Here is a 64,225-nt window from a genome sequence, read left to right on the forward strand (position 1 = left end):
GAGTAAGCCAACAGAGAGTCTGCCTGCCTGTTTATCTCCATCTCTGTATGACTCTCTGCTTTTCAAATAACAAAGAAATACTATGTAAGAACCCATTCAGCACAGGTCTTACCCAATCAGAACCACAGCCAGCTTGTGGGCAAGAGGCTAGGATCCCCCTGCATCCGGCTGGGGACACAGCAGAAGGTAGAGGCTATGTCAATCAGTAGGGCTGACATTGAAAGGTGAGCAGGAGGTGCACCTGCTAGTATGACCTGCTGCTTTCCAGCGTGCAAAGGACTGCGCATCTCCACTTGAGACCCCAGGGGTCCTGCAGGGCATGAGCTAGATTTGTCTTCCTGCCTGAGGCAATCACCAATTATATGTGCTGGGAGGCGAGCTGGTCTCCCTCCAGAGGAGGAGGTGAAGGGATTTACAGGATGTTTCTCTCTGATCTAACTTATTAGAGAAGTTAAAGAACAGCCAGGCAGGAGGCAGTGTGGTGCAGAGATGGAATCAAGACTCAAACGTCTATCAGGGCTGATTTGGATTAAATCTCGCTGAACCTCTCTCGGGCACAGTGCCCTCATCTGTAACGAGGGGATGGGCAATTGAAACAGCATCCGCCTGGCAGGTTCAGGGTGATGAAGAGATGACCTAGGGATGCAGTGACAGCCCCAGGAGAAACCCTGATAGGAATTGTCATTGTCACTATTCCAGGTAGGAGGAATCAGGAGAAGTGTGGAGACCCAAACACTGCCCCAAAGTAAGCAGGATGATGCTTAACTCAAAGGGAAGCGCTGGTTGCCAGGGTTTGGTCCAGGATTCATCCAAGGTCAGAGAAAAGCCAGGATGCAGAGAGAGACCCACGGCCTTTCTAGAAGCCACCTACCCAGAAGCCTTCTCCCCGATGTCCCCTCCATGAAGCCACTCTAGCCCAGCCCAGTCCAGCTCTGCCTGGGATACTCCCTCCATCCCCAACTCCCCTCTCCCCTGTGCCATTTGTAATAAGATAAATGACCTGCACCTTCAAAGCAGCACTAGGTAAGGCTTCCCCGCCAGAATGCCACATCAGATCTTCAAGAACACCTAGGGCCACGCCTTTTGCACTCAAGGCTGTCTCTGGGTTTTCTGTCATCACTGCATGTGACAGCTGGCAGGACACCTATTGAGGCTGTGTCGGAAAAAACGTACCTGCTGCTCACAGATTTTTTGGAAATCCATATGAGCTTTGCTTCAGCTTCTCCAGATGCAAGATCCCTCCCTGGTGGATGTGTAACAAAGAGAACGTGGGATGCCTGACCTTCCTCCCCCACCCAAGCGAGGCAGTGCCAACCAGAAGGGGTGACACCTGTGGGTGGTGGCTGCCGCTGCTGGCCCCTTTCCTCAACTCTGACTTCACACCAGTGACTAACCCCGCCTGTGTATGTTTATTGTTTTTATATTATTATTTCAAGTCAGCCCCCAAGCTCTAGCGCAACTTTAGAATCCAAACATCCCCCATCTCCACTGCAGAAAGAAGACTATTTTCAAAGTTTAACTCCATAGCCAACTCCGGAGGAAAGCCGAAGCAGCTAGAAAATGTATTTAAGCATTGATTTAATGTTGAGCCATGCTAAATGTTTTAATTTCCAACCAAGGCAAGGCCCACCAAAACATCAATTAGTTCCAACAATCAGGCAGGACTATTGGCTTGTGTTGAGGGATTCATTTATTGTGGCCTTGGTAACTATCGAAGGAGGCAGAGGACTCCAGTGCAGCTCGCAGGTCCAAGGAAGCGAAATCCAGGCGGAGGAGAAGCCAGAGTAGGTCTTGGCTAACAGGAGTCTTTTCCTTCTCCCACTTCTCTTTGGAGGGAGGGCGGGGACCTGCAATGAAATCTCACTCTGTTAACAAAAAAAGAATACCCTTCCCTCCCCACGGGTCTCTAAGCTGAAAAATAAGAGAGGCTAATTATCAGGCCCAGCCCCCATGTGAGGAGCCTAGAGAATTTGCAAGATCATTTTTTCAAAATTATTTTGCCTTTTTGGTGATTTTTCAAATGTCAGAGTCGCGGGCACTCCCCGCACAGCTGAGGCTCCAAGTCAAGGTTGAGAACTTCTGCCTTTTCTGTCACCACATACCTGTGCCAACTTCTTGGGCCACCCCTGAGGGCAGTACACTCAGGTCACCCAACACTGGGGCAAGGCCCACAGAACCAGCAGGGAACAGCCAAACCAAAGGTCCCAGTGGCCGGGCACTCCTAAAAGCAAACACAAGGCAAGGGCAGAGTCAGCCGAGGGTGGATTCATCCTGCCAAGTCCCAACCTTGACTCATCAGGGGGTACAAAGAAGGCGAATTGAGTGAGATTAGGTGACTCAGCAAACCAGGCTGGTCCGAGTCCTGAGTCACTCGAGGAGCTTGTCGAAAATGCAAATTCTGGGATCCTTCTCTGGAGATTCTGATTCAGGAAGGCCCGGGAGTTGTGTTTAAGCAGCACTCTAAGATAAATCTGATAATTATGTAATTTAAGAAATGAGAGTCTCCTGTCTTGGTGGCAGCCCTGGCAGGGGGATCAAATGGAAGACTGGTTTTCAAAGAGCCCTGCTCATGGCTTTCTGACACTGCTGATTCAAGGAAACTAGGACACCCTCTCTTGAGACGCCCTCCATCCAACCAACAAATATGGGGTCTGTATCTGACCTAAGAGCAGCCCAATGGGGACACAGAGTTCCCCGTCAGAGTCCTGTTTCCACTTTCAATTCCAGCATCCTGCCAAGATGCACTGTGGGGAGCAACAGGTGATGGCTCTAACGCTCACTCAGGTTCACCCACACGGAAGACCTGAACTAAGATTCAGGCTCCTGGCTTCTGCCCCACCCTGTCTGAGCCTGCAGACATTCAGGGATTGAACCAGCCAATGGGAGAGCTATCCATCTCTCACTGTCTGTGCCTTCCAAATAACAGTAAATAAAACATCTGTTTTAGAAAGTTACAACACTCTCCTACCCTGTGATCCAACCAGTCCCCTTGAAAGAGTTTATCTCACAGACACACCTGAGCAGAGGCACACGACACAAGGTCATGAGCTGTGGCGTGGTTAGTAACAGTTCAAAAAAACCACACAATGGAGAGGCTCACCCCTGGAGCTCCGGCAGTTACGGTGTACCAGAGACCAACAAAGCTCTTGTGTTTGGTATCTTGTGGGATGAAAAAGGCAGGGTGCAGAAGATGTATAAGTGTAAAGGTGTGGAAATACCTACATTTGAGTTGTTTGTGTTCACGTGGCATGCCTCTGGACACACAGAAATTTCCTGACGTTGGTTACCTCCGTAGAGGTGACCTGGGTGGCTGGGGAACGGGGAATATGGGGAAAGTTTTCCTTTTCATTCCTTTTCAAACTTGCATGTTTTAAACCTTGAATATTATATCACCTGCTCACCCGCAACTCTGTAACATTTTAAAACAATGTTTAGGAGCAAGCACTGGGCTCCGAAGCTGCTTGGGACAGTACTGTGTGTCAGGCAGCGTAACTGGCTCTTCTAGTTCTGACCCAGCCTCCTGTTTATGGGGCATCCTGGAAAGTAGCAGATGATGGCTCAAGCATTTGGGTCCCTGCCCCCTCCAAGGGAGACCCAGGTGTAGCTCCAGGCTGTTGGCTTTCAGCTGGCCCCACTCTAACTTTTGTGCGCATTCAGGGAGTTAATCAGTAGATAGAATATATCTCTCTGTGTCTCTCTGCCTTTCAAATTAAAATAGCATTTTTAAACTTTAACAAATCTGTCCCAAATATATGTATGTCATAGTTTAATGAAAAAAAGATTGTTTAAGATTCATTTATTTGTTTTTACTTTAAAGGCGGAGTTAGAAAAGAGACCGAAAGGGAAATCTTCCATCTTCTGGTTCACTCCCCAAACGGCTGCAAAGACCAGGATTGAGCCCATCCAAAACCAGGAGCCAAAAACTTCTTCCAGGTCTCCCACATAAGCCATCCTGCACTGCTTTCCCAGGCCACAAGCAGGGACTGGACTGGAAGTGGAGCAGCATCCCACATGGGATGCCAGCACCGCAGGTGGAGACAGCCTACCACAGCACTGCTCCCCCACCATAAGCAATAACCTGCGTGAGACTTCAGACAATATCCCGGACGTGATCAGACCCCCACCCTGAACCCTGGGGACCGTCTGAGCTCCAAGCCCTCCGGAGGGAACGAAGGGACCAAGAAAGAAAGGAAAGGGACAAAAATGGGTATCGGGGTTTGGGGTCCTGGGAATGGTCCTGCTCACCTGGGGGTGCCCGCGATGGGGACCTGCTGGGGCTGGCACTGTCGGACGAGTCCAGCCAGGAGTGGGTCTTGGCACCATCTAGTGCCCATTGGAGGCTCTGCAGCTGCGACACGCCGAGTCCCCGGCGCTGGGCCGGGGTCACCGCAGCCGCGTTCTCCGGGCCCAGGGAGGCGATCTGCTCCGACGACAGCTCCTGCGGGGAACAGGACAGTGCGCTCAGAGTGGGCTGCAAGGAGGAGGGAGCGATGGACAGAAATTTCCCAGGGTCTGGAGCCTGGCCATTTAAGAAATAATAACAACAACAATAATAATAGTTGTTGTTTAATAATTAAAAGAAAGGAAAGGAATTAAAACGTTTAATAAATCTTAAAAGACCTTTTTGGTCCAAAAAGAGGTTTCCTCCCTCGAGGTGATCGAAGTGGCAAGAGTCATGATTTTCTCACCGGGTGATTTAGCGCCATTTACTGCTGGGCAAGACGCCTTGCCCACCCCCATGCCTGCCACCTGCGGATTCCTGACGCAGAAGGCAAAACCACAGGCCGCAACTCCAAACAGCTAGATGGGAGCCCCAGCCCTGCCACGTTCTGGCTGTGTGGCCTTGGACAAGTCACATGGCTTCTCTGGGCATTGGAATTGGCCATGGCATGGCTAGAAGAACCATCTTCCTGCGTGGACTCCAGTCTTCTGGTGGAGCTGCCTTGGCATCCTGTGATGGGTCTTCCGAGGACTCCCCACCCCCATCCTCGGGAGAAGGGGAGGGAACACGTGGCTATCTATTGTCGATGTCTGCAGCAGAACACGGATGGGGGAGCGTCACCCTCTGGATCACCTGCCTTTGGAGGGACTTAGGATCAGATGGGCTGGGAGGATTCTGCTTCTGTAGAAGGGCTGCTGAAGTCACCCTGCAAAGTGCTGGGGAAGAGGGCCTGTGCTCCTGTAGCCCTCCCTCTCTCTTCCTCTTCACTAGGCCCTGCCGGCATCCCATCCCTCTGCTTGGAGCTCCTCCCAGCACTCCCCTTCCGGTCAGAGCTCAGACTTCTAAACATGGCCAGGGCAGCTTCAGGCTCTGGGTTTTCAGCCCCTAGAATCCACAGGGTGACACCTTGCCATGGGCTTCCTTCTTCAGGGAATATCATGCCTCCATCCCCACCCACCTAAGCTGCTCTCTCATGTTCAACATCACCTCCTGTCCTCTCACCAGGCACACACACCACACACACACACACACACACAGAGCAAGGTGCTATCCTTGTCACATCCACCATCAACACAGAGTATTACAACTAATATATGTGTGTGTACATATACATGTATAATATATATATTGTATATATATATTTTTTATATATATATTTCAATGTTGCTGACTTATAACCCATAGGCCAGATTGAATCTCTATGTGATTTCAAAATTAATTTGAGTCGGCTGCCAACATTTAATTATCAGGAGATTCCGTATGAAAATGAAGATTCCTAACTGCTTCTTCAGAAACAAAAAAAAATAGGAAGCGCCTGCAATAGTGGGCCCGTATGGTTGCACTGCGTTAAAAATAGATAGATAAGGAGGGGCCTCCCATTTAAACAAGGCTGCCTCTTTACACTGTTTCATGTTACCTACCAGGCCCCTGAAAGGCACTGTTCTAACCCCTCTCCCAGTATATTCCTAGGTACACTTAACCTGTCACAATGCAGGTGGCCAATAGGAATAAATATCTCAGTAGAGCAACAAGGAGGAAGTTGCAAGTGCACTGCAATCAGGACCAAGACAAAGTGTTTACCAAAATGCCAGGAACTGGGACTGAGCTGCTACCCCATGCGGAGCAACCCAGGGAAGCAGCATTTATGCGTCCCATCAGTTCAAAGGTTGCTACTGATCTTCCCCAAACAGCCCCTACACCTGCTCTGTGCTGGGAACTGTCTAGGCTGAAGCGGCCAGAGGCAGGCTTCATGGGAGTCTGTCTCAGCCTGACTTGCTGTCTCACCCGGGTGTGGAGACAGAATGAATCCGCCCAATCCACCAGCAAGCTAGAACATCAGGGTCACTGGTCCTCCCCAGAGCACAGGTGCTCCACCACAGTTCTAGTCTTGTGCATGGACAGAAAGCCAATACCTCTCACTGGGTACCTGTTTCCACTGACTCTGTTCCACCCTCTCTTTTTCTGTAACAGTTGTCTCCCGTCTCATTATTGTCTCCTCAACATTTTTCTTTATAGCAGCTATAATCTTCCTATTCTGGAAGAACATCTTCTACAAATCCACAGTCCCTCATCTGTAAATCCAAAGTCCAAAAAAAAAAAAAGAAAAAGGAAAAGTTTTTTCTAAAGTTTAAGACAAATTTATTTCCTAGAAAAAATTTGATCCGAATTGATATGAAGCTATTTATAGTCTCTATTTATTCCAGTTTGTATGACTTGTCACAATCTTCCTCATGGGAATATGAATGCATTTACTTCCAAGGTGCTCCTCTGAACACTGCTATATTAAGACACATACAATATACATATGGGTTGGTGATCTTTCAAAAATCTGAAAAAGTCTGGATCCTGAACTCTGCCCCAAAGATCTTACACGTGTGTTCACAATCACATTACATACTGTTAGTAGAAAATCAACATAACGTGTTATGCAGAAAAGGCAACCATATGACCATTTGTGCCCTAATCAACTGTGTAAAGATTATCAGAAAAGGCAACTGTAAAAACAAATACAATTGGGGCAAACATGGCCTCTGCTTGGGATATCTGAATCCCACACCAGAGTACCTGTTTAAGTCCCAGACTTGGGATCCAGCTTTCTGCTAATATGCACCTGTCGAGCATCAGGACTAGGGACCCTGCAGCACACATGAGTGACCCAAATGGAGCTCTGGACTCCTGGCTTCTGTCTGGCCCAGACCTGACTACTGCAGACATTTGGGGAGTGAACTAACTTATGGAAGATTCTCTTCTTTCTCTCACACACCTTTCAAATAAACTAAAAAATTAAAACCAAACAAATACAATCAGAAGAAAAATTTAAATTTTCAGAAAAAAATATTTTTGAGGTCCTAAACTTATCGTGTGAGCTCCCATTGCTGGTCCATGTTGCTGAGCTCTCTTGTGGCCCAGTGGCAAGCCCCAAGCATCCCCAGCCCTTCACCTGCTTCCCTGTGTGATTTGAAACGGGGTCAAGCTCCCATCTCTCCTGGAAAAACCAAGCACCTACTTTGAATATCTCATCGGGAAGGCATTTTATTGCTGATGGCTGGAAATACGGCATCAAATCCTTGTCGAGGGTTCGCAGCTCTGCCTTAGTTAATCCAGCTGGGGAGGAAAAGGAACCGTGAGGGTTTAGTTCAAACCATCGGAACTCTGCTTGTTTTATTAATGGAGCTGCATAATGATCAGAACTGCGTGTTAGAGGCAAGCATCATTCTTTACAAAAGACCCTGAGAGTCACACTGGGGAATCAAGTTCCTTAATCAACTCAGAAAAAAATGTGGGTTACATTAGCTTTGATTGGCCTCCTGTAGTGAAATGTATGCCCAGAAGGAGTTTCAATTTACACATTTTCAGATTGTGTATAAATCTATTTATGGGCCAATTAAATAGCCTTCTATACCAGTACTTTTCATGTGCTCAAGAATCTCCAGGAGAACCTGTTTAAAAAGGAGATTGTAGACACCACCTTCTTAAATGCCAAGTCATGAAATCCAGGCCTACTGTCACTCCATTGTTGTTTATAGCACATGGCCAATACTTGGTTTATTTTTAAATTCAGGTTTAAGTTTGAAAATGCAAGACAAAGGCATGCTCAGTTCTTCTGACCTGCAATGGTTCCAAGCTCCTGCAAGACGGAGCTGGTCCACTCGCTGGGATCTCCAAACACAACTGCTGCTTTCCTCTTAAACTCCGTCAAGATGGGAGGGCTGCAGAACAGGGTCCCAATTCTGGCCACCACTTCCCTGATTTAAGACAGAAGGATGGAAAGTAAGCTCAAGGAGTTCTCCAGCACAAAGAGTAATGTGTAGAAGGTAGACAAGTGAGGACCCTGCCAATTCCACTTACCACATTAAATGCAAAAACGGGCAAACCAGCAGAAAGTAAAGTGTATCTTGATGAAGTGGGGGAAGAAGGATGTGTGATGAGTGAATGGGGATGGATCAATTGACAAATAGATAGGTGAGAGGATGAATGGATAAATGGATGGTTGGGCAGAGATGAATGGGTGAATGGGTAGGTGGATGGGTAGATGGATGAGTGGGTAGATGGATGGATGGATGGGTGGATGGATGGATGGATGGGTGGATGGATGGATGGATGGATGATGGATGGGTAGATGGATGGATGAATGAATGGATGGATAGATGGGTGGGTGGATGGATAGGTGGACAGATGGATGGATGGATGGATGGATAAACAAATGAATGGTCAGATGCATGGATAGGTGAGTATGTGGATAGACAGATGGGCAAAGGGGTAGATGGTGGCATGGATGGATAGGTGGACAGATGGATGGATAGATGGGTGGATCATTTGCCATTTTACACACTGTTGTTTTGGTTACCTGAATTCTGAGATCTTTATCAGTGGGATATCAGTGATGTCCATGGTACACAGGATTGTACCAAGTCCTACTAAATGAAAACTCTTCAGATCCTGGACACCATAGCCTGAATCCGCCAGGAACCCTTGCAGAATAGATTTGGCCTACAAAACAGGAAGAATTATTTACTTCAGTCACTCTTACAACCTATAGACAAGTTCTGCATCAGTATCCAAACTTTGTCAGCATCTGTTTCCACAACTTTCAAACAGAATCCATCTTGTCTCTCAAACTAGTCCTTCCACTGGAAGTGTCTTCCACATTTCCAACTGTTATAATCCAGTCATTTTTCCATGTTTGGGTTCAGTTCAAACGTCACCTGTGGGGCCAGGGCAGTGGCACAAAGGGTAGTCTATTGACTGAAGTCCTCGCCTTGAACATGCCGGGATCCCATATGGCGCACCGGTTCTAATCCCGGCTGCTCCACTTCTCATCCAGCTCCCTGCTTGTTGCCTGGGGAAGCAATCGAGGACAACCCGAATCTTTGGAACCCTGCACCCATGTGGAAGATCCAAAAGAAGCTCCGGGCTCCTGGCTACGAATTGGCTTAGCTCCGGCCATTGCAGCCGCATGGCGGGTGAATCATCAGATGGAAGACCTTCCTCTCTGCATATCTGCCTTTGCAATAAAAATAAATAAATCTTTTTTTTAAAAAAAAGAAGAGGAAATGTGCCATTAGGTGATTTTGTTGTGTGAACGACATAAAGTGTATTTGCATAAACCTAGTTACACATGCTACTAGATACACACCTAAGAGACATTAGAATCCTACGGGACCCACTGTTGTAGGTGCCGTCAAGCACCTACGATATTCAAGACACATGAATATTGTCCCTATTTCACAGAAGAGCAGAGTGGGGCACAGCAAGGTTAAATAATCAGGCCAACATCGCATCACCAGGAAACGAGGGCTGTAAGATTAAAACCCAGACAGTGTGGCTTCAGAGCCTGCACTCTTAGCCAATGAGAACACTTGGCTACAGGAAAAGGCTCGAGGACTCACATTAGCTTGTGAATTTTCTTATTAAGTCTTCACAATCAGGCTTCCCTAGTCATCTCCTAGCAATTTGTGCCCCCAAACTACCAGGCATGCCCACTTTCAAAGGAGTGCAAAAAATACAATTCAAGTAAAATGACTTCAAAGATACAGTATTAAATTGTCCTTGCCACAGCAACCCAGGAAATGCAAGCTCAGCCTGCAAGGAGGTAAGTCAAAATATATTTCCCTGAATGACTGGACTAACGTATATGTAATGATTCTGAGACAATTAATACCAACACTTCTAGGCAATATTAACTGCTGAAAATGAATGACTGTAAGATTTCAATCTCTCTGCTCATCCTTTCGCTTTCTCTAATAGTTTTTTCTCCATTTTATTGGTTTTTAAACTGAACTATCTGTTAATGTAGTTCCGCCAGGTCTGCCTATTAATCTAGAATCGTGCATTTAAGGGTTTGATTGGGAGCTAAAGTTGAAGAACTGACTGCAAATGATATATGCAAATGTTAGGTTTTCATATCCTCTCCAAACATATTGATAAATCTCACTGCCATCCATGGGAATTAAAATTGGTGCAAGGGGAACGAGATACTCTGGTTTCTAAGTTGGATACATTTCTCTGTTTCTCCCAGACTGCAAATAGAATGATTTTAATATCAGAAGTGTGATGTGGCACTTCCCAAACTAGTCAAAACCAGTTCTAAAATCACAGCACCGTGACAGTACACAATGTCAGGGTGGGAGAAACCTCAGACTGCTGAATCTAACTCTTACATCTTACAAACGGATAAAGGATCCTAAAGAAGGGAAGTGCGGTGATGATGATGATGATGACTATCAAGAAACTAATTTTGATTGGTTTATATGTGCCAGGCATTGTTAAGTCCATCATCAAAGTCCCTTTTAGACCTAAGGAAATATAACTCAGCCGTTGACAAGAGACATTAGTGGGCCGGTGGGGAGAGCATTCCCTAGCCTTTCACAGCCTCTTTCCTGCTCTCAGCTCACGTGGGCGTGGGGAGACGGACTCCATTCGTTACTGCAGATCTGACCAACCAATGTGTTCTACCGCTGACCACAATTATTGCTTCAGAATGGGCAACTATATGACTGGAGTTCATCCTGGGATTGTTCCCAAAACTAATGAAAAGACACCTGTACATGGGATTGCCAATTAGGTGGTAGATAAGCCTAAAATGGAAAATGACCACATCGGAAGAACTATCAGAGAATGGAGATGACATGGAGGAGCAAAGTCTTCCCTTTCCAACAATGGAATTGATCTGCCTCAGCATCTCCCCCAACCAGGAGAGTCGAACTTCTGGGTGGAACATCGTCTTTGGCCCATGAAGAATTAACTACCACAGGAAGTTTCTTCCCACCATAAGCTACCAGCCAACTGAACAAAATCTCTAAACAACGGCTCTCAGATATTGAACAACAGAGCGCACAGGATGGCAATCCCAAAAGGAAAACAAGATAAATAAGGCAAGTTCTGAAATTGCCTTTGCTGAACTGTCCAGAAGCTATGAATTGGGAGAGGGGGACCCAAACAAACCCAGCAGTCCTGGCTGAGTTGAGGACACCAAGTTCAAGAATTCACAACAAAGCAGACCCAGCCAGCTCTCCTTCCTCACCACTTGACCACCACACTTGACACAGCCGTAAGTGGCGACTGCTTCCACTGACTCCTCTAAGAAACTGGAAAGACTTTGTCATTAACTTATTCAATACATATTTTATCATGTGATAAAACATACATGTCTAGCCCTATATTCGTTCTTTAAAGAAAAACATGTGCTATTCATCTTTTATAGATACCCATTTCTGGATCCAGGTCTATTCTAAGCCCATCTGAATATCACAGGCAGCCCCCAAAGGACTTGAAAATAACTCTTGGAATGCTTTCTCTCACCATACAAGCCGCCCCAGGAAGCTGCCAATCTACGATTTTTTTTTTCTGTCAATAATTACACAAAAACTAGAGAAAGAAAGGACAACAAGTTCACAGAGACCAGCACATCTAGCGTTTGCAGGGGAAAGTACTACACAAAAGAAAACTGCATGGAGAGAGAGGGGAGCCCTCCAGAAGCGTGCAGAGATATCCTCGTAGGTACCGAGCACTGATTTGCACATGCAAGGAAGGACACTCCAAAGAAGCAAGGAAGGAAGCATCGGAAGGCAGCAGGCAAAGCTATTCCCAGAACTCATATGGAGCTGCGGAGCATTCACGTTCCCATCAGCCACAGCGGAGAGATCTTGAAATAAATGCAGCCCTCCGAGTAATGTTGTTTCAATCATTCCAGAATAAAGATCACTCTGAACTCACCCTCATCAAGTTCAAAAGAATGCATCCAAAGGGGCAAAGCGGTCGGGAAGGAACCTTAAATACATGCCTAAACAGACAGCCCAGAAGCCTTTAAAGGAATACAAGCACCTCAAGCTTCAGTGATGCAAAATTTGTGCTGCTCGCCATCCACCCAGTTCACCATGCTTGCACCTGGGCAAGGAGACAGCTAGGAGACAACGCAGTTGAGAGAAGCAGACTCAACAATAATGGTGATGTGAGACCGACAGCATGTGCGTAAAACACTGTTACAAACACCACAGACGCAACCAAAAATATAAATGAACACATCCTGACACTGAGGAGATCCTTGCCCTATACACCTGGGGTCTCATATGGGCACCGGTTCATGTCCTGGCTGCTCTGCTTCCCATTCAGCTCCCTGCTTGTGGCCTGGGAAAGCAGTAGAGGCCAGTCCAATCTTGCAATCCTGCACCTTCATGGAAAGCCCAGAGGAGGCTCCTGGATCCTGGCTTCGGATTGGCTCAGCTCCAGCCATTGTGGCCACTTGGGGAGTAAGCCAGCAAACAAGGATCTTTCTCTGTCTCTTCTTCTCTCTGTAAATCTGATTTTCCAATACAGAGAAATAAATCTTAAAAGAAAGAGAGAAAGAGAGAGAGAGAGAGAGAGAGAGAGAGAAAGAAAGAAAGAAAGAAAGAAAGAAAGAAAGAAAGAAAGAAAGAAAGAAAGAAAGAAAGAAAGAAAGAAAGAAAGAAAGAAAGAAAGAAAAAGAAGGAAAGAAACTACAACTGAGCATTTAAAAGAGCTGGCACACATACCTGTCCTGGGGTCCATGCTGTGTACTGGCTAAGGGAAGCCACCGTGTCTACAGAGCTGAGGTCCAGCTGCTCCAGTTCACTCTCATTCAGAGCCAGAGCAATGCGCCCCAGGGACACTACGTGGTGCTTTCTCCAATACGAAGGTGTGTCCCAAAGCTCCAGGGCGGGGAGAGGACACAGAGCAGGTTGAACAGCAGGAACAAGCAGTTCATCTCTCCCCTCCCCACCCCTCACATTCAGACGTTGAAACCTAATCCCCAGGGTGACAGCTATGGGGGTTGAGGCCCTGCACCCATATGGGAAACCAGAATCTCCTGGTTCAGCTCTAGCCATGGGGGCCATTTGGGGGGGTAAACCAATAGATGGAAAGGCTCCCCCACTTTCTACCTCTCTGTGTAACTTTGCCTTTCAAATAAATGAATAAACCTTTTTTCAAAAAAAAAAAAAAAGAATGCCAGTTGGAGCCCTGGCTACACTGTGCTTTCAATCCTGCTTCCTACCAGTGTGTCTGGAAAGGCAGCAAATGATGGTCCAATTGCTTTGGTTCCCACCCACATGGGAGACCCATATTGATGTATGGACTCCTGGATTTGGCCTGGTCCATTCCTGGGCTGTTAAAGCGTTTAGAGAGTGAACCAGCGAGTGGAAAATCTCTCTCTCTCTCCCACCTATCCCATCAGTTTGTCTTTTCGATAAATAAAAATACGTAAGTACGTTTACCTACATTAAAGACAATTCTAGAAGATGTGTCGCCTCAGCATGCTAATATTTCTACACTGGCAAGAGTTGAGTGTAGTATAGCATAGTCATTTAAGTATAGGATGCTTCACATTTTGTTCTTGAGACTATAAACTGGCATGTGCTTTGAAAAGAAGATTTGGCTCCAAGTACCAAAAGATGGTTAAATACTTTTACTCATTACCCCAGAAAATCCCCCTTCTCAGAACTTGTTCTGAGAAATTGCAATTGCTCAAACATATACATACAAAGATGTACCTGGAGGCATTAAAAAAAAAATCTCAAATTCTGGCAAGTGGCACAACAAAAAGAGCCAGCCATAAAACAAATTTAACAGAGCTATATAAAACACTGCTATTTCTGATATAAAAAAATATACCTTCTCTATAGTTGGACATGGGAAGTAATTTGTTGACAGTTAAATGAGCATATTTTTACAACACATATGAATGTACATGAAATTTCATGCCAAATATACATGAAATTCACACTGGTATGTTGTCATATACACAGAAATCTGAGAGGCAGGGGCTGGCATTGTGGCATAGCATATCCAAGTGCTGGTTTGAGTCTTGATTGTTCCGCTTCTCATCCAGCTTCCTGCTAAGCACCCAGAAAAAACAGCAGAAGATGGCCCAGGTCCTTGGGCCCCTCCCTTCCTGGGAGACCCAGATGAAGATCCAGGCTCCTAGCTTCAGCCTGACCCAACCCTGGCCCTGGCTGTTATAGCCATTTGGGGAATGAGCCAGCAAAGAGAAGATTCATATTTATATTCTTTCTCTCTCTCTCACTCTTTCAAACAAATAAAATAAGTCCACAAAAAACAGCCAGACATCTGGGAAGCTTTAGGTAAACATACCAAAATATCAGTGCTTGTCTCTACATAACAAATTGTGGCTGAATTTCTTTTTTTATTATTTTTCCGACTTTTCTAAAATAAATTTGAATTACTTATATTAAAAAATAGAGTTTTAACATAATTTAGGCAATTTAGAACTGTGTATTGCACAACTATCCCAGCAGCCAAAATAAACCACCCAAGGGGAACTTCATAGATAGAGATACTTTATTTGCTGGTTCATTCCTCAATTGCCAATCAACAGTTGGGGATGGACCAGGCTGAAGCCAGCAGCCAGGAGCCAGGAACTCAGTCCATGTCCCTCACATGGCTGTCAGAGTTCCAGCTACTTGAGCCATTGCCTGCTGTCTCCCTGTGCATTAGCAGGAAGCTGGACTAGAAGCAGAGTCAGGCTTCCAACCCAGGCATCCCAGGTGGTGCCTTACTTGCTAAACCTAAACTCCTGCCCCTGTAACTATAATTTTAGATGATTTAATTGTTCATCTCAGGAGGGCAATCAGGTACTGCACAGCTGTCCCAGCAGCCAAAGCAGGCCATGGTGGCCAAGCACTGCAATCCTCTTGGCTTTGTTTTTCAGAGGCATTTGCAATCGACTCTGAAAAAAAAATCTGCTGAAAGCAGCAGTCGGCCTTTCCAAGGAAAGGAAGAAAAGGTCCAATTTCTGGAAGCAGCCAGAGGCATCCAAGCATCCCCAGGTCCTGGGTCCAAGCACCTGCTGAATGCCAAGACACATCTCTCTCTGCTCTCTGCCTCAAACCAGAAGAGAAGCTACACATCCCCCTGTTTCTCAGATCACCACAGAGAAACTTCAGTAAGAGAATGGATTTTGTGCCTGGTGTGCAACCCCTATCCCTCTTGAATGCATTCTCTGTAAGGTGAGCTTTACCTGCACCGCCTTGTCCTTCAGCGCTGTCAGCTGAGTGTGGCTGAACCCCTGGACCGCCCCCAGCAGCTCCACGCTCCTAAGGAAAGTGTCACCCTCCATGCAGAGCAGGTCCTCGGGGGCCCAGCAGGTGTTGGCCTCGGCCAACTTGAAGATGTCAAGGGAAGAGGGAGGTATGACTCCGTGGCAACCTGGGGAACAAGTGAGGAGGTGTAAAAGAAGGAAATGGAAAGGGGAAAGAGAATCCAGAGAACGTGAGCCTCTTTATCTATTGGAATGAGAATCTGTTCCAGTCAGGGTTATTCACAAGGTACCTTTCTTGCTAAGGACCTGGTCCTGAGGAAAGGCCAGTTTCCTGCCCATCCACGTGCTTCCAGCAGGAGCTTCGCAGCATTGCAACGGAACTACAAGCACTTTGAGGGCAGTGAGAGCTGGTGTCTGACTGTCCTGACATTCAAGTCAAACGCAAAGCCATCAGGCCCTCCGGACTCCAGCTTTCTGCTCTATAAAATGGGAATTAAAATGACCTCATAGCATGGTTGTGAAGACTCAATGCGATCTGCAGAAATTCTTGCCAAGCATACAGCAGGCACTCAATAAATGCTAGCCATCATTACCATTATTTTTGTTATCTGCATGTGCAACCCAACTGTTTTTGGAAAACCCCAGTGTAGAGAACTGGCTGCCGAGGGCAGAGGTGCAGAGACCGAAGAAGAGAGGACAAATCCAAGACACCACAACGTAGAATTTGAGGAGCAAGTTCATGGGCAGAAGCATGGTCTCAGGCAGCTGGGAGACATGGGTTCCCAGCACCAAGAGGTGGCAGGTCCTAAATAAAGAAAGCCAGTCAGACAGCCCCTGGACCTTTTTAAGAAATATTAAGATTCATTAGAGAAATTCTAGGCTCAGACAAGAGCCCTTCTGGATGTAAGAACATCAGATAAGAGCATCAGGTTATCTTAATGACTGTGGTTATCCTATATACCCTGAGAGTTCTCTCAAGGGTAAAGTGGCAGTTACATTTAAAGTGGCTGCAGCCATGTCAAGCCAATTCCCCACACCAGCATTCAGGGCTCCAGAATTATAAACATGGAGTCCTCATACCCAGTGGAGAGGAGCATTTGGTGTCAATAAAAATCACATCGGAGGCCTGGCGTGATAGCCTAGTGGCTAAACTCCTCGCCTTGTATGTGCTGGGATCCCATATGGTCACCGGTTCATATCCCAGCCGTGCCACTTCCCATCCAGCTCCCTGCTTGTGGCCTGGCAAAGCAGTCGAGGACAGCCCAGAGTCTTAGGACCCTGAACCCATGTGGGAGACCCGGAAGAAGCTATTGCCACCTGGCTTTGGATTGGCTCAGCTCCAGCCATTTCGGGCACCTGGGGAGTGAACCAGAGAATGGAAGATCTTTCTCTCTGTATCTCCTCCTTTCTGTAAATCTGCCTTTCCAATAAAAATTAATCTTAGAAGAAAAATTTAAATCACACTGGAGGGGAGGGAGCCAGTGCCAATGCATAGCATGCTAAGCCTCCAGCTATAGCTCCAACACTGCCAGTTGGAGTGCCAGCTGCTCTACTTCTGATCCAGCTCCCGGGTCATGTGGCCTGGAAAAGCAGCAGAGGATGACCACTGGGGCTGTGGCCTTCTTGCTCCAGGAGACCAGAGAAATGGGCCTGAGACATTTTCCCCGGCAATGGGAAGAATTCCATACATTTGAGCCTCATCTGATCAGATCCGTTGCCCACCAATCCCAAAACCGTGCTGTTGTCTTTGATGGCTGACATGCGCCACCTGCACGATACCCTAAGCGCCTTAGGAATAGTCTCGGATCTCCCGACTCAGCAGCTGAGCACCACAGGTGCCAACGAAGTCACCAAGGGGCATTTCCCAAGTCCTGCGGCCAGTCCCCTCTCACTACATCTTCCCTGGGAACTTCCCAGGACTCCGATCAAGAAGCACGGCAGTCGGTGGTCCTCAAGCCTCTTTGTCAGAACCCACTTGGAGGAGACAACAGATCTGTCCCTCTTGGATCCCTTCTCACCCACTGTAATGTGAAAGCAGGAAATACCGTCACAGAATTGGAAAGGAACAGAATGACTTCACAGCATAGCAGGAACTTGGGCTTACCACTGCTGCCTGCCCACGGTTTAGAACAGAGCCTGGCAAGTGGAGGGTATTCAGTAAATAGGAGAGGACTTCAAAACATCTTGGGAAAACGGACTTAAAAGACCGTGTGTGGGGGAGGGGTGAAGACAATGTGGATTTCTCTTGAACGTTATGAAGTCTCCTTGTATTTGTAGGATGCAAGCTGTCTCAAAAATTAACTAGAATCTGAGACTCAGTGCTGTGGCTCAGTGGGCTAAACCCCAGCTTGCAATGCTGGCATCTCATATAGGCGTGGGTCCAAGTCCCAGCTGCTTCGTCTCCAGTTCAGCTCTCTGCTAATACACCTGGAAACGCAGCAGAATCTGACTTTGCAAATAAATAAACACACCTTTTAAAAATATAAATTAACTGAAACGAAACCAAGAAGTAATTCTGCTCATTCAGTAAGCAATAATTAAAGAAAACTCTGTGTGTTTGATGACAGACCTTCCTCCCCAGGGCGTGGACAGATCCTGTTTCTGTATTAGGGGTACACACTTCATACTAGAACAGATAGGCCGAGCTGGTACTCCCCGCTGTGGCTGCCAAGCCCCAGGCCGCATGTACTGGGTGAATGCAAGCAAGCAGGGATCTCTTATTATTGTTTTTATCCTTACATAGCTATTTTAGGGGTCTGGTTAACCCTGATTCCTCATGCCTCTGAGAACACTCTTATTAAGGATAACAAAACTCCCCAGCCCTTCGCATCTACGATACACCAGGCGCCATGGTACCATTCTGAACAAGTGTGTGTTTAAACATATTATCCCCCATAATAATTCACTAGATAGAGACATTCACTCTCCCCATTTCACAGAGGAAGAAAACTGAGCCACAGAGAGGTTAAAGAACGTACTCAAAGTCACATATCTAGTTTGTGATGAGACTCAGGATACAAACCCAGCCAGTGTGGCCCTATCCTGGTGGTAGTTAGTGTCCAAGCCATAGCGGCCATTGAAATTTCAGCCATTCCCACTGAAAGGTTTGTTACCCTGATTGGCCTGTTCACCTGCTGGTATGGGCCATGAGTCCAAGTCCCTTCACAGTGCTGTCATTCCTTGGCCCGTGGGTACTCACTGCTGCTTTGCTTTGCAAACATTTCATCCAGTCTCTAAGACAAGGAGACCTGTGGTGGTCAGGGTCCCAGCCCAAGATGCTGCTGCCCAGCCACCGGCCCTGAGACCTCAGGGTATACTCACCAGGGGCAGGATTGGAGCTGGGGCTGTGGTCACTGCTGTTCCAAACAGATTCAAAAACAACCCAGAGGAACTCTGCAGGGGGCAAGGTCGCACCCATTTGGGAAGCTGCCTGTTGAAGGACCTCGGGAAACTGTAGAGGTTACAGAGGATGAAAGATGAGCCAGTCCTAAAACATCAGATAAAGGTCTACTCCAAGTTTAAGCCGCAACACTGCTTACGGCCTCCATTTGTTTTCTTTGCAGCAATTTCTCATATAGATTTAACCCCAGTGGGGCAGTTACTACAGCCTAGCAGGCTAAGCTGCTTGCCACCTGGGACACCTGCATCCCCTATCAGAGCACCAATAAAAGCCCAGGCTACTCCCGCTGGCTGGGCCAGTCCAGCTCCCTGCTAATGAACACCCTGAACGCTGACTTTCCCATGACCGGCTGTTAGCAGGTGGATGTGACTTTGGGGTCACACCATGTGTTCAGCTCTGCAGAGCGTGTACGATGACGTGTATCTGGTACAGGCATACAGATGCAGGAGTGAGAGTGTGTAATCAGTCAATGCCATCATTATTTGGTAAATACTCCTTTTCCACAGATGGATTTCCTGATCTGGTCGGGTGGGGCATGGTCGAGGGATTTATTCTGGCAGTTGGGATGTGGCAGAAGAGACAGAGTAGCTCTCACAGCCTAGGTCTCAGGAGTGTGATGCTATTCCACCACTCCCTTCTGGGGTTTCAACACTCCACACAGAGCAGGACCATGAAGGGCTCCAGAGACACACTCAGGGAGCAGGGCTGCTCCAGGCAGAGTGAGTAAAGCCCCGGTGGCACTGGCATCCCATATGGGCAACTGGTTCCTGTCCTGGCTGTTTCACTTCCCATCCAACTCCCTGCCGATGCACCTGAGAAAGATGGCCCAAGTTCTTGGCCACCTGCACCCAGTGGAAGACCCAGATAAAGTTTCCGGCTCCTGCCTTGGATCTGACATGCTGCAGCAGCAGCAGCAGCAGCAGCCATTTGGGGAGCAAATCAGCAGATGGAAAATCTCTCTCTCTCTCTCTGTCACACATACACACACACACACTCCGATTTCAAATAAACAAATCCAGAAGAAAACGTGATTCCTTCTTGCTTGTTTCACTTGCCTCTAGCCCAGGCTGTCCAGCTCATGGAGAGTCCAGCACCTAAAGGGCTGGGCCCAGTAGAGGTCCACGTTGTACACACTGGACACATGTGCATGTGTGTATGGTCCCAGCTTGAGTGGGCACACACGTAGGACACATGCAGAAAGCAGCTCAATGACAGCCCCTAGGCCTCACACATCTGCCTGGAGCATCATGTGAAAGACCCTCATTCAGTTGCTGCCTCACTCACTCTCTCCTGAACCTCAGACAATCAGGAAAGGAGTAGGAAACACTGGAGCCCCCTTGAGATAGGGAGGAAGCTTCTAGAACCACAGACAAGCAGCAAACCCCATGGGGTGTACCTGACCCCAGTTCCTCCCACTTTGAAATCCTTCAGCCTTCACAAAAGTACCTGTGTGGCAATGGGGCTTAATTCTTCTCTTGAGAAAAGCACGAGAAAGGGTCCCAAGTCCTTCATCGTCTCCAATGTCCAATTCCCAGGCAATCTGAGAAGACAGGAGCCGAAGAATGGAAATTCCTAATACACTTACTAGGAAACTTGCCAGACCCTCCCCTCACGCCTGAGCATCCCTGACATCCAGAAGCAGACCATCTGTATACTTGGGGAAGCCATCAATCATGTGGTCCCACTATCTTCACCTGCCCCCCACCAAAAAAATAATGACGGGCAGGGCATATCATGTACATTGACCCATCAGTCTTGCCCAGAGATGCAAAGAGAAACTGCCAGCGAAGATATTATTTTTTCTAGTTTCTCTCCTAGGAAACAGCACCTAATGGGTCCTTTCTGTCACCAAGTAGAGGAAATAAAGGCCACATCAAGGAGTAGAGACAAGCGACAGGAGGAACATGTTTCTGGGAACATGACTTGAACCCCTGGATCCAGTCATGCCGGAAGGTCACCCCTGAAGTCTTCCATTGAATCCTTGGATCAACATAACAGTCACTCCTGGCAGAAATGCAAAATTCTCTCTTGAATTTGACAGGATAGTAACAGCAGAGGCCCAAAATTCATTGCTGTCCTAATAGACCACAAATGTCCACCATGAAATGTTTTACGTTATCTCTGTTTATTTCTCTGAAAGAGATCTGCTCAGTTGGAATTGGCAGGTGTATCTCTGCGTGACAAATATCACCATCCCATCAAACCACAAACTCCCTGAGGGCAGAAACCGTGCCCATCTTAATAACAATCATATCTTTTGCCCTAGTAGTAAGACAGTTGTCATGTACAGCATTAGGTGACAGACACTGCCCTAAGTCCTTTATCTGTGCCAATTCAGATACCCTACGGAGGCTCTTGCAGCTGTGAAAACTAGGAGCAAAGGGGAACCAGGCAGAAGACAGGGCATTTCTGAGGCAGTGAAAAAGCCACTGGATGTACCATCATGGTGATCTTGTATCAGGATGCATGTACCCAAATCCACAGAACATTCAATACCAACAGTGATTCCTGGCTACATGTGGATTCATCACAGGCAAGAAATGATTCCACTCAGAAGGGATGTTGATAATACTGAAGCCATCCACATGTGGAGCAGGGGGCATTTGGAAAAATCCATGAGTTGTCACCTAAATGTGTTGTGAACCTAAAACCACTCCAACCTAGTCTTTAACAATATCATCTTGCTGTGGTGCCAACTTTCAAAACTCTCTCCCTGTCACGTGCCAATGCGCATTGGTGTCAATCACATGAGCCATAGGCTCAAAAGAGCAAGATGACAGTCACAGCATCTAAGCCTCCTCTCCTTAGCTAGGAGCCCTCTCCCTGTCGGTAAGGCAGGAGAGTCCAGCTCGGACGCCCTTCCACCCGGCACATCGCAGCAAGTCCCAGTGCCCCTCACCCGAATTCCTGCAGGAGCCTGAGCCTCATGGCAACCTTCTGCTCGGGGCTGAGGTGCAGGCAGCCTCTGAGAGTGTGCAGCGCTGTGGCCCAGGCCTTGGGTGAGATCCCTGTGCTGATCATAGCGGCCGGCAAGTGACACAGCAGGTGTCCCACGATGTCCACGGTGTAGTCATCAGCAATGGAGTTATCCTGAACCCAACAAGCAGAGGTGACGAGACAACCCAGCAGGGCACGCCACGTCATGATCTCTTAACAACACTCCCCAACCTGAAGATCTGAGGCAGGAGCTACCCCGCCATGGGTGACCAGAGATGGAGCAGGTGGTGGTTTTAACTAGTGAAAGCCCAACATGGCACATAATGAGCACTCTGCCCATGAGGACTTCGCAAAAGCCCAGCATTCAACAGCAACAATCACGACAATAATCAAAGAAATAGCATGCTGACATTCGTATGGCACTTGGAAGCTTGGCCACCCTCAAAATGACAGGACCAGCTCATGTCTACCATATATGTTTACAATGTGCCAGGCATTGGTCTACTAGACTAAGCATTTACAGGCCTTAAACCGTTCATTCATCTTCCTGATCATTGTGAGAAATTAAGTACTAGTAGGATTCACTTTTCAAAAGAACCTGGCAGCTATCCAGGCACGCTGGCCATTGGGCCTTTGCATTCAACAAGGTACAGCTCATTATGTATTACCAAGGACTCCATGAAGGATGTGGTATCATATCCATATTTCTGGTGAGGACCCTGGGGCTCAGAGAGAGGAAGTGACTTGCCCAAAGCCACATAGCCAAGTTATGGCAGAGGCATGTCTAAAATATACTCCGTGTATTAGTCTTTGCAGTTTCACAGAGAGGCTGCCGCTCAGGCAGGCCCCAGGCTCAAGGGGAGCTCTGGAACCAAGAGCCAAGGTTACCCCAAGCAGCAATTCCACAGCCAACTTTGAACCCTACAAGTCAGACCTCTAGCTGTCACAGCAGGTGCAAGATGCCAGCAACCCCTCCTGGAGGGGCTTTCCCCCTGAATGGGAAGGGATTTCAGCAAGAGTGGCCCGGAAGGATGTGTCCTTACCAGGCACTGCTGAACTTTCCTGATGACCAAGTCCCTTTTGTAGGAATCTAAAACCAAGGAATGCAGCCGTCTCTTTCCCAGGCTGATGAGGAAGGGCACACACTGGGAGGCTGGCATCGAAGCCAGGTAGCGCGCACTGCAGGGAGAGCAGAAAAGTGGGAGGAAGCCAACAGCAGGGGGGTGTTGGGGGGTGCATGCCCAAGACCTTATTCCAGAGACACCCTAACTTTAGCAGGGGAAACAACATGAACTCCACAACTGAGACAACTCATTTCAGCTACAGATGCACATGAGGAAGAAACTACAGTAACCCTAAAACAGAACAAGGAGCTAAAGCACTGCTTGTGAGAGCCGTATTCCATATAGTAGCGCCATTTGAAGTTCTGGCTGCTCTGCTTTCAACCGAGCTCCCTGTTAACGGGTCTGGGAAAGCAGAAGACAGGTCCCTGCACCCATGCAGGAGACCCGCAGGAAGCTCCTAGCTCCTGGCCCCTAGATTGGCTCAACACTAGCCTTTGAGGTCATTTGGAGAGTGAACCAGAGGATATAGAAGCTCTCTGTTTCTCCTCCTTCTGTAACTGTCTTCCAAATAAAAATAAAGAAATATTTAAAAGAGGAAGGAAAGAAGAAAGGGAGGAAGGGATGGAAGAAGGAAGAAAGGAAGAAAAGGAAGGAAGGAAGGGAGGAAGGGAGGGGAGATGTGAAGATGTGAAGAGAAAGTCTGTGTCTTCTCCCTGAAATAGAAGCGGGGACAGTGTGATCTTGGACCTGCCAGGAATCACTACAGACGAACAACCTGCCTGACAGTGAAGCGGACAGAGGAAAGCAGGGCTGAGAGACGCATGACATCTTCTGAGCCCTTAGACCCAGCTGTGCTCCAAGTCCATCCTCACACTTTCCAGTTATCCCCAAGGGAAAGTTCTCTTTAATGTCTAAGTCAGTTTGAGGTCAAGCTCCATCCCTTTGAACCAACTTCATGCTTAGCTATCTCCTCCCACGAGATCCTGAGTTTTTTTGAGGGGGGAGCTGCCTCTGAGTCTAGCACACAGGAAGGGTTCAATCCATCTTTCTCTGCTGAAGGAAAACCACAATGATAAAAGAAGGAAGCAGAAAGTGTGTCTGAGAGTAGGGCTGCTCCACCAGCCTTTCAGCCCACACTCAACAGGAGGAAGGTGCCCTGCCCTGCTCACACCACACCTGCCTGCACACCCTAGAGCCTGGGCACAGCTTCCAGGCCAGCTCAGTCGGAGCCTGCTTCCCTGGTCCTTATCCAGGCTTCAGTGGCTCGGGTGTTAAAATGAAGAAAAGCAGGAGGGTCTAGGAAAGACCTGGAGGGTGCTCAGAATTTCGATCCTGATGCTCCAGCTCTGACCTGCAAACTCTAATTTGCCTTTAGCTCCTCCAGGAAAGCCAGGAGGGAAAGAATTCCTTTGGCTGGGTGTCCTTCCTGCCAGGATTACAGCTGAGCCAGAATGGGGGGCTCGAGGAATCTCTGAGCGAGACATTGCGTGGAATGCCTACACCACATAAGGGGATGGCTGTCTCCTGCTCCCTGGTCCAACTTCCTGCTAACGTGCGGAAGGCTGCAAGTACGTAGGTCCCTGCTGTCCACGGAGGAGACCTGCTTTGAGTTTCAGGATCCCAGCTTCTACTTGTTACATTCCCACAGCTCTGTGGGCATTTGAAGAGTGAGCCAGAGGAACGGAGGATCTCTCTCAACCTCTCGCTCTCTCTCTCTCTCTCTCTCTCTCTCTCTCTCTCTCTCTCTCTGTGTGTGTGTGTTTAAAAGACAGGAATGGTAAATATCATGGGGCATCAGGTTAAGGCACCACTTGGTGATGCTCGTATCCCACACTAGACTGCTGATTCAGTCCCCAGCTGTTCCACTTTCTATCTAGCTTCCTGCTCTTGTGCCTGGGAAGCAGCAGCTGGTGAGTCAAGTGCTTGAATTCCCTGCTACCCACAAAGGAGACCCAGATGGAGTCCCTGGCTCCTAGTTTCAGCCCCGCATGGCTCCAGCTAATATGGGTATCAAAGGAATTCATCAGTAGAGAGAACGTGTCTTTATGTATGTCTCTCTCCCTCCCCTACTTTGCTCCCTCTCTGTCACTCTACCTTTCAAATAAACCAGTAAATCTATTTTTAAAAAATAATAATAAGTAAGTGAGTAAAATGAATAGGAAAGGAACCCATTTTCACTTACGGGAGGGCAGCCAAGAGGAAAGGCGGCACAGATGACCTGGCCACATCCCAGTATTTCCATGCCAGACAGTTAACCTGGAAGATGAGGCAGTCAGAGGAAACTGATTCAATCATACTGAAGGCAAATCCACACAAAGTACTTCTTATGTGCTGCCTGCTAGTCCAAGCACTTTGTCCATGTTTGCTTCTGTAACGGGATACCCAAGGACTTAGGTACTATTCCTGTGCCCAATTGATGGATGAAAAACACTGAGCTGATGACTACAAGATGGGCATAAAGATTAGATTAAATATGGCAATGTCCAACATCCGTCTTGTTTTAACTGCAAGGATGTGAAAGATGACTTGAAGGTCCCTCAACAGGGTTAAGTAAATGATGGCATATCCCATACGATGGGATAGTAAACAGCTGGTTTGTTTTGAGCTGGTAAATTTGTCCACATTCACAGTCTATGGCCTGAATGACATTACCAAGCGCATGTGCCACAGATGAGGTTCAACAGTACTAGAATGACATTTATGTTGTTTCCATCACACATAGCTATGGGTTATATTGATCAAGGTCAAGAGCCTTTAAGACGTCAGTGGTGGGGCTGTGGGAATTTGGAGCTCTGTCACAAAAAAGCCAGAGACAACCCGGTTCAACAGCAGGCCCCCACTCATCGCTTACTTCTGAGTAATTCTGGCATAAATACCTTTATAGGTTACACACACTCCATCCAGGCCTGGTGTCTAGTTGGGGCTGGGAGGGTAAGTGGGAGAGAAAGAGAATGAGATGGAGAAGCAGAGAAACACAGCCTCGTTACCTGATGCGGTGAAAGCAGGGAGAGGTTATTCTCAAAACGCTGGAAATGAGCCAGAAAGGAGTTGGCATCCATGGTGTTGATGTGCAAGCAGGTCATGCCTTTCACCAACTGTCCAGTGCTGGTAAACAAAACATGAACGGGGATAAGGAGGAAGGAGCAAAGAGAAGATTCTAACTAATGTGGGCTCCGGGCACGGGAGTCCACTTTCCCACCTGAGAAGCCAGGCTCTAAAGGGCCACTTCTACCCACGCGTGGAGCCACTGCCCCTACCTCAGGAGTTCCTCTGGCCTCTCAGTCGTCTCTGACAGCTGCTCATACAGGAACAAGGCCTGGAGAGAGAGAGGCAGGGACAGTGTAGCCAAAGCACTCACTGGATTGATGGGGAAAGCCCGCAAGTGGTGATCCCATTCTATAGATGGAGAAAATGAGGTACAATCAGGCTGTGTTCATTCCCCAGGACCAGAGACTCGCTAGACAGTAAGGGTCAGGATTTCCACTGGTGTCCAAGTGAGACCAGGCCCGCTGGAACCACGCAACATGATTCCCTGTGCTCCAAGAAATGGATGAGGAGCAAAGGCTTTGTGTGGCCAGGCTGGAGTCTTAAGTGGCAGCCAGTATGTCAGCCAAGAGAATCGCAACCCACATTGGGGTCCCCGCAGTCAACTCCTGACTCCAGTTTCCCCACTGATGCAGACCCCGGGAGGCAACAAGTGGTCGCTCAAGGAAGTAGGTCCCTGCCATTCCCATGGGAGACCTCAAGTGTGTACCTGACTCCCAGCTTCAACTCAACCCAGTCCGGGCTATTGCATTTGGAAAGCAAACCAGAGGATGCATTCTCTCTCTCTCCTCTTCCAAGTAATATACTTATCATTTTATTTACTTGAAAGAAAGAGAGACAGAAAGAGCTCTTTCATCTGCTGGTTCATACCCCCACACATACTCACAATAGCCATGGTTAAGCCAGGCTACAGTCAGGAGCCCATAGCTTCCTGTGGATCTCCTGCATGGGTGGCAGGGAGTCAAGCACTTGAGCCATCACCTGTTGCCTCCCTGCTAAAGTGCATCCGCAGGCAGCTGGAATTGGAAGTGGAGTCAGCAAGCCTAGGCACTCCAATGTGACGTGATGGAACCCCAATCAGTGGCTAGGACAAATGCCTGCTCCTCCAAGAGAGTTTTTAAGTCTTAATGAACACAAAGCTGCTGTGAGCGAAGGTCTCTCTGTGGCTCCTTCTCACATGTGCACCTGCTAGTTCCTGGGCAGAAGTCACCCCAGAAAGCAAAGGTGGATGAGTAGACCAAGATGCCCATGAAGGAGTTCCTGCAAGCAGCAGGTGCCCCCTCCCCCTCAAACCCTCCCAGTGAGCAGTCTAGAGGAGCAGTCCCCGGGCGGCAAGGGAGCCGTTCGTTTTAAGGAATGTAATTTTGCAGCATCCCTAACTTGCAGATGCGATGAAGCATGACATTCCTCTATTTTATAGACTTAGAAACTTTGAGTGTAATTCCCTCAGCAGAAGAAACAATGAGCTGGTGTCAGGCAAAGACAGCTGCGGTGCCAGTAGCTGAGAGGCCCAATGCATTGCATCTTAAGGGCCCACAGAAAGGAGCAGCAGGAGAGCAAACCTCAAAAATGTCCAAGGTCACAAGATCAAGGTCAGCGGTCCTCCCACGGTCAATCTCCATTTCAGGAAATGGCAATCCCATCAATTCAAGTTGTCTTGAGGCATTTGGCACCATGGTTAAGAGCCCCTCCACCTTGGGTCACTTGCATCCCACGTGGGAATGCTTGGGTTCTAATGCCAGCTAGACTCTGCTCCCACTTCCTGCTACTATGCACCCTGGGAGGCAGCAGGTGGTGGCTCAAGTACTTCAGGTCCCTCCCACCCATAGGGAAGACCTGAATGGAGGCTCCAGGTCCTGACTTCAGTTGGCCCAGCCCTGGCTTGTTACAGACATTTGAGGAGTGAACCAACATATCAAAGATCTCCTCTTTCTCCCTCCCTCTCTCTCTTTGACTTTCAAGTAAAATAAACACATCTTCAAAACAAGTTCTGCCCCTATAATATGTACCTTTCTACTGTTTTTTAAAGATGTGCTTATTTATTTGAAAATCAGAGTTACAGAGAGAGAGAGAGAGAGAGATCTTCCATCAGCTGGTCCATTCCTAATGACTGCAATGGCCAGGACTGGGACAGGAATCTCTCCCATGTGGGTAGCAGGAACCTAAACACTTGGCCTCTACTCTCTTGCTTTCCCAGGCCAGCAGCAGGCTCCTGGATTGGAAGTGCAGCAGCCTTGGCACAAATTGGTCACAGGCAGCAACTTTACCCACCATACCACAACACCAACCCCAATATAATCATCTTTCACCTTGACTTTTCCACAAACTTTCTGGAGTACCCTCAGAGTTGGTAGTACATTGCCTATACACCATGCAGTACAAACCACCGTACACAGAACAGCTGGAGCCAGAGAAAGAGAAGTCATCTTCCTGAAGCTGATGAACGCACAGGAGGCAGAATTCCTAACGTTATGGTGCTATCCTGCCTCCCGGAATTAACCACATCAAAATGAAATCAGCCTAAAAGCAGATCATCCCTGCCATCTGTCTGCGGGCAATGGGACCAAACCTGGCTCCGCCTGAGTTCCTTTTCCTTTAGCATCGTCACGTTGAGCCCAGGTTCTGTCCATAATCGGAAGAGTGATACTTCCTTAAAGAAAGCCCCTTGTATCTCCACCACTCCTGGGGCAGTGTCTCCTGCTCCGATCACCTGCAAGAGTGGGAGGAAACACAGTGACTACCTGGCACAGGGTGCAGTGAGGTTTGGGTAGGGGCGGGAGAACAAGTACAAACCAATCCATCGGACCATCCACCTGATCCAAGGAGGGACTATCATTCATGCTCATTGTACAGATGGGGCCACTGCGGCCTGAGAGGGATTGGCTGAGAGTCTTCCAAACCTTATACTCTTCGTGCCCAATCTATATGTTATTGCTGTTCGCAAAATGTCAGTGACGCAGGCCATGGGGAGGGGGTTGGATGCTTAAAGGATTCTGCAATTGGATATGGCAGTTCTGATGGAGTCCTATGAGTCAGATTCCCCCCAAAATCCCCCCCCCCATTGAGTGAGAAACGAGCATGCCTATGACTTTGACCGTGAGAATGGGCTTTCGACAGTACTAACTTCAGGACTGCGTCTCAGATCTGGAAAGCAAGCTTCTCCAGTGGTGACTTAGAAAACCTAGCCCTGGCAGGTGCGGGGCATAGAGCTGGATACCACCCAGGACATCTGCAATTCCGACTGGAGTGCCTTGGGGTTCAAGACCTGCCTCCACTTCCAGTCCCAGCTTCCTGTTCGTGCACTCACTGCCACTCACAGGAGAGACCCTAGTGGAGCTCCTGGCTCCTGGCTTCCACATGGCCAGGCCCTGGTTGGTGTGAGCATTTGGGGAGTGAACCACAGGAGGATAGCAGGTCTCTCTCTTCTCTCTCTTCCCCTCTGCTTTTCAGATAAAAATGTAAAAAAAAAAAAAAAAGTTTAAAAAGAAATTATTTAAAATTTTAAAAAGAAAGAAATCTGATATGCATTACAGCCCATTTTCCAAATGGCAGGAGCAAAGGGCTCCTTCTGGAAGCGAGGAGAGGGGGAGGCCACAGGGAGACAGTGGCTTGTAGGTTAAGATGAACTCCATCCACAGAAGCTGAGCCGAGATGCTCCCAGCCCTGAGTTAGTGACCCTTGTACACAGCCCACCCACAAAACCCAGCACCACCATCCCTCCTTGGAGCTGCATGCCTGGGGACCCTAACCTCCCTCTCACCTTCCTGAGAACAGCCTGCCGCTGCACAGGAGACAAGCTGGACATGTGGTGGGAGCCGGCGCCTCGCAGCATCTGCCAGAGGTCCCTGAGTTCCATGCTGTGGAGGACCTGGGTGCCGACACCAGCAAGCAGTACGCCCATCTGGCTGGCAACGGAAAAGGACAGCACCTGGGAGAGAATCAGCCACTGGGGTGAGACTATGTTCAGGCCTCCCAGATGCTTGCCAAGGCCACCCACAGGCCAATTACAGGGATGCTGGGTGGCACCTGAGCAGGGCAGGTGGTGCCCACCCAGGCCTGCCTGCCTTCACTCGGGGAAGAGTCAGAAATGCAACACAAACTATGCAGTGAACGTACTGCTGCCTGGACTTGCCATAGTCACACCAGGCCGTGGTCACAGAGGGTGCTGGTCTAGCGGTTAAGGTGCCCACAGCCCTGCCCAAGTGCCTGGACTCCATCAGCAGCTCCACTCCCCAGATGCTCACGCACACCCTGGGGGCTGCAGGCAACCGCTCAAGTACTCAGGTCCCTTGCCATTCCGCGGGGAGACCTGGATTGAGTGTCAGGCTCCTGGCTTCAGCCTGACCCAGCTCCCATCACTGCAGGCATGTAGGAAGTGAATCAGCAGATGGGAAATTCTCTTGCTCTCTCTATCGCTCGCTCACTCGCTCGCTTGCTCTCACTCTCACTCACTCTTTGACCCATCCAACTAAATCAAGTGTTTTGATTTTCGTGCACAGCAAGAATTCCCACGTTAAAAATGCAGATTTGAGTTTTTCTGTTGTGTTGTGTTTTGCAAATCTCAACGTCAGGCAAGCCTAGACCCACATCTCCACCTGGCAGAAAGTAGCAAAGGCCAGGCAGCAACCATGCTGTATGAGGTGCGTCCTGGTTCTGTTTCCCCAGGCCCTAACCCCTGGCCGGGCCCAGAAGCTGCCACCTTTTTCACCTAGCAAGCATGGGCCACAGCAACACCCCAGGTTCATCCTTGATCTAATAGCTGATGATGAACAGCCCGGCACTGGCTGTCCTATCATTAATTACACCTGCTTAATTACACATGCTTTCCCACTCTCCGTTCAGTAAAAACAAATGGCTGGATGACTTTCCCTGTAATCAGGGACATGTGTTGGCCCCCCAAAAAAGATCACTTGAGTGATTCCCTATAGTCATTTCCTGCAGAATAGACAGTCTTACTGTTCCGCACCCCTCAGCAGACAGAGCTAGGGAAGACACAGGCTTGTCCAGGAGCAGAAGGGAACAGCATCTCTCGTTCACCTTGCGTCACCAGAAGACTGCCCTAACTCTGGCCTGGAGTCAGAAAGCCCAAATCAGCGGACCGTAATCCCAGGGCTGTGATGGAAAAGGGCGCAGGAGGTACAGAAAATGAGCCAGCTCCGCAGCCAGATGCCCTGGCCTCATCCAATCTGGGTCTCTTCTACATGACCCTGGCGATGCCCTGATATGCTCTGTGCTTCTGTGAATGACCTAGAAAGAGCAGACCATGACACTGAAGAACTCATAGGTCTGCAGGAAAGATTCGGTGGTCCGCCTGGCCCAGAACGAGTGCTTAGCCAGTGCTTGTTGCTATCCTAATGGAACTGATTCTGACATTACGTCCTCATGCGCCTGCTGGCACCCTGAGAAGTGGCTGAAAGAACAGGGCACCAAAAGGCTGACAACCGACATGTCTGCTATCTGGAGCCCTTTCAGCCAGCCCCAACTCAGAGACAGCCATTCCCAACAGAAACAAAGCCCGCTTCCCATCGCAGCAGGGGCATGGGGGTGGGGGGGGGGAGCAGCACGCACGTGGACCAAGGCTCCCGCTGTGCCATCCCCACAGGACCATCTGTCCTGACAGGTCCCTCTCTGCAGTGCGAGACTGGAATCAAACAGCGCCATCCCCGATCCCAAGCTGGGGAGGCGGATGCGTTCACAGGCTTGGGAACAGGCAAGACAATTCTGGCCCAGTGGGAGCCAATGCTGGGAAAGCTGGTGGCCTACTGTGTTACTGAGGAGCCAACCTGCTCGCAGTCTTTGCAGCAATGCCACGGGACAGGTGCTGTTGCTGTCCTCACTTCAGAAATAGGCACACGGGGCAAAGCTAAGTTCAGCCCATTGCCCAGTATTGCACAGCTGCGAAATCACACAGCAAAGATCAGAACTGAGTGAGTGCCTCCCCAGGCCTAATTGAAACAGGGTGCAGATAGTTCACCTGAAAGCTGGTGGAATGCACATTGCTCTGGACTTCCCCTACCGGTGGACACTGCAAACTGCTAAGACCTTACACTGTGAATCACCCAGGAGGCCTTTCTGCACCTCCCACCACCTTATCAGGGTCCCTGTGTCGCCTCTCCCAACAGAATGGACTCTGCCTGCTGCTCAAATGGATGATGCCTCGTTTCTAACCCCCTGCCCTCTGACCTAGCAGACTTTCCCCCAACTCTGTCTTCTTAATCACTTCCTACCATGCCACCCCCCATAAACTCTTCTCTAACCACTCCCCCTCTTTCTGCGAACCCTAAAACCTAAACTAAAAACCCAACAGAGCCTTGGGGGCGGTGGGTAACAGGTTGGATGAGGACATAAGAAAACTGGGGTTGAGTGTGGCCCTGGTCCAGCAGGTGGGATGAGTGGCCTTCTGACAGCAGCACCAGTGAGCCGGCTCTCACAAGGGTTACAAGGACATGCCAAGGTGGTGACGACCCATGAGGCAAGCCAAGAATCAGAATGAAACTTGCCTGGGGCAGCAACCTGCCCTTGAACTTGCCAGCCTTTAGCAGCAAGAACAAAATGTTCATCAAAGAAGTCACGTGTGCCATGGTGCTGGGCGATGGCAGCCCAGGCTGCTCAGCCCAGAGTCCTGGAACATGCTAGGAGACTCAAAAGTTTCAACTGACCTTCTCCTGGGCCAAGTACTTGGCAGCCAAGATGAGCAGCTGGCTCGGAGTCCAGCCCGAGACCTGACTGAGGGTGGCGATGGCGCCCTGCACGGCTTCCGGGGAGAGGGACTCCAGCTGCCTGTGGGTCAAGCCCACAACCGCGTCGGACAGAGACCCCAGGCTCTCGTTCAGGGTCTGGTTCTCCGTGGCAATGTCGAGCAGGTCGGCTTTGAGCTGCAAGGAGAACAAAAGGTGTGGGCGGTGGCATGAGCATGGCCTGTGGCGGCCTGACACCCTAGGTGGGGGGAAGAAGGGACTCCATTGCCCCCTCCCCCTGGGTACCACAGCAAAGCCCTGGAGGAGACCAAACCCTCTCCAACTCCCCCAAACCCCACCTCTAGCCATGGCTTTCCAGGAGTGAAAATTTCCTGGGGGCTTCATTTAAATATTAATTTGTTATCAAATCAACCTGAAAGCAGAGTTTTGCTCCTTCTGACTCCACTGAACTCTCCTAGCTTCTCTTCATCCAGTTGTGACCTTGAACTCTATATCCATATCTATATGGCCACTTTTTTTTTCTTTCGTGAAATATCCAGGGGCTTTTTCCATGATAATGTATGAGCTGTGTAAAAATAATTTTCAACAGTACGAGAAAATGAAAGGCTCTTGAAAAAATCCTACCTCATAAAAATAACTATGATTAGCAATTGCATGTGCCTGCTTCCAGGACTTCTCGGGCCCACAGACAGTACGTAATCTCTATGGTTGTCATGTGAACAGAAGCATGAATTTCTGTTCTCTGTGTTTCCACTTAAAATGATGTCTTTTCCTGGTCTGTACATTTCTGTGAAGGTTCTAATAATGAGGTTATTACAATATGCCTGCCCGGTTTTAGTCAGCTGCTTGCCGATTCTAAGACAGGTGATTAACCAGCCTCTGTGACTTCTGAGAAAAAAAAAAAATGAGGTTGGCGTATGCTGGACTCTAATACAGTAGTTTTATGTAGTTCTTCAAGATTATTGAATGTGACAAAGCTGGGAAATAGGAGATAACCACAAATCCTAATTGATAAATAATTCTCTTTATGACTTGAAAAAAAGGGAGATCACTTGGCGTTATGAATGTGCCCTGAATTAGATCATTCCACGGTTCAGAATCGATGTGAAATTAATGAGTGAGCCTCTTTTTTCAAAACTACATGAATGGATGAATAAGAACGCTCTGTTGTCTTTACGCCATGAGCCTTGATCTTGTCCCGGTAGTGGTTGTAGAGTTTCTGAGCTCATTACACAGTCTGTGTTCAGATGCTCTGTTCCAAATCCCGTCAGTGGCCAGTGCTATCTATATAGCTCTGAGACAACAGAGTAGAGTGATTGGCCAACGGCAGTGGTTCTGGTGAGGAACAGGCCAGGGGTGCTGATCTCTTTGGCACAAGTTAGCTGTTGGATAGTTGGATGGATTCTAATGTTGTAAGCCTACACGCCTATTCGCCACAGACAGGTTCACACAACTGCTGCCGGCAATGTTAAAATGATCACTAGGGGGCAGCAGAGTGAACTAGAAGAGCCGGATCCCAACATCCCATTGTTGAAAATGTTGGCCACTTTCCTTCCCTACCCCTAAGGCTGCTCCACTCGGAAAGGCAAACGAGCGGGCTGGACCAGTGGTTCTCAAAGGACGGACCTCGGCCAGCAGCAGCACCTGGGAACTTGCTAGGAACTCAGCCTCAGGTCCACTCCAGATTTGTGGGGGACTTGAGGCACAGAACCAGGCAACATACATTTTAACCAGTGGCACCCCAAAGTTTGAGAGCTCCTGAGGAAGATGAGCCCAAGGGTATTGCCAAATCATGATCCGGATTGCCACAGCTACCCCTAAGGCTGCAAATTACAATCCTTTTCCTATGTTTGTCTGAGCTTATTTGGGCTAGATATTTTGCCGTGAAAAATAAAAGCATGCATTGACTCAGATAAACGATTATGTCAAATGTGATTGGGGAGTTTGTATATGTGTGTATGAAAAATAATGAGGAATTGAAGATGCATTTGTCACCTATTTTCTGATATCACCTTTCAATTAAAAAAAAACTGCGTTGGCATTTAGCCTAGCAGTCAGGGTGCTGGCTAAGACATCCGTGTTGCACATCAGAGTATACCTGGGTGCAGCACCTGCTTCCTGACCACAGCGTCCACTACTGCAGGCCCTGGGAGGCAGCAGGGATGCTCGGGTGACAGAGTTCCGGTCCTCTAAGGGAAACCAGGACCGGTTTTCCACCCCAGACGGGGTCATTGTGAGCATTCATGAAGTGAACCACAAGTGGGAAATGTCTCTTCTTTCTCTCTTTCCTGTCTCTCTCCCTGCCTTGTTCCCTCTGTCCCTTCCTTTCAAATAAATAATTTTTAAAAGGATTTTTTCCTTACTTATTTGAAAAGCAGAGTTTCAAAGAGAAAAAGATTTCTTCCCATCTACCAGTTCACTCCCTGAATGACTACAGTGCCTGGGGCAGGACCAGGCCAAAGCTAGGAGCTTGGAACTTCATCAAGGTGTGCCATGCAGGTGGCAGTGGCCCAAGCACTGGAGCCATCTTCTGCTGATTTCCCAGGCACCTGAGCAGGGAGCTGGATTGGAAGAGCAACAGCCAGGACTCGAGTTGGCACTCCTATGGGACGCTAGTGTTGTAGCTTATGGTTTAACCACCTATACCACAATACCAGCACCATAAGTTAAAAAAAAAAAATTAACCGAAAAAGACTAAAAGAAGTGAAAGGAGAGGGGCAAAATAGAGACTTGAATAGAAACAAGCAAAGAGAAGTGGAAGAGGGAAAGTGAGAACCAGCCTGTATTTGCTGACGTGTGCAAAAGCCGTGGTCTGGGAACTCAATGAATGCCCCGAATCTAGGGTTCCCCATCCTGACTGCCCTGGAATCCATTGTGGCGATAATTCTCAAGCCACATCCAGACCCATGACATCCGGGTCTCTGGGGCAGGAAGCTGGCAAGGCCACAGGGAACACAGAGACGATGGTTCAGGAGCCGTGGCTGTCTCCATGTCTATTCTGCGGACCATCCAGGCAGCACCACCTGGAAGCTTGTGGCAGGTGCGGGGGTCTCAGGCCCCCTTCCCCAAGACCTCCCGACTGAAAGATCCTTCTGCATGTGTTAGCTTGAGACTGCTGCCGTGGCTTTTGATCTATTCCTGGCATGTGTGTGTGTGTGTGTGTGTGTGTGTGTGTGCGTTTCTGTGCCATTTCTTCCCAGGTTACCTGTCTTTTTGATACCCTCTGCTACAGTTGGATTTAGATCTGGAGAAATATCACGTGTGTTTCCTCTTAAAAGCCAAGCAAAGCTGTTCTCCCCATTGCTCTGGAGAGTAAAACTGAGGCAGGACACCTTGCAAGGGCCTTGTAGCCCATTGGTACCTTCTGCACAGCAGCCTGGAAGCCTCTCAGGTGGCCGCACTTGATCATCTGGTGAAGGAGGACTTGGGCCACGGTGGCATCCAGGGCCTCCAGATTATCGTAGAAACAAACCAGCAACCCCAACCTGTGCAGGAAGAATCAGAGGTGCCAGAAAGAAAGAAAGGAAGAAAGAAAGAAAATTAGAGAGCTTCCCCCAAAAAAAGTGCAAAGAAATATACAGTATAAAACAAGTAAGCATAGATTTCAATTTTTTTCGACAGAAAAAGCACTTCCCAACATTTAGCCAAGTGAAAATTACTTTCACCTTGGCAAAGATCCAATCCTGAAGATTTGAAATGTTCTGTGCTGGGAGCTGGGATTAGCACTTGTTAAGGTTCTGCCAGATGCCTGCCCCACCAGGGATTTCCCCTTTCCTGACCCCTACAAGTAGGAGGACCTCTTTTGGAGTACCCCCCTCGAGTGCATGAAGAGATGAGGGTCTGTTCAAAGAAGGAGCCGAGCCCTCCCTCCCCCACCACCCACCACCCAGGGGTCTTTGCAGCTCAGGCATTCTGAGCGCCTTCATCTTGGGGAACTGCTGTGAGGGTCGGGAGCCCACACTCCTTGCCTGTGCATGGTGGAGGTGTTCCTCACGTCAAAGCCGGAGGAGCTGACCCTTTCCAGCAATGCTCTGGCCTGCTCGGGCGTGATGTCATAGACGGTGTCCAGCTGCTTTGTGGCATTGTCGTAGCTGATGAACAGCCCCATCTGGTGGGAAAGGATGGGAAGGGCAGAGAGGAGGCATCGCAGTGGCCTGTGCTGTGCTGTGCCTCCCCGACAGCCCACGCCCAGCAGGTAGATCACTGTCACTAGTGGTCCTCGAGTGCTGCTCGGGTTTCCTCTTCAACGCAACAGCAGTTCAGCCAGGTGCTGCTGAGTCTGTAATATTCCTCACATTGAGCTTCTTGGACGCTCACCTCTGCACATCGCTTTCAGATTTGTTGGACTGAGGTGGGCGAAGGCGGTGCTCACATATTCTGCTTCAGGCAGTCAATTCATTTTGGGGCCTGGTGCAAAGCTCAACAGCTAAATCCTCACTTTGTAGACACTGGAATCCCATATGGGTCCTAGTTCATGTCCTGGTTGCTCCACTTCCCATCCACCTCCCTGCTTGTGGCCTGGGAAAGCAGTCAAGGGTGGCCCAAAGCCTTGGGACCCCTGTACCTGCATGGGAGACCCGGAAGAAGCTCCTGGCTCCTGGCTTTGGATCGGCCCAGCTCCAGCCATTGTGGCCACTTGGGGAGTGAACTAGCAGATGGAGGATCTTTCTCTGTCTCTCCTTTCTGTAAATCTGATCTGCCTTCTCAATAAAAATAAATAAATCTTTTTTTTAAAAAATCACTTTGAAGGAATGAGTCAGTTTATGCCCAGCTGCCAGGATTAGAAGGGTGTGTGTGCTCTCTGTAAGACAAAGACTTTGAAGCTTATATTCAACTCCATTCACTGTGCTGACGCATCCTCTGCAGCTCAGCCCCCTTTTGCCCGTGAGCTCCAAGCTCTTCCATGAGGTTCAAAATTATTTCCCCTCATATTTCTCACAGATCTCACATTCCACCTTTTGATGCACCGTAACACTGGGTTTCCAGAGGTTCATGAAATCTCTTTTATAGGACCGTGTTCCTTATCCACACCACGTTCCCTCTGGGGTTGGCACTCCGTGGCTTCTCTCCTTTTCTCTATCAGCTTTCAGATGATGAAAAATTGCAAATGGATGCTTGATCTTAGAAAAATCCCCCGGGAACCCAGAGTTCTCTCCAGTTTGAACTTCTGTCTTCATCCTGAACATCACTCAACATTGAGAGAGTAGATGGGTGCATTAATCCCTAGGGCAGAGGGCGGTAACGACTGGAAGATGTTTGAAATACTCGCAGCTTCCCAAGAGTCAAAAAAAAAAAAAAGGAAGCTAGGCCTGCCGCTTAGCTTTGTGCAAATCAAAACTTGGTGAGTCAGCTGGACCCTAAAGGGGTTAATCATCTGAGAAAATGCTTCTCTCCCTGACCAAGAAAAAGTCAGGACTCCTACTAAAGTCCTTCTGGGGAAAAAAAAAAAAAAAAAAAAAAAACAGAAAAAACAAATTGAAAAAAATAGCTTATTTTAGTGCCAAAATTTTGAGATCATCCCAAAAAATTCATGGATCATCCTTATTGTAAAAAACACTTTGCATGAATATCAAAACTTTTTGCACTCAAACAAAGTTTTTCATGTCCTATAGAAACTGTCATTACAGAGAAAGAGAAAAATCTTTCTCTGGTTCACTCCCAAAATGGCCACAACAGCCAAGACTGAACCAGCACAAAACCAGGAGCCAGGAAGCCCATCTGGGTCCATTTGAGTCATTTTCTGCTGCTTTCTAAGGCATAGTAGCAGGAAGCTGGATCAGAACTGGAGGAATCTGGATTTGAACAGGCACCCTGATGTGGGATGCTGGCAACATAGGTGGTAACTTGACCTGAGGCACCACAATGCCAGCTGCTTTCCAAGAATATCTTAAAGTGCTCTCACTTCACTTTTAGAAAGCTGAAGGCAGGGGCCAGCACCATAGTATAGTAGGTTAAGCCTCCACCTGTGGTGCTGGCATCCAATATGGGTGCAAGTTCTGATTGCTCCACTTCCAATCCAGCTCCCTGCTAATATTCTTGAGAAATCAGCAGGAGAAGATGGCCCAAGTGAGAGAGTCCCTGAACTCATGAGAGAGACCCAGAAGAAGATCCAGGCTCTTGGCTTTGGACTGGCCCAGCTCCAGCTGTTGTGGCCATTTGGGGAGTGAACCAGCAGGTGGAAGATTTCTTTTTCTATCTCTTGTTCTTCTTTCTCTCCCTCTAAACCTGATTTTTCAAATAAATACTTTCTTCTTGGATAGGCAGTTTACAGAAGAAAGAGAGACAAAGAAACATTTTCTCTATCCAACTGTTCACTCCCAAGATGGCCTCAATGGGTGGAGCTGAGCTGATCTGAAGCCAGGAACCAGGAGCCAGGAGCTTCCTCTGGGTCCCTCACACAACTGCAGGGTCCCTAAGCTTTGGGGCATCCTCTGCTGCTTTCCCAGGCCACAAGCAGCAGGCCACAGGAGCTGGATGGGAAGTGGAGCAGCCAGGACATAAACCAATGCACATAGGGGATGCTGGTACTTGGAAGTAGAGGATCAACCAATGGAGCCATTGCCCAGCCCCAAACTAATAAGTCTTTTTAAAAAGTCGAAGGCAAGCCTCAAACTCTCAGTAGGTGCCTCCAGAGGAGGCTGTATTTCAGGAGTCTCATGTCACTGAGTCAATGTGAGAAGAAGACAAACAGGCCAGCCAATACACCAAGTAACTTAGGCCAGGCACACTTCTCCATCATAAACTCTAGAGTTAAAATCCAATCATTGTAGGTGCCGAAGTATCTATTGATAGAAGAGCTATAAAAAGAAGTCATTACTATCCACATTGATTTTGCTCTGGCTCCATCTCCCAACGAAGGACCAGAACCCTGAGAGGCACTGCTCTTGGTCTTCGTTGAGTACAAAAGTGCCCTTAACTCATAGCCAACACTCTCCTCATATCATGTTTGTTCCCCTCCGTCCTTTCTGAATTGCCCATGGTTCTATTTCTCTTTTCTCAGCCTTCCTGTGCCAGAACACGATCCTGTGACTGACCGCTTGCAGCCGTGTTCCAAGCGTTCTGATTTGCAGGCGTGAGCTACACCAGGCTAAGGCGGATGGACAATGTCCAGGGCACCTATGGACTGGCAGACTGAAACTCCTGGACATTCAGTTTAGAATAAACCCTACCCCAGATATATTTGTACTGGGGCCATAGAGATACACTTCTCCAACTCACCTCTACGGGACTAATATTCATGATTTCTTCAAATGACAGGTGAACCATATATCTGCCCAAAATCCATAGGTTTTCTGCACTGACCCATGAAACAGAGGCATCTGGGAAAAAAAAAAAACAGTAAATTCATGATTATATAAACGAAAACTTGATACTGGAATTGACAGTCAACAGCATCCTCATGCCAGACTTCCTTTTTGCATTCATTGGTTCACTCTGTGATGCCTTACCGAAAACCCACCTGTGAGTCACTGTGCCACGCCTGGGCAGTGATCACAGCTGCCTCCATCCCGACCTGAGACTTCGTTACTTAGCTATATCATCTCTGGACCAGCAGCATCTCAGAATTTGCTAGAAATGCAGATTACTTTTTAACATTTAAGACCACAAAATATAAGGTGTGGTTTTTTGTTTAAGTTCAACTAGTTATTAAGTAACCTTGAAATATGTTCGACTCCCTTTTCTTACTGGCACTAATAATGATCCTCATGTTTATTCTTTATCACCATGCTATCCTACCAGAACTGAAACAAACCCTAACGCTAACCCTTCCACCAGAGGCACCCTACACATTCGCCAAAGCATTGCCTTCACGAGCCCCCTGGCCTCGTAGCATCTTCCTTGACCCTGCAAGAATGAGAGAGATGACTTAACAGTCTTGCCTCTCCCCACACAGAATTCCTAGAGGCTTCGCTTTGTCACTCTGTTCCAACTTCACAATTCTCCCTCAGTGAAGTGTCCGTGGGATGCTGGGGTCCGTGTGATGGGTATGGAAGACAGGAAGGTGTGGAGCTGGACTCCGGCAGTGGGACTTGTCACAACAGTCACATACAGGATGCAACCTCAAGTTTTCCTGAGCAGGAACTGGCCATCATCCCTCCCTAAAACATGCTGACTACATAGGATTTTTCTACTAAAACTCTGTCCGTTAAGACCTGCGGAAGCAGAGAGGCTGAGCGACTTTCCCAGGGTTATGCACTGGTGAGAGTCAGATTTCAGGGCCCGGAGTTTTGCTTAGCAGCGGTCAGGCTGCTGCAGAGGCCATTGACCACCCACCTATATTGAAGTGCCTGGGTTTGAGTCCCAGCTCCTCCCACCCTCCCTCTATTCCAGCTTCCTGCTAATGGAGATCTCTCCCAGGCAGCAGGTGGTGGCTTAAGGAGCTGGGTTCCAGCCACCTGTGAGAGAGACTCCTAAGGAATTCCAGGCTCTTTGTCCTACCTGGCAGAGGGAAATCATTCCACATGCTTAGTTCATTGGTCATTGTGTTATTTGGCATTCTCGATACCCAAATCTCAGCTTGATTCCAATTGCTGAAAAAGATTGAGTGGTATCCCCCAAGCTCAACCCCACTAGCTCTCTTTATGTTTCCTCAACACACAAAGCTCACTCCCAACTCAGAGATCTTTGCACCTGGAATGCCCTCTCTTCAGAGTCCCCCCCCCCCCATGACAAGATTCATCTCCTCACTGTGGTCTTCACTCAAATGTCACATGTTCCAGAGGTCTCCCCAATTTCTCCATTCAGCACTTGGCAAAACGTAGCCCGAAGGTCAAACCCAACCTCCCTGCCCCGCCCCCCGCCCCACATGGCCTGTGAGCCAGAAATGGCTTTTGTATTTTTAAACCGTTGAAAGGAAAATCAAAAGAAGAAGATCTGGTGACATGTGAAAATGATATGAATTTTGAGTTTCAGTGGCCCTAAGTAAAGTTGTATTGGGACACAGCCAAGTCCATTCATCTGTTGTCTCTGGCAGCTTTGGGCTGAAACTTCAGAGTTGAAGAATTGACGTGGAGACTTCAGGCTCACAAAGCCTAAATTATTCAACAGTGGCCATTCGCCAGGAGCTGAATGCTTTAGTCTAGCCTACAGTAGTAACCCTTTCTATGGCATTTATCAATTTTATTTTCTTCATAGCTACCACTGTATAAATTCTCTCTCTCTCTCTCTCTCCCTCTCTCTCTATCACTCTAAACCAGTAGATCCATGAAAACATGGATCTTTTCTCTTCCCTTGCACCCTCAACTGTTCACACAGAATTGTCTTTGTAAAAAGTGTTTAAACATCCATTCAGTTTGTTACTGATATTAAAGATTTAAGGAATTGATGTCATTTGGGCAGTCGCTAGCATTACTGACATGCAAAGCCATTCTATGCCATCTTTCTCTCTCTTTTCTTTCCAGCTGTTGTAAAACACACAAACTACAAACCTCCCACCTTACCCACTTTCAGTTTCACCATTCAATGGCATTCAGTACATTCACCCTGTGTACCACCATCACTACCACCCATTGACAAGAACTCTTACCGTCTTGCCAAACTGAAAGCCTGCCATTCTTCTAATTTCTGCCTCAATGAACTTAGATTACTCCAAGACATAAGTGGCTCAAAAAATAAACATCTACCAAATACACAAAACCTGACTCCTTTCAGCTCAGCCCTGAACTCCTGTGCTTTATTGCCTAGATGTTCTAACAAAACCAGCCTGTCCCACTTCAAGGCAGATATTTTCTTAAGGATTTTGAATTCTAGGCTTTAAAAAATTGTCAGCAAATCTAAAATATGACTAAGAAACCAGCACACATCATTGATTGTAAATTAACGGGGCATCCTTATCTGAATGGAGAGACTAGCTGGGACTTGAATCCAGGCACTTCATCTGGGGATGAGGGTGTGCCAACAGTGGCTTACCCACAGCACCAAACACCTGCCCTGTCCTATCCCAGCAGTCACATGAATCCTTTCTGGAAGTGAGGGAGGAGGGCGGGTAAAAAAAAAAAAAAAAAAGACATAAACACACAAGAGGCAATGAACTCAACCCCAGTTTCCAGAGATGCAACCCCTCTTTAGAGGACAGGCCACCCCCCTCCAGAAAGGTGAGGCCACCTCAAAGCACACACTCACCTGTGAAGTTGGAATACAGCTTTAGAACCCCTGCCATCCAGGAGTACAGGGCTCTCTGGCCACGAGCCGAGGTTTGGTCATAGACATCTTTGAACACTGCAGAGCTAAACAACGCAAGCAGGGCCATCAGCTCGTACCAGCCCACAGCAGGGAAGCCCAAAGCTGGCTCCTCTCAAAACCCTTCCCACTCCTTTGCTCTAAGTGGCCATTTTTCATCTTCCAAAGAGTGGTTTATATATACTATTTTTTACTTCCTCAACCTCTTGATCCTTTTTAACAGGAAAAAAAAGGGGGGGGTGGATAGAGGGAGCAGATGGGAGAACACATTCAAATCATTTTCTTTTAAAAAAAAAGTCAAGTCCCCACGTCTCAATGTTCAATGAAGCCCCTGCTGGTCCTAAGAGGGGAGGCTCAGGTTGGTATCACTGTCTGGAACCCACACTCAGCTCCTTTATTTTTTTAACTAAGAAAGAAAGTCGCACGCTCAGAGCCTTGGCCCTATGGATCCATTGTCCGTGCCTCCTCAAAAGTCTCGTGCCAAAATCTCTCTCTCAGCCCCCTCAGAAATAATTTTTAGAAAATAAATATTACGATTAAGCAGAATGAGTTGCTACAAAGGAATATAGGTGATGATAAGACAATGACCAAAATAAAATGTGAGGATGGGAGCCGCCTGACTGGAATTCGAGAACCAGTCTTAGTCTCTCTAACGCAAGGGCTGCTAAGCCTCAGCTCCAGACTCCAGGTCAACCCCTGCCTGCCCGTGTCAGACGTCGCCTCAGCGAGCTGTCTCCCGCTGGAGCTCCCACAGCGGCCCCTGGTGGGCGGAGTGTGCAGTGCCGCAGGCGGGAGGCCGCACTCACAGGTTCTTAAAGACGTCCTGGCGCAGGTCCCGGGGCAGGCGCTCCGCGATGTCCGGCTGCAGCAAGCTCCCCGGGGACCCGCTCAACATCTTCCGCAGGATCTCCACACACTCCAGGGGGTTCAACACCTGGAAACACCTCTCCAACGTGACGAAAAACAAGCTGCGGTTCACTCCGGGGCTCTGCAAGGCTTGCTCTCGCATCCCTCCCAAGTCTATGACCACCACATCGTTCAGGTTCTAAAGGAAGGAGGGAGGCCCGGGGTCACCGGGAGAGCCGCCTCTCAACTTGGAAGAGGCGCCTGAGAGGAGTCACGAACTGCACCAGCGGGGACGTCCAGAATCAGTGCTTAGCCACAGAGAAGGTTCTAGAACATTTCATCACCTGCAGCAAAGTTAAGGCTTTCTCCTGCTCCACCTACCATGGGCCACTTCTCACCTCTCTTAATGCATCTCAGACTAACTTCAGCCCCGTTCCTTCTTCTAGTGAAATCCAGCTCCTCTTTAAAGTCAAGTTCAGCCGTCTGTTCCTGGGGAAAGACTTCTCTGATCCCCTTCGTCATTCAACACAGATCTCCCTCCACTCAGAGCTCCCAGATCATCCCGAGCCCAGGTCTGGTAGTCTGGTATAGGTGTGCCTGTCCTGCCTCCAAGCCCATAATGCTCAACTCTGGCTGCACGTCAGAATCGCCCGCGGTGCCTCTTAAAGTACTAACGTTCTGCACGTGTATCTAGAATTTGATGCAATTGGCTCAGGCTGGAGCCCTGGCAGCGGGTCGAATGGGCTTGCAGGATTGAGCCCTTGGAGACTCAAGCCATGTGCATCATTGAGTACCTAGAAGACGCAGAATAGCAAGAAGGAGAGAGAGGGAGGGAGAGAAAGATACCGGTAGGGAGCAACGCGGTAGCCTAGTGGCTAAAGTCCTCGCCTTGAACGTGCCTGTATACCATATGGGCGCTGGTTCTAATCCTGGCGGCCCTGCTTCCCATCCCGCTCTCTGCTTGTGGCCTGGGAAAGCAGCAAAGGACAGTCCAAAGCCTCAGGACCCTGCACCCACGTGGGAGACCCAGAAGAATCTCCTGGCTCCTGGCTTTGGATCAGCACAGGTCTGGCTGTTGCAGCCACTTGGGGAGTGAATCATCAGACAGAAGATTTTCCTCTCTGTCTTTCTTCCTCTCTCTATATATTTGCCTTTCTAATAAAAATAAATAAATCTTTAAAAAGAAAAAAAAGAAAGTTACAGGTAGGTAGTCAGGAAAGATGCTTTGAAACGTTGAAACCTGGAATGCTGACAGCTTCAGTCACAAGTTGTCGATGATTAAACAGAACAGAAGAGAGCATGGAGGTTGCCTTAATGTGGAACAGAGTTTCCCAAAAGGAGTCGGATCAATATCTCTACACCTCTGCACCTCACCTGTCTGGGTCCCAAGGACTTGGTGGATCTTGGAGGCCTTGCTCTATGATTCTCTTCTGTCACTGACCTCATTTTGTGGGGGGTTACTGTGTGTTCCCTCCAAAATGGGAAGCCACTTGAGGGCAGGCACAAGGTTCTGTGCCCACGTGCCATGGTGCATAGTACTTACTCCGTGGGTGTTCACTGAACTCACTCTCCAAAGATGCCCAGCGTCTCGCACTTCCTACTGCCTATATGAACAGGAATGACAAGTTTGCTTATCTGAACTTTGGAGAAAATCTAGGCCTAAAACTCCCGGAGAAGTTGAGAGAGGAAGGATGAAGGAAGAGACCAAAAAAAAGGGCCCAGGCCTGGCTCAAGCTCAATTCAATAATTCAATTCCACAGAGACTACCAAGCCCTAGATGTCCCCCTAATTCCGGGATGCAGAGGACACCTCACCACACGGCCTTTCCCGTCCTCTGAGAGGTACTTCATGGCTGTGTGGAACTGCTGCACATCCGTATTCCTTAGGTCTTCCAGCAGCTTCTGTGGCTGGTACAAATGCTGCTCCAGGTGGTTCTCCATTGCTGCCTGGACACAAGTGTGAAAGAGTAGGTGAGGATGCAGAGAGCAGCACGCGGTCAGCACCATGGCCAGCAGCCTGGTCCACTTCCCTGTAACTCCCAGCAGCAACCTACAGGTGGGTTTGGTTTGGCCAGCTCCAAAACACTTCTGTTTTTGTTTTTGGCTGTCAACAGTGAAAAGTCAAGGAATTCATTACAAACTCCATATCGCAATCTTCTCTTGGGAAATGATAAAACTGGGTCACACCAGGAATGAATTCTTTTTTGGATGATTGTCAGCAAGGCAGTGGCGACTGCCCACTGAAATAGCTCTCTGAATCAGCACAGATCCAACAGTCACAGCCGGCCTGGTCCCTGTAGGTGATGAGAACTTCACAGCCAAAGAAGGTGGAAGACAGATGTAGCAAGTAGAGTCTCCACCTGCCAACGCTGGCATGGGATGCCAGCGCTGGTTTGAGTCCTAGCTGCTCCATTTTCAATCCAGCTTCCTGCTAGTGTGCTTGGGAAAGCAGTGGAAAATGGGCCAAGTGTTTGGGCCCCTGGATAGAATTTCAGGCTTCTGGCTTTGGCCTGGCACAGCCTCAATTGTTATGGTCATTTAGGAAATGAACCAGTAAATGGAAGTTCGATCTCTCTCTTTCTCACTCTGCCTTTCCAACCAATCAATAAATCTTTCAAAAATAAGTAAAAATGGAAACAACAAAGACATATGTCGGAGCTTTATTCATTGTTAAACCAGATAATAGTTGTTGAGTACCAAATTAATACTCCTTTAATTATCTATGCTATTCACAATATAATGGTGAAGACATAACAAACCACACTGAGTTAATTGCCATGCTGAAAAGACATGTGCTATCCAGCTTGCCTGGGCTCCACTAAGCCCCTCGTTAAGACAAATATCTATTACTACCTACCAACATGATGTGCTGTTGTCCTCCCGTTAGCAAAGTTTAAAGGGGAGAAAGTATTTCCTAGATCTGTGATTGAAAGATTGATAAGTAAATCCAAACATCTACTCTCCTGGTGTTCTTTTTATCAATAGAATTCCTCAAATTTTAGCTACATACACAGCTGCCTATTGTGAGAAATACCTACAGCCAGTGGCCCAATGAAAGCTGAGCAGAAGGAACTATGTAACTTGCAGGTCACATCTCTAGAAGAGAAGATACTTAAGCATAACTTTCCCCTTTCCACCAGCCCCCTGGCTTGCAGAAAAAAAAATGTGCTATTTCAACTTTCTAGGGGATGACAGAGTGAGAAGATAAAAGGACCTCCTGCTTCTGAATGGCTTTGTAAGATACTACGTTTTTTCCTCTCTGAATCTCCCACTCAGATCCATGAGAAAAACAAACAAAAAAAATCCCCACTACATTGCTTGAGCTGCTTTGGGATGTCTTTTTTTAATGGACATCTCAGCCTGAACAGGAACACAGCCTGGCTCCATTAGAGGTGATAAAACAGGAGAGAGACAAAAGATCATTTGGCATAATTCAAGAAAAAAAATGTGGAAGAGACTCTGTTCTTAATGCGAGCACAGGCAGTCTCACTTCTCCAGCTACCTGCACCCTGGGTTTGCCATCTGTAGGCACTGAGATGGAAGTGCACAGGTAGGGCTCAGGTACCTACCTGCAGGCTGGGGATGGTGAAGGCAGCATCCCGTGAATGCAGGTAGGCCAGGACTTGGTGGGACAGGTCTGCCGTCCACACATGGGAGCTTCGGTTGAAGACAGACAGGAGAAAGTCACAATGAGAGCTTCTCCTTCAAGCAGTATTGCACTAGCCATGCCACCAGGGGATGGGAACTCAAAGGGAATGCTGAGAAAGCCAGGCACGGTAGGAATCCAGTGCTTGCAAGTAGGAGGTTATTAGCTTGGGACAGCAGTAAGGGGGTTTCCAAATCTAGAAATCTGCCTGGATCCCATTGTCTTAAAGACAGTGACCAGATTTAGAGCTAGACACGATATTCCAACTCTTGTATTAACACACTAGGACAGGCAAGATGCAGCACACCCCACAAGAGAGTAGAAAGGTAAGAATGTGGACTCCAGGACCCAACGCAATAGCTTAGCACTGAAGTTCTCGCCTTGCACACCCAGGATCCCATATGGGCACCGGTTCTAATCCCGGCAACCCCACTTCCCATCCAACTCCCTGCTTGTGGTCTGGGAAAGCAGTGGAGGATGGCCCAAAGCCTTGAGACCCTGCACCCACATGGGAGACCCGGAAGAGGCTCCGGGCTCCTGGCTTTGGATTGGCTCAGCTCCAGCCTTTGCGGCTACTTGGAGAGTGAATCATCAGATGGAAGATCTTCCTCTCTGTATATCTGACTTTCCAATGAAAATAAAACAAATCCTTAAAAAAAAAAAAAGAAGAATGTGAATTCCAAATCTGGATTTCAACTTGAGTTCTAACTCTCAAGTGGAATTTGATGAATTTGCTTGTGCACAAATTCCCCTTTTTGTGAAATATGGCTTAATGTCGTAAGGTTGAAATTTACTCATACATGCAGAGTGCTTAAAACAGTGTCCAACATATAGTCAATACTGATAAATAACCTTTATTAGTCCCAGTTTTGTGACAAATAAATAGATCAATGGATTCACTAACTAGTTAATTAAATATTTACCCTGAAAAAGTATACTACTTTTTCAGGGTAAATATTTATATACTTTTTATATTTATATACTTTTTCAGGGTAAATATTTATATATATATATATATATCCCAATTATCCACTGACATTATCTTCAGGTTCACAACCTCTGTTACAGAGTGAGTCCTTGATAAATTTTGAAACTTGCATTACAGCAGAAAAAGCAATACATGTTTTTGGAAAGTGTGTGCTTTGATTGACACTTATAATTAAGAGATTTTCATTAAGAATCTTCATTAAAAATCTAACCCATTTCTACTACCACCCCCACCCCGCCCCGGCTCGGCAGGGTGGGTTACCTTTGAAACTGCATGAAATCCAGCAATGCTACAGTGGGAATAAAACGAAAAAGACAACTTAAAAGGGAATCATTCGAGCGAGGCCACAGCTGCATTCTGTGTGGGATCCTTAGAGGACGCACGTGGGGCGGAGTGGGGACATTACCATTCAGATAGCTTCCCTCTATTATTTCTCCCTAAGAGGCAAAGGAGATAACATCAAGTATAACATTCAAAAGTTGGCAGTTCCAGGGGAGGGAATTTTGAGAAAAGGAAACGTGGAACACTCACCGCCATTTTCTGCAACAATGGATGCAAATCTGTAAGAAAGCCACGGGATGTGTCATTAGAACTGAATTGTGTGACCTTCAGAAATCCAATTACGAGTTTTGAGAAGAGCCTACAAAAAAGTGACTGGGGGGAAACTTTTATTGAACTTTAATTACACCTGTGTTGTAAGGAAAACGTGATTTGAAAAACCCTGTCATAATAATTCTGAAAATCTTCCTATACACCTGTACACACACACACACACACACACACACACACACACACACACACACACACTCACTCACACACTCACACTCACACACTCACACCAGGACACCCTAAGGCATCAGGTACCTGAGTTCATCTAGCTCACTACAACCATAAAATGTGTGGAAATCAAGGAAGGGGATTCCTGCCCCGAGACTCACCCTGCGTGGAACTGGAAACTCCACGACTTGCCACCCCATGGCTCAGAAAAAGGAACAGCAAAAGGGAGTCTATTGTGGGTTCCTGGGACATTTGCCTGTAACTGATTGAAACACAGAAGTGAAGTGACTCAGGTTTGTTTTATTAACAAATGTATTTGAGAACAGAAAACAAAGACAGACATAAAATCCCTTAAGTTTTTAAAAATAATATTTAAATCTCATCTGTTTTGCCCCATCTAAGTCCCTACCCTGGCATTACTATAACGGCCTTTTATATTCTTACCACTGTCATGCCATTCCCCTCAATCTAAGAGAAGTGGTTCAAACCATCGACTCTCATATATCTGACAAAATATTTATACCCAGAATGTACAAGGAACTCTTACAACTCAGTGAAAGGGTACATCAGATAAATAGAGAAAAGATACCAAGTTAAGCTTCATAAAAATAGATGTACAAATGGCCAGTGAACCCACAAAAGGTGATCGCAGCATTAGTTAGCAAGAATAGACAAATTAAAACCACACTGCAACTATTACCAAATCACAAAATGGCAAAAAAAAAAAAAAAAAAAAAACACAAAACACTAAAATACTGACGGCATCAGATGTCAGTGATGATGTAGATGGGAGCTCCCCTACGTCACTGCTATAAACACAGCTGCTTATAAAGAACAGACATATGCTGGAGGAATGCCACTTCTAGCTTTTCAGATTTCGCATCGCTACCTCTAACAGCTCCATCTTCGTGTTAGACTTTCCATTTGTCACTAAGATGCTTATGATTTCTCTACCTACTTGGACGTAGAGTGTATTGGTAATCTTCATCCTATTCTCAATCTTTTGTGCCATTCTTGGCCCAGTTCCTGCCCCATTGCATTTTCCCCCTTGGTAATCAAGCCATATTTTCCTGTAATTTTTTGATTGGGTGCTGGACAAATTTATATTGCCGGTTACTGGATTTTGTATTGCTTAAAATACTTCTGGGGTTTGTCCTGAAATGCAATTCAGTTCATTGAAATCAGTTTCGCTCTTCCAAGGCGTGATTTTTAGATTGGTTACGGAAGGTCTGAGGTGGGTTTCAGCTTGGAGCCAACGTGGCCTATTGTTAAGGTAATTCTCTTGTAAGTTATGGCCATCATGTGTGCATTTGGGGAGTGAAGTAGCAGGGGAAGGTCTCTGCCTCTCTGCTTGACTCTCAGATAGATTAAATAAATAAATATGTGCCTCTCCATAGAAAAAAAAAACCTTAAAAGATGTACCAGACACTTGCCACTTGCAGCATATGTATTTAACTTGGATTCTGATTCAAGTCTCTATAAAAAATGACGACAACTGAAGAAACATGGACGCTGCTTGGATCGTTAGAGATTTTAGAGAATTCTTGTTAATATGTGTAAATTTGGTGGCGGAATGGTGGTTCTGGGTTACAGGAGGAGAGGCAGCAAGCTACAAATCATGGCCCACATTTACACACGGTCTGGCTTTGTGAGATAAAAATGACTTTCATATCAATGAATTCATTAGAAAAATCAAGAAGCCAGCCGTTGTAGCACAGCACATTAAACTGCCACCTATGACAACCAGAGTACTGATTAGAGTTCCAATTGGTCCACTTCTGATCCCACTTCCTGCTAATACACTTGCCAAGCAGTAGATGATGGCCCAAGTATTTAGGAGCCTGGCAGCCACGTGGTAGACCAGGATGGAATTCCAGGCTCCTGGCTTTGGATGGCCCAGCTTCAGCCACTTCAGTCTTTTTGGGTAGCGAGCCAGTAGATAAAAATCTCTCTCTCTCCCTGCTCCCTCCGTCACTTTGCCTGATAAATAAAAAATATTTCTTAAAGAATCCTATTTCTTGACACACAAACATTTCATGCAGGTAATTTTAATTTTAGGGTCCAGGAATAAAGTTGTTTTGGAACCCACCTGTGCCCCTTCACCGAGGCAGGCTCTCTGGCTACTTTTGTGCCATAATGGCTGAGCCAAGTCATTGAGGCACACACACAGTTTAAGTTCATTGCAAGGTGGCCCTTTAAAAGAAACATTAGCCACTTCCTCTGTCAGAGCCACCTGCTTATACACTTACAACACAAATTATGTGATATCTGGGATTCCCTCCAAAAGAACACTGGAGTTTTAGGTGGTGGGAAGAGACCAAGCATGGTCATGCATGGCTTCACTCCAGCTGACTCTGAGGAGGCCCCAGCCCAATTACATGACATCACCCTCTTACACTATTAACAGGAATGCTCTGCACTAAAAGGAACCCCATCATGCACACCCATGGTCTTTTGCAATTATCTGATGGACGTGCCAGTCTTGTTCAACACATGCATCCCTGGTGTTGCCTTACCTGCTTTGCAAATGAATTGTTTTCTCCCAAAGAGACCTCCACAACCAGCTTGCAGAAGCAGCTGTGCTCCTTTTACTGCCCAAGGCAAAAAATTAACCATGAACTCTCTAGACACCAAAAACTGCACCTGCTAGCAGACGGGGTGAACCAGAACTCAAAGCACCCTGTAGGTACTTGCCTTCTGCGTCAGAAACATCACCCTGGAACTGGCCCAAGAGGGGCCACGTGGGAGATGTAAATGATAAGAAAACTTATGCATAAATTTAGATGATTTTTTTTCTACAACGAAAGAAACTCATCTTTTGATTCCATTTTCCGTGAACTTTTTGAGGTCTCCTGACTCTAACAATAACTCTTCCTGGCTTGGCGTCTCATTGGCCTTGGGGAAGCGTTGGCTCTTTCTCCTTCCCCTCCCTCTGGTCAGCTGCCCTCGATATTGGGCTCATTCACAATCCTCCAGTTTCCCAGACAATGAGGTTTCTTGTGCTTATTGCTAAAGTCCCCTTATTAACCCCGCAAGAGAGGTTTCTGATTACAGAAACAAATGCTCTGCTTTCTACTACCCAGAATGTCTTCATTCCAACAAAACCCCAGCCCATCCAGCCAGCTCAGGATCTGGTGTTAATTAAAAGCCCTTTAAGGTGATCTCTTTTAGCAGATTGGCCAAAACAGTTGAAAGGACCAAGCAGGGCAGTAGCGACACGAGGATCCGATAGCTTTCTGCACCTCCTACCTCTTACCCACCCCAGACTACAGGGCAGGTGGAAAAGGCAGGTAAGGATTCTTTCAGTGAAACCCAAAATGAAAACAGCAACAATAACACCAAACACGAAATAAACAGTTCTCCCAAGAAACAGAGTTTGGATGAGGCTCTCAGGAGCATCCCAGGACACACAAATGTCCACATTAAGACAGGAAAAGCAAAGATAGACCAAGGCACTCTTTGGGTAGGAGACTTTGATCTCCTATGAGTTGCTAAGAAAAGCCCCTCATGCTGCAACATCCTCTCCCAGACTCAAACCAACAATTCATGATTCCATGCTAGATGGCTCCATTTAAGATCTCTATCATGTCAATCATCCACAAGAGGTTAATCATTTATAATCACCTGGGATGGTCAATGTTCCCTTTATCACTGTTATTGGTACTGCCTATAAACAACGAAGACCTAATCCTCACTGTACCTACATTAGGGCCTCAGGATACAAGAATGAACCTACAACGAAATGTCAGTCTCCTGCATGACTGGGAGACACTCCAGTGGAAGCATGACGGACTGGGAAAATTCATGATGGACACACATTATGAACCTACAGGGGAGAACAAAGAGGAGGGAAGGGAATTTGGGGAAGGGGGAAGGGAGAGCCCACTGCCAACTACATTATATCAAAAAAAATTTTTTAAGTACAAAAAAAATAAATAAATATATAGGTTAAAAAAAATCTCTATCATGAACACATGTGTATGAACAGCCAAACACTAACTGACAGATTTCCCCACGCCTCCAAAATATTTGTAAATATGTTTCATGATTACTAACGTGAACTTGGTGAGCATCATTGGCTTGGGGACCAGCCAGAAGTAACTGGATTCAGTTCTTTCACACACTCCACTGCTGCAAGGAGCCCACTCCCCGGGGGGAGCAGAAATGAAGCAGGTATGTACTTTACGGGTGGGAAGCACAGACATGCCCCTCCTCTTTCAGCCTCACAGAGCAAACAAGAGGCTAGGGATTCAACAAGGAAAGAAAGGGGTGAGCAGAGAGAAAGAAAGAGAGACCACTGGGCATTAGCCACATGCCACACCCTTCCTTTCCCTGACTCTCCCGTCAGCCCTGAAGTCACATTTCACAGAGAAGGTCGCTAGGTGCACAAAGGTCACACAGCACACAGAGAGCTCCCAGGGGGATGCTCCAGCCTGCCAATGCACAGTGAGTCATTCACTGCCTCAATTCATCCCTACCAACTCCTTGAGGCAAATGTTAACCGCTACCTTCCTTTCACAGAGTGGCAAAAGCCAGAACTAAGTGATGCCACGTGCTTCCTACCTGTGCTCCGCAACCTCCCTGTTTACTGCCAGTGTCATCCTGGAGACAGGAGCCCCCGCTTGAATTGTGGGCCATCTATCACTAGCTATTTGCCATGGGGGCCAATGTCTTTGCCTCCTCTGTAGTGTAGGGAGTGAGCGTGGTTCCAAGGCACACTCGGTGGGTTATGTTTTGCCTACCGTTTTCCCAGCTCTTCCTCTCAACACCTGGGGGTAGATACTACTTTCTTTATGCTGCAATAGGTAAGTCTGGAGCCTGTGCATTTGATCTGGCAATCATGACAGCATCTGGAACATCTGCATTGCAGGTCAGCGTGCCTGGGCCGAGTGTGGTCTCTGCTCTCCATGTCAGCCTCCTGCTGATGCATGCCTTGGGAGGCAGCAGGGTCCAGGTGTTCTGGTCCCTGTCACTCAAGTGGGAGACCTGGACTGGGTTCCTGGCTCCTGCCTTTATCCTATTAAGGACATCTGGGGAGTGAATCCATGGTGGGAAGATCGCTCTCTGTCTCTCTCTCTCTCTCTTTCCTCTCTCTCTCCCCTCTTTTTTCTAAAACCATTTGGGGGATCAGCGTTGTGGCTGCCACCTGATTTGAACCCTGGATGTTCTGCTTTCGATCCAGCTCCCTAAAAATGTGCTTGGGGAGGCAGAAGAAGATGCCCAGAGTTTGGACACCTAGATGGCATTCCTGGCTCCTGGTTTCCCGTTAGCCTAGCCCAGCCATGGGGACCATTTGCAGAATGAACCAAAAGATGATAGATTTCTCTCTCTCTCTCTCTCTCTCAACTCTGCCTTTCAACTAAAAATAAATAAATCCATACAAATGAATTTTGAATAAAATACATAAAGAACAAATCCCAACCAAAACTCAGTGAAAAGTAGCCATAATGACTAGTATTGATCTATCCTTTTTTTTTTTTTGCTATTATTATTATTACTCAGCAGACATCGCTGTTATTAGTATTATAATTAAGCTTTCATCCTTTCCATCAAGGACTCATCTCCCCCCCCCCCCCCACACCCCATGGATGCTTCCACCCCAAGAGCGCCTGTGTCCAGCCACTTTGCCGGCTCTTCCTCTTTCTCTCTACCTCGCAACTTCACGCCCCTTCTCTGGGGGATAAGCAGAGAGCCCCTAACCCAGTGCTCTGCCTCGCGGCTCCCCCGCCCGCCCCATTCCTCCTCGCGCGCCTCACCTGTGGTTCCCCGGCTCCTCTGCACTGAGTCCCCGCGCAGGTGGCGCGAGGTGGGGCTGCGGGACACCCAGGGCGCGCCCAGCACGCAGCCTTGCCGGGCCCCGGGAGGGTGGAGGCAGTGGCGGGGCTGCAGCAGGCTGCGGCTCTGTCACCTCCTCCCTTCTGAAGTCCCAGAGAGAAACTGGGCAGAGGGAGCAGCAGGCAGAGCAGTTCCCAGCAGAGGGTGCGTGCAGGGCGCAAAAACGCGCTCTCCTCACAGGTCCGGGACGCAGCAGCGAGGCAGGCAGCCTTAGGTCAGAGCACCAACGACCTGTAAACTCATTCCATTTGGATCTGGCTCCCAGCCTGCCGTTGAAACAACGATCGTGCAATCTGAGCAATGTACTAATGATGGTGTTTTATGATTTGGCTTTTTAAAAGGTGTGCTCGCGCAAAGGGGCTGCTTATCTTTTACAAACATTTACAAAACCGAGCTGATGGGACCCTGGGTTTGCTGGGCGGTGGCGGGAAGAGAGGATCAGCAGCCATCTGTTGGTAACTGCAGAAAATACTGGGGCAGGCTCATCATTGTTTTCCAGGTGCGCTGTGTCTTTTACACTAAAAGATATTTTAATAGTAAAATCTATAGATGTACACACACACAGAGTGATAGGAAAAGATCCACATTAAGTGTCTGCCAATCAGGAAATAATTAATCCCTCAACTCCGGGTGATATGGCCATTAAAAATGATCACGCACAAAGAGCATATATTTGCAACACAAGGAAATGATTTTACATCCAAAAGCCAAACAGCAAGTAACATATATGTGTGCCACGAACTTTTGTTAAAACGGGAAGGACAGGCATTAAACTGCGAGGTTTGCGTGGTGGGGTTCATGCGTCACTCTGCTTAATGAAAACGTAATTGTGGACTTGTGGTCAGTCTCCTTGCAATCCTTATTGTTTAATGAAACACATCTCATTTCCAGTGACTTTTTAAAGCAGTTATTGAGCTGCCTAATGTGGACAGAGGCAAAAACTAAGCATTCTCTTTAGAAACAACCAGTCATGGTGTCCTGATGCCCATGCATCAGTCATTCAAATAACACAGGCGTCCGACATCCTCTGCAATGCCCATGCTGTCCGCAGGCGCTGGCTTTAGGCCCCTGCCCTCAAGCCCTCAGGGGTAGGAACGCGTTGGGAAATAGCTTCTATCCCCTGACAGCTTTTGGTGCCAGAATAGGGTGTCTGACTTTCACGTGATTCATCTTGGAAAGTGTCTAGTCGTGCTTTAGTGTTGAAAAGTTCATCGTTCAGGCACACACCGTGCCTGCGTGCCTACTTGTGTACGCACAGTGCCAAGAAAGAATGAGGCGCTCACGTTTCGGCAGCATATTGAAGCCGCCACTTGCAATGCTGGTATACTTCATCAGACCGTCAGATCTAGTCCTGGCTGCTCCATTTTCTTCCAGTCCAGCTCCCTCTAATGTGCCTGGGAGACCCCTGCTCTCATACATGAGACCAGGGCGAAGTTCCTGGCTCCTGGCTCCTGCTGGGCTCAGCTCTTGCTGTTGCAGCCATTTCAGGTAGTGACCCAGAGGCTATCTATCTATCTATCTATCCATCCATCTATCTATCTCCTGTATATATAGGATATTTATATATATATATACATATATATATAGGATCTCTACCATTTTCTGTCCTTCTGACTTTCAAATAAATAAATAAATCTTTAAAATTTAAAAAAAAAGTCGGGAAAAACATGCCACATGGCAATAGTAGTAATTTCAGGATTATGGCATGGGTCAGTTTTATTTCATTCTTTTTATAATGAATGTGTTGCTTGTAATGCAAAAACCCATCAGGGTTTTACAGTTAGTCACAGCCACCTTATAAATAATAACAAAAGTAAAGTAACAAACTTACCCACCGGAAAGCCAGAGGCCACTGCAATGTTACCATCTGAGAAAGTGTTGAGGGCACAGACCCATTCAGAAGCAATACTCTGCACTGTGTTCTCAAAAGCATGTTTAAATGGACCACAATCTATTATTAACTGTTTTCCATAATTTAAGAAGTTTAGGTGTATAGTCATTTGAGGGGAAAATTTTATATCGATTGCAAGTAATTTTTAAATGATTATATAATGAAAATATATTATTTAACTTGAAAGAATATGGCACACTGACCCTAAAATCCAGGGGGAAATCTTAAGTTCTTGTTATGTAAGCCCCGCAATTCTCTGAAAGTATGGAAATTTAGTAGCAAAAGTCTTCTGTTTACTTAGTTGATCAGGGTGGGGAAGGTTGAGGATCAAGGGAAAGTAGGCAAGCCCATTGCTTACACATTTTCTTTTTCTTCTTCCTGTATCTGGGGAGAGGGGAGGATACAGTGGGAGAGACCACGCCCAGCCCCCCCCCACCCGATGTCATTCCCGGGTCCCCATTGTGGAGCACGTTCTGAGGGTTCTGATCACGTTATTTTGATAGTTCTGAAATGCTGTTGATAGTGCCACTCCAAAGATGAGGAAGTTCTTCCGAGGTCAATTGGCTGTCATAGTCCTCGTTAGAGGCTCCATTCGCCCAGAAGTTTGTTGTCAAGCTTCACTGGGGTAATTGATTAATTTGTTATGCCCTCTTTCCTGTGCAAACCCATGTGCAGCCCAGCCCAACCTGCCCACCACATGCTTTGCCCTCATGTACACCAGAGGGCGCTGAAGCCCAGTCGGAGCATCCCCCAATAATTCCCATTGGACCGGCTCCCAGCTCTGGTTCCTGTGCCTGCCAGCATGTACAATGGACTGGTCCAGTCTGTCCCATATCCCATTCAGATCTTGTATACATCGTTAGGCATTGAAGCCTGACTCAACCCAACCAACTCCGCCCTCCAGCCCACACTCATGCCAGTGGGGTGCCACCACCTGTCCAGCCAAGCCCGCCCCCAGTCCTGATTCTCATGTTTACCAGTCAGTGGGAGTTGCAGCCCATCAGAGAGGTGCCCATAACCTCCCCACTGGACCCATTCCCCAAATCTTGCACTCTGCTGATGGTTTTACAATCTAGCTCCACAGGACTTGTTCCCAGTCCCAGCACTTGCCAGCTGATGCTGCAGCAAAGCCCAACCCACCTGCATTTACTTTGCCTCATGCCTATACCAATAGATACAATTGATTAGCCCAGCCTGGCTCGCTCCCCACCCAGTTCACATGCAACTCATAAGGTGTTGCAGCCCCGCCCAGCCTGGTCTAGCCCCAGTCCCAGCTCTCATGCTCAACAGCAGGAGCAGTCGCCCACCAGTGGAGTTCTCACTACTCCCCTACTGGGATTGCACACCTTCTCCAACCTCCCAACTGGCCCACACCCAATCCTGTTCTTACTGTTGGGTGTTGCAGTCCAGACACACCTAATCCACACCCTGACACAGCTCTTTCATGGTCCAGTGGGAGCCAAAACCTAGCCCAACTCATCCTACACCCACTCTGGCTCTCATGAGCACCAGTGAGTGCTTGAGTCTAGCCCAGCCTGGCACAACTCAGACCCAGTCCACATTTGCTGAGGGACACTGCAGCCATGTCCAGCCCAGTTCACCACCCCCATTCCAGCTCTTGCGCTTTGCAATGGGAGCCACAATCCAGTCAGGGCATCTCCTTAGCTCCCCACCCAAGTTTGTTCCCAGCTTAAAATCTTGCACATACCAGTAGTTGCTCTGATCCAGCTCAGTATAGCCCATCCTCTGTCTTGACCTTTGCCATCGGATGCTGCAGCCTGGCCTGGCCCAGCTCACCCCCAGTCCCAACTCTCCTTGGTGAGTGCTACAGCCTGGCCATGCCCAGTCCGCTCCCATCCCTGACTCATGCAAAACAGTAGGTATGATAGCCTAGCCCAGCATGTCCTGCATTTCAACCTAGCTCTTGCACTTGCCAGTGAGCTAAAGTTGACATGGTCCTGCCCAGTCCACCCCTTTCAAAACCACCCTACACACTTGCCAATGGGTGGAGATACCCTGCCCGGTCTGACCAACTCTCAGGCCTGAATCACATGCTCACCAGTGGGAACTACGGCCCACCAGGGGAGTTTCCCAAGTTCCCCCACAAGACCCGTCCCAGACCCAGATCTCACATGTGCCAGCAGGTGCTAGGTCCTTACCAGTCACAGACTACCCTCTCCATCCCAACCTATGTATGAGAGGTGGATGCTGTGGTCTGGCCTGCCCCACATCATATTCTTGGGTGTGCCTATTGGTGCCTAGCATGGGTCAATCCAGCCTGTACCCAACCCCAGTATCCATGTGTGTCAGTGGTTCCATGGTCATGCCTGGCTCAGGCAAACCAGCTGAAATTGCAGATCACAGGAGTGGGCCCACACATTCTCCACAGAATCTGTCCCCAGACCCAGTACTCACATGCTGGTTAGAGCCATGGCCCAGTATAACATTTCCTGTCCCGTTGCGCCTTTCATTGGTGGTACTGCTATCCAGCCCTGCCAGGTAGGTCCTCAGTCTTAGCTTTAGCGTTCACCAGTTAGTGGTTTTTGGCATTGGTTGATCCTAACTACCCCAGCTCTGCTGTCCCACAAGCGCTGGTGCTTTGGTCTGACCCTTAACAGTCCTCACATTCCCCCTCAAGATTACACTGCCAAGTGGCCCAAGGGCTTCTCCCAGCACCACTGGTACTCCAGCCACCTGACCCAAGCCCCATTGCCCGGGAACCTGCCCCCAGGGATAGTCGGCCCCCTCTAGCTCCGAGCACCTAGCAGCATCTGAACCCAAGCCTTCAGACCCTAGCTCTACTCCCAGTACAAACTGACTCACCTGAGCACATGCACCCACCCAATGGCCCAAGCCTCCAAGACCCAAGCCCTGCTACCTGGGAGCCCATCCTCAGGGCAGGCCAAGCAAACATCTTTAAATGAGAAAACACTGATTCCAACTCAGTGATACCAATATAAGCAGCAAGTACAGAGCACACCCTGGCCACCAAGAAAATCACAGGATATGTAGTCCAACCTTGGAGGGCATGTGTGACTGGGCCTCTTCCATTGCTGATGCCTGCCTGTGCAGTGAACAGCATACCCAGACGCACATGGGGGACATGACAGTCAGCCCATCTAGGCCAGCATGGGACATCAACTGCCTTGTCAGAGGATGGAAAGCAGAACAGGTTGGACAATTCTCCTGATCAAGCTTTGCAGCGTGTTCCTAGGTCTGTGAATGCACTTAGGTGAACTTTGTCAACCAATAGACTTTGGAAAGATTTTCCAACCCTGGAGCAAAGAAATCAACAATTTCTCAGAACTATCAAGCCTACTCAAGTAACAGCCTTAGAACACTTCTCCACATCGGGGTCTCTAGGGTGTCATCAAAGGACCAGCACCATCCCCGAGTGCTGCTGTGATCTGACAGCAAGGAGCAACCCTCTCTCCCTCTCCCCTGTGGACACAGTGGGGCGCGGGGGCGGGGGGAGACTGAAACATGTGTGTTACCCACCTTCTTCCATACCTGACCCCCTCAACCCTTATTGGAGGCCCACATGGGGTGCATCCTTCTCAATCATGTAAACATTAAAAAAAAAATAGTTGCTATTTTAGAAACAGAAAAATAAAGTGCTGGTGAGGATGTGGTCAAATAGGAACACAGCAACCACATGATCCAGCACTTCTGCTTCTGACTAGACACCCGACAGAAGTGAAAGAGCTCGAAAGATGCGTTTGGATAGCTATGCTCATAGGAGCATGACTCACGGAGCTAGAAGGGGAAGCAGCCCGTGACATCGATGATGGATGAATGGGGAGGGAAAACATAGTATGCCCACAGACAGAAAATTATACTTTTAAAAAGCAATTCCCACATATGCTACAGCACGGAGGAACCTTGACGAAAGGTTGAAACAAGGCAGTCACCAAAAGGCAAATACTGCAAGATTGTATAATACGGGGATCTTAGTCCAGCCAGACAGTCAGTGGAACGGGTGTTGTCGGAAGCTGTGGGCTATTGTTCAATGAACTTAGTCTGATGAAAAGAAGGGTATATGTTGTGGAATAGTGGGTCAGCTCACCATTGGAGACACCTGCATCCCCTATCGGAGTGTCCAGTTCAAGCTCTGGCTACTACACTTCTAACTTTCCAGCAATGTTCCCAGGAAGGCAGCAGAAGATGGCCCAAGTACCTCCTCTCCATGTGGGAGACCCAGATGCACCTTCTGACTCCTGCATTCAACCTGGCCCACTCCTGGCTTTCGTGGTCATGCAGGGAGTGAGCCAAAAGATGGAAGGTCTGTCTTTGCTTCTTTCTCCATTACTCTGCCTTTCAAATAATACTTCTTGAAAAAATCTGAAAATAGTTTCAGAGATAGGTGGTATTGATGGTTACCACAAAAATACGAATATACTTAACACCTAAAAATGACTAAGATGGTTAATTTGTCTAGCGTTTTACTATTTTGCTTTTTAAAGATTTATTTATTTTACTGGAATTTATAAAGAGAAGGTGAGCTGGAGAGATCAGAGCTTCTATTCACTGGCTCACTCCCCAGATGGCCACAATAGCCAGGGCTGTGCCCAGCAGAAGCTAGAAACCAGGAACTCCACCTAGGACTCACACTGAGAGCTGAGCTCCAAGCACCTGAACCATCTTCTGCTGCTTCCCCAGGCACACTGTCAGGGAGCTGGATCAGAGGCGCAGCAGCTAGAACGCCAACTAGTGCTCATACAGAATATGCTGCCCTCACAGGCGGCAGCTTAACTCACTGCACCACAACACGGCCCTGTGCTCCAATCTTTAAAATGGAAAACAGGGCTCGGTGCAATGGCCTAATGGCTGGATCTTGCACGCACTGGGATCCTCATATGACTGCCGGTTCGTATCCTGGCTGCTCCACTTCCCATCTAACTCTCCGCTTGTGGCCTGGGAAAGCAGTGGAGGATGGTCCTAAGCTTTGGGACCCTGCACCTGCATGGGAGACCCAGAAGAAGCTCCTGGTTCCTGACTGGCTTAGCTTCAGCCATTGTGGCCACTTGAGGGGTGAATCAGAGAATGGAAGATCTTTCTTTCTGCTTTTCCAATAAATATATATATATATATATTTTTAATAGAAGGGTAAAATAACCACACAAATGGTGACACATTTTCAGTGAACACTAATGATTTTATTATAAACAAGTATCCTAATGCAGTATTCTGAATTAAGATCCTAAAACCGGAAAGGGTCATCGGTGGAAGTATGGCAAAATTAAAATACTCTAGGGTTTAATTATTAACAAAGCACTGGTTTTATGTCTGTGAAACGTACTTGGTTACCCACAATGTTAACACCACTGAAGTGCTCTACAGGAATCCCCTGTACTAAACTTTACAATGTTTCTAAAAAATTCAAGTTGATTTTTAAAATAGTTAAAGGGCAAGCTACAATCTAAGTTAGAATCAGTTCTACATAGGATGACACAAATATATTACACTGATAAAGCAAGCAGCAAAATATAAATGCCTTTCTAGCTCTCCCACAGGTGACATTCTTTTAAACCACTGTTGTCCATTATTGCTAAAGTATTGACTCATCACCTACTAGTAACAAAAGAGCAGGGCTATTTTCTTAATGGTTCTGGGTACATTTACTTATGTATTTTAAATCAAGAGTCAGGCCTTGAATCTAAGCACTGTACATATGGGATGCAGGAATCTTGACCATGAACCCCAACACTGCTTTCTTTTCACTTAAATCACAAGCCAATTTCTCCCGATCTTCTCTAAGGAGATGGTCATAGTAAGCCTGCGAGGGTGATGCCTGTGTCAGCAACGCAGCCAGCTGGATGCACCGCGGCCTCCTGGACGGTACAGCTGAGCCCACTGGTGTTCACTGGGGTCCCCGTGCTGGGATAAGGATGCCTCAGACACACGGTGACTCGGTGGGTTATGTTCGTCACTGGAGGCCCATAAGGACTATGTCATCATTATCAACAAAGGACCACTTCTATTCAAGCGATGAGAAACAATTGATGAAAACATCTCACGGCCAGTTTGTTAACACTGTGCTCAGAACTAGATGACAGCAAAACCTCCCAGATGGAACCATTTAAATCTTTCTTTACTTCCCCCAACCCAGCCTTTTTTCCCTCTGTTAAACATCAGCTATGTAAAAACCCACAGCAGGTCATACTGGATGGCAGAAAACATCAATGCTGCTTTTAGTGATTCTGTACCAGGAATGACTATGGGGATTGTATCTTCCCTCCCCCTTTCTACAAAATCAGCAGTCTGAACACTCCAGGGGTTTATCCTGCAGGTGCAGCAGGCCAGGAGTCACAGGTGCAGTTTGCATTGCCTTTCGCTGCTAACCTTTCAGGTCAAGCAGCTTGCTTTGACCTCAACTGGAGCTCTTCTTAATTTCTCTCCAGAACCTGAACTCGATATGAAGCACTTACACAGGGAATGGTGCAAATAAGAATGCAGCTTTATTGTACTTTGGAGAAAAAAAAAATCATTCTATTTAGAGGGAAGTCATTGACACTCAGTAAGCAACACTGCCACCTACTGGAAAGATGACAGACCACCAAGACTTTCACAACCAGATACGAAATAGGAGTGTATTTGCCAGTTTCAAGTTTGACCATAAAATAGCACTCTTAAAAGGTTGGTCTTTACAGAATTTCAGATTTTCTCAAGAAAAATATTTTCTATCTTTAAGACATATAAATGTATGTGCTTCCTCTGATTTGGGGACAGGATTAAGAATGAGTTGTGTCTTTAATAGACCATCAAATTCATTATCAACTTGAAAATTGATGACCCTCTGTGGCACCTGCCTGTTTGAGCGTCTGTCACTCTTGCTCAACAGTCTAAATAAACAGCAACCTCCGATCACGACACTTGAAACAAAGAAGCAAACGTCAACTGTATGAGAAACTACATTAAGCTCATTCATTTCCTTTTTCTATGTTTACAATCTAGCGTGCTAAGTATTCATACTTGACTTCTTCAAATTCCTGGGGGAAAAAAAAAATCATTAGAACACTCCAGTAACAATGTTGCATGAATCACACATAACCCAACTCTGATCATGACTGCACAGTGACCGTGGGCTGTGTTGGTGTATGGAAGTGAGAATGCTGTTCTTCGTGGATGCTGGAGTCATTCTTCTCCAGGCTTTGCTCTGCCTTTAGAGCCAGGTGTTGCCCTCACTGCTGACTTGATGACTTCTGGGAGCATATAAATGAGACTACTTAATGAAACACCTGGATGGAAAAAGACCCCGAGTTGTGAGATAACCTGTTGTTAACAAGCACAGTCTCTGACTGGCATCTCTCTGATTACTGCGACTTTTAGACTCCGGGCTCCATGACATGCTCCTGGGAGACGTACAGTGGTGACTGATCTTGCTAACGAGTTCCTCGACTGCAACATTTCCGGGCTGATTGTGAGAGGCACTCGGGGATTCTAAAAGGCATGAGCCTGACAC

General features: G+C 47.6%; 1 protein-coding gene across 1 annotated transcript; it reads right to left on the reverse strand.

The window, feature by feature from the left end:
* Positions 1 to 3,239: 3,239 nt before the first annotated feature.
* OTOA (otoancorin) lies at positions 3,240 to 49,289 on the reverse strand. The gene is made up of 28 exons (XM_040973718.1): positions 49,199 to 49,289; positions 48,792 to 48,820; positions 48,667 to 48,697; positions 48,522 to 48,549; positions 47,196 to 47,283; positions 45,442 to 45,573; positions 43,588 to 43,826; positions 42,725 to 42,828; positions 39,821 to 39,921; positions 36,571 to 36,710; positions 35,964 to 36,087; positions 32,564 to 32,779; positions 29,665 to 29,832; positions 28,474 to 28,614; positions 26,117 to 26,175; positions 25,847 to 25,964; positions 25,042 to 25,115; positions 22,839 to 22,974; positions 21,758 to 21,948; positions 20,305 to 20,398; positions 18,780 to 18,909; positions 15,438 to 15,625; positions 12,955 to 13,110; positions 8,790 to 8,932; positions 8,051 to 8,187; positions 7,449 to 7,546; positions 4,246 to 4,438; positions 3,240 to 3,310 (listed from the first exon to the last, which is right to left on the reverse strand). Exons 1-28 carry the CDS (start codon positions 49,287 to 49,289, stop codon positions 3,240 to 3,242), a joined length of 3,420 nt encoding a protein of 1,139 aa, XP_040829652.1.
* Positions 49,290 to 64,225: the final 14,936 nt, after the last annotated feature.

Source organism: Ochotona curzoniae, unplaced genomic scaffold (assembly GCF_017591425.1).
Source record: "Ochotona curzoniae isolate NIBS_2020 unplaced genomic scaffold, NIBS_Ocur_1.0 contig_2321, whole genome shotgun sequence".
Taxonomy (NCBI): Eukaryota; Metazoa; Chordata; class Mammalia; order Lagomorpha; family Ochotonidae; genus Ochotona; species Ochotona curzoniae.

What these genes read in the sequence shown, in the direction of transcription:
- OTOA (XM_040973718.1), bottom strand. Translation starts at nt 49,289, where the DNA reads ATGTCCCAGGAACCCACAATAGACTCCCTTTTGCTGTTCCTTTTTCTG. An exon ending in TAAGCCCCATTGCCACACAG is followed by an intron (nt 18,910 to 20,304) that starts GTACTTTTGTGA and finishes TAACCTCTACAG; the next exon opens with TTTCCCGAGGTCCTTCAACA. An exon ending in CAGCTCCAATCCTGCCCCTG is followed by an intron (nt 15,626 to 18,779) that starts GTGAGTATACCC and finishes CTTGTTCCCCAG; the next exon opens with GTTGCCACGGAGTCATACCT.